This window comes from Dermacentor andersoni, chromosome 2 (assembly GCF_023375885.2).
Source record: "Dermacentor andersoni chromosome 2, qqDerAnde1_hic_scaffold, whole genome shotgun sequence".
Taxonomy (NCBI): Eukaryota; Metazoa; Arthropoda; class Arachnida; order Ixodida; family Ixodidae; genus Dermacentor; species Dermacentor andersoni.
Genome location: NC_092815.1, coordinates 158,936,792 through 159,001,657, shown reverse-complemented (window position 1 = coordinate 159,001,657; position 64,866 = coordinate 158,936,792). Strand labels below are relative to the sequence as shown.

Below are 64,866 nucleotides of genomic sequence, written 5' to 3'. Positions count from 1 at the left end.
GGTCCCTTCCCACGCGCCGTTCAAGACGCAAGACAATGGGCAACCGGCCGCGCGGTGGGGGTCAGCTCGGGGAATAAAAGGCACCTCTCCTGATGTAAGCCCCGAGTTCTACGAAGCTCGTCTGGCCTCGGTTGGGGACCGTGAACCTCGCGCAAAGAAGTGTGTGTGTGAGTGTGCGTGTCCCGCCCGCAGAGAGGAGACTCGTTTACGATGACTGGTCGAACGTTTCCCTCACCTTGGGATCGAGGGAGGACCGAGTGTTTATAAACCGCTGTTGTGCGGCTGCTCAGTGCACTTTCTCTCGCGGTCATGCTAGACTGATGAACTGCAACGTCTTTATGTAGATACTGTAAATAAACCCATATTCCTCGTTCTCGATTAGAAGCAGTCCTTCCCTTGAACAACGTCCTCAGCGTGGATAAGTTGGACGACGGCATGGGCCAGCTACCATCTAATTCATGCCCGACTCCAATCTTGACAACTGGTTACGAACGGTGGGATTGAGCCCCACCCCCCAATTCTGACAACATGGGGCTATTGGCAATTCCAATAAGAAAAGGATTTGAATTCGTAAGTGCAACGCCTAGTCACAGACGGTACACCATGGCCTACTCCGTTGTAACCCAGGCGGCAGATGCATCCGTATATCCTGAGACAACGAACACAAGCGGCACATGGTGAAACATGGTTTTTCGGGGGCAGGAGAGCGCCCGAATAACTGCCCACGTGGTGCTCGCCGCCATTTTTTTTACGTCAACGCGTTGACCGCCTGCGCACGCCTTTCATTATCTTGTGAAGATCATGTCTTGGCGACCTACCGTCGCTTGAGCTACAAGGCACGACGACAGATTCAGCAGGCCATTGCAGCAAGCTTCTCTACGTCACTACAACGTCCAGAACGACATGGGTGGGACTTGCAGCGCTGTTCGCGCGCGCACTTTCGAGATTATAGCGACGAAACGCGATTTTTCGTCGACGAATACCTCAACAGTTTCAGAACAGCGTAAATCGCTTTTGCTTTCTGCGGTGTCCTCCTCCAGTACTACCATCGCAACGTTGGCTTTAAATCTGGTAAATAAATAGTTCGTCAACCGATCTTAGTCAATTTTCCAGCGGATTGCGGCAGGTACTAGACCGTCTAGTGTCGGCCGTGAGGAAAGAAGAAAACACCAAAAGCGGAGGAAACATCAGTCTATACCTTACATTTAATTAAAAAGAAGGTGCCATTCAAGTGTTCACGCCAAAGAAGGTCAGGTCGACATACATGTTTATTCAAATGATGTGATGAATAAATATTGTTTATTAAATTAAATTATGTGGTATTACGTGCCAAAACTACTTTCTAATTATAAGGCACGCCGTAGTGCGGAACTCCGGTAATTTGGGCTACCTGGGGTTCTTTAACGTTCACTCAAATCCTAGACCTGCCGGTCCCGAGGTGGAACTAGCCGGGTGCGCGAGGAGTTCGCGTCCTCGCCGGACCTGCAATAAAGTTTCTTGACTCACTCACTCACACGGGTGTTTTCTCATTTCGCCTTATCGAAATGGGGCCGCCGTGGCCGGGATTCGATCACGCGACCACGTGCTCAGCAGCCCAACGCCATAGCCACTGAGCAACCACAGCGGGTAACTCTTCATTGTCTCTCTTTAACCTGTCTCTTTTTCATGTTCATTATTTACTGAATTCCTACCTTAACCATATTGTATTTCAAGCGCAATTACGACGATGTCCATCGGGTCTCCTTTGCCTTACCGCAAAGTAGCAGACGCCCGCTCTATTTTTCCTCAGTTCGGCAGAAGAGGCGTTGGTCTCGGCAGCCACGTATCTGTGTTGGATGACGCTCTTCCACTAAGGCCCCCAAATGCTGCTCGACGTTCTGTGATTCCCGGCGGGCACGATACGAATTACATATTTCCATGGGACAGGTCTCGCGAAGACAAAGATAATGCTGAACAGCCTGGCAAGGGAACAAGAGTTTAGGATCGCCAGTGAGCCTCTAGAGTCTGTGAAAGCGTAGGTTTGCCTAGGTCAATTATTCACAGGGGACCGTTATCATGAGAAGGAAATTTACGGAATAATGAAAATGGGTTGCTGGGGCATACGGCAGGCATCGCCAGATCCTGACTGGAAGCTCACCACTATCGTTGAAAAGAAAGGTGTACAATTAATGCATTCGACCGGTGCTAACATATGGGGCAGAAACTAGGAGGTTGACGAGGAAGCTGGAGAATAAGTTAAGGACTGGCCTAAGAGCGATGGAACGAAGAATGTTGGGCGTAACGTTAAGGGACAGGAAGAGAGCGCTGTGGATGAGAGAGCAAACGGGAATAGCCGATATTGTAATTGACATTGAGAGAAAAATAAGGAGCTGGGCAGGCCATGTATTACGTAGTATAGATAACCGGTGGACCATTAGAGTTACAGAATGGGTGCCGAGAGAAGGGAAGCGCAGGGGAGGACGGCAGAGATAGGTGGTGTGATGAAATGAGGAAATTCGCAGGCGCAAGTTGAATTCGTTTGGAGCAGGAGAGGGGTAATTGGAGAATGACGGTAGAGGCATTCATACTGCAGTGGACATAAGATATGATGATGATGATGGCCTCACGAATTTCGGCCGTTTTCCTAGCGTTATTAGCGCACGCTTAACCCGCGTAGGCACTCTTATTGGACCGTCCAACACGCGCAACGTGGGTGTGCTTGCGCTTCCTCGCTTCAGCGCCGACAGCGCCCTTCCGACGCGGCGGGGTGTTGCCCTTGCGAATCCCTCAGGGGCAAATTGTAGTTTTGTGTTTCCAGCGTGCCAGACAGCGGCCGGCAAAGTCGGATTCGTCAAGCCGGCGACATCAAAATCGCCGAAGATTTGCCTCCAGTGTTCGAAACACCAGGATCTGTTACTTCTGTTGGCAATACTGTACAAATAAACAAATGTGGCTGTGATATCCATGGTCATGGCGGCACCTTCCGTTTGTGCTGTGTTCAAGTTTCTTAATTGTGGTACCGAACCGAGACGTGTCGTCGAAGCCGAAACGGTCCTTGCTGCCGATCACCTTATTTTGATTGGTCTCAAGGATTTCAGCGACGAAACCATGGAAATAACGTTGTGCACGCAAACGTCCGGCTCGTGCTGCGAGTGAGTGAGTGAATAAACTTTTATTTGGTCCAGCAAAGTGCGATAAAACGCGCACCCAGCTAATCCCACGACGGGTCTGACGGATCTAGTCTGCCGGCCCGATCACGGGCGTGCTGGACGGTCAGGATTTGGTCCTCAAAGACGGGACTTCGCAGGAGCGCGTCCCACTCTTCCTTGGTGAACTTCGGGCCCAGCGACCCGCACTCCCAGAGCATATGAGGTAACAATAGCTACCTCACCACAGGCCAAGCAAGAACAATTCGGATAAATGTCGGTATATATGCTATTAAGGGACGACGGATTTGGGTAGGAGTTCGTTTGCAGAAGTCTTAGTGTGACCGCCTGCGGCCTGCTTAGCTTGGAGTGAGGCGGAGGGAAAACCCTTCTAAGTAAAAGAATTTAGTGATTTAGTTGTGCGTGAGGAGCGTCTCTGTGTCCGGGGAGAGAGTCGCCCAATCCGAGGGCAGTGCGGTCGGTAAAGCGAGCCACATTATATATATATATATATATATATATATATATATATATATATATATATATATATATATATATATATATATTTATTCACAGACAAAGTCTTGCAAGCGATCTGGAGGTTGGCCAAGGAGATTGTATGCGTAGCGGCCATCTCCGAAAGGTGCAATCACTTGTGCGAGGCATTGCACTAGCGGGACAGGCAAGATAATTCTGTTTTCTACCTTCATATAGGCGGCTACGCGCTGCAACTCGCGTTGCAGTATATCGTATAGTAAGTATTCCACAATGTATAGGCAGTAAAGTTATCTCGTAGATACAGGAGCTAAACACACATATTGTGCACTGATAGAACGAGGCTAAAGCTAACGTTACCTGGTCGGCGTCTTTTGAAGTAAAACTAAATGAGAGTTGCATTTCTGAGCCGGGCCATACCTTCCCTTTTAGCATATTATTCTTGTTTCGATGCATGTGATAAGGCCGTTTGCCTCCGATGACTGGCGCTTGTTTGTGTTCACGATACGGTGTGTTCGAAGTAGGGAACAAGCTTGGGAACAGAGCAGACACCCGTCGCCAGTAGGCACACGAAGTCTCAAATCTCGGTGAAGCGTGAGAACTTGAGAAGTGAAAGCAACCAATCGAATCAAGTTACGTTTCTTCCAGCAGGTTACCGAAATTTTCCGATGGTTTATTTTCAGCAAGTTAATTTGTAGTGTTGTAAATATTTGACTTGGAAACGAATTAAACTAATCGTAGGAGTATTTAGATGCATGCACAGCGTAAAATATACTCGCCGTTTCACCCGAAAGCAGAAGCGTCGATTGCAATAGCAAATAAGGGGACAGGTATACCAAGCAAGGACTGTAGCTTTATCGGCCATATAAACTTGTAAATAAACAAACTAGCATAGTGTCACGCGCGCACAAGTAAAAATGAGCCTTTCTCACTGAATCACCGCGAAATCGGCTGTTAAAGCGCTGGCGGGAGGAAGCGTGGAAGCAGCAGCGAGTACTGAACGGGCTGCCAGCGTTATCGACCGAAGCAACATAAACGCTTGAGTGCAGTGGGGTCGTGCGGGGGCCCGGGAGCCTGCGTGCTCCAAACTCCTCAGTCGGTACAATAAAGCTTTTATGACGATGATGACCTTCGTGCTGGGAAAAGCCGGGAAAACGCAGCGAGCGGCGAACTATCTACGCATCGCAGATGGCCATCAAGATACAGCGGCGCCTGCTGGCGCGCGCGGCCCCCGCACCACCCGGAGTAGAACGCGAGCCCCAAACCCTACCCTCCTCCCGAAGTTTAGCGCGACGGAAGACAGCGCGCTTCCTACCCGCTTCTCTCCCTTGCGTGCGCGAGATTCAGCTCCCATCGCACATACAGCTCGTACATACACCCGCACATACAGAATACGGTGCGCGGAAACGATTTTATCGCCTTTGGACTTCATAAGGAACCTGACGGCGACGGCAGAAATGCGCCTGGAGTGTCCATATAATTGCTATCGCAATAAAAGCAAAGTGACGGAGTTGTGCGCAGGTCGCATGCTCCAAAGCTGGCATGAGCACTGTTTGCAGTGGCGTCTAAAGTTCTTGCGAGCAAGTGAACTGATAGCTGGAACATCATCTACATACGTCAGAATTTTTTGCTTTATATGCCCGCAATTCAAAGCCGTGAATACTGATGTTTTCAATGATCGCCAGACATATGGTGTCTATATACAGGGTGTCCCAGCTAACGTTATCCTGAGTTTAAAAATATGCCTATGCAATCTGGGACGACGCGACCAAATGGATTTTGCTGACTATTGTATGGAATAAGTCACTATTTGTATTCTGCTTAACTTCAGATTAATTAACCAACTTCGGAAGCAACAAAGATACGTAAAAAATACAAATTAGAAAGTTGTAGAGCGCTTAGCAAAACATCCAATTAAACAGTTTCCAACTTTCTATCAGTCATTAGCCTTTTCCGCTAATGCTTAATGCCGCTAAAACAATACCACGTGATACGTCCACTTGCGCGCCGTGATTCCAGCGCTGCCAAACGCTCCGCATGCAAACGAACATTGCATTTAGCTGGGTATGCTGCCGCTGCGCCTGCTTATTGCAATCGTGAACCGCCCCGAGGGAAGCTCACTGGTGGCGTAAATCGCACAGGCAACGCCTGCGTCCCTGCCCTGTCGTCTCTTAAGGGGCAGCACATCCTGCTAGGTGCTATGTTCGTTTGTACGAGAAACGTTTGGGAGCACTGCAATTATAACGCGCAAACGGGAGTGCCACGTGAGAATTTTTCAATTTCACGGTCATTTGTAATAAGCAACAAACTACTAAGACTTAATAGATAGCAAGTCAGAAACTGTTTAATTGGACGTTTTGCAAACGGACCAATAGCTTTCTAATTTGAATTTTTCGCCTAACTTCACTGCTCCACTGCTTAAGCAGAATACAAAATAAATTGTGCGACTTACTCCATACAATAGTCAGCAACATGCATTTGGTCGCGTCGTCTTAGAATGCATCGGCATATCACTCACCAAGATATAAAAGTATGCAAATGACACGAAGCTGTATAGAACCGAGGTAATGTTGTTTGCCGTCGTTTGGAGATACCCAAATTATCTTTTGCATTTCACCTAATTACACAATTAGTGTAATTAGCTTCCCAAATTATATATTATCCAACTTCTGAAATATTCCAATTAGATGAAAAGTGTTAATGAGAAAGTTGCAGAGCCACATAAACAAACACTCCCCGATACAGCTTTCTGTTGCTCAATACGTGTACATACAAGTGTTTTTCCGCGTGTAAAAGAAGCCCGCGAATACGAGCAACGTGCCTGGAGCGGCCGGCCACTGCCGCCAGTAGGTGGAGGTATAATATGGACACCAGGCGTACACAGTGCAGCAAAGTACAAATCATGAGTACAGCACACCCTTAGCCTATTCTTATGCACTCGCACGCACGAACACTGCGTTAACACAGCACGCGCACAGAAGAGAACACGTATACACAAAAGCGCGCGTACGCACTCAAACATATACACAAACGTGATCGTTCCCCACGGCTAATGCACTTCGCTGTAATGTCATTGTCACTACGATAATATGTTATGTACGAGTCGCAAAAATAAGTACTTGTAGGAGTCCACTCAGCATCTCTGGGACTCTTTCGTTCCACAATAGACATCTTCCCGTCCGCTGAGAACCTTTTACTTTGTCTCGTACGACTTCACGTCCCACCATCGCGCACTGTATTGTCCTCATTTCTGCAGTCATTCATCCGATAGATTAATATAAGTACTAAAAGTATTAAAATTACTTTTTTTCTCTGTAGCAATATACGGAAAGGCTTTACCAATGTGGTCAATATGCAGGCTAGCTGGAAATTTATGAAAGCGCTGTATCGACAAGTGCAATTGTGGAATAAACAAATAAATATCTCAGGAAGACTAGAACCAACTAAATAGAGAGGTGGATTGAACAACAGAACGTATAAAAACAAGGATCAACTCCTGTTCCATCTGGTCTTCGGATAGGAGTATTAAACCGTCACATATTCAGTAGTGCGGCGCGCAACGTCCTCGTTCTTCGGCGCTGCTTCAGGAATGTCACCCAAGGAGAACGCGGAGCCCGACGTAATGTTACAGCCGAACGCCCGCGCAAACCCGGGAAGGTGCGGCACAACCACGTTGCAGGCGGCGAAGCTTCTCAATTTCGGTGTCATTTGGCAGTATCTGAAGCAGGTGGCCATGTACAAGAGCCGTTCTGCGGGCAGCGCTGAGAAGTACGCGGTGGGCTTCGACGACGACACCGTGGCAAGAGCTCTGCTCACCAGGTGTCCCGCGATGACTTCCTTGATCAGCTCCTCGACCTCCATCCTCGACGCTGTGCCGTTTTTTAAACTCTTAAGGCTGTATTTGAGACTTAGCCTAAGGCGTTCGATGAAGTCCAGCAGCGCAGGTGGGAACTTCACCTGGGCCAGAGGCAGGTGTTGGAAGTCCTTATCCTGCAAAGCAGCAACCAATTTGTTACGGTATGCTTAAACATTGTAGCAAACTATCGTGGCACAGAGCAGCACAAAAGATGGCGAAGTGCCGCCGAGAGAAGCTAAATATTCTTCTGTGGTCCACCGTGATCTCATTACCGCCGGGAATGAGCGGCTCCCATTCAACTTTTAAACTGACGCTAAAAATAAATCTTAAGGCACTCCCTTCACAAAGCATGCATCTTCAATACAAGAAATAAATGTTTGCCCTGACGGGGGCCGGATATATTTACCCGCTTATCGGTAAAAAATGACTACATGATATTCCAGAAGAGTTAAACACTCAGCAGGCTTCTAAAGCGTTTCCCACACAAGAACACGCTAATATGAGACAATTTCTAGAAATCCGTGACGTCATACTGAATTCTCACAGGTCTCGCCGCAAAATTCTACATAGGAAAGCTCTGTCTTCGCGTTCTAAACCGCTTATTATCCTTATCCGCTTATTACATATATACTGTGGCGAGGAAAGCATACTCGCCTTGAAGAAAAGCCCACTTTAGAAACATTGGCTCCAGCTTTCACCTTGTTCTCGTTTTGCTCATTATTATTCTTATGCGCGAATTGAGTGAAAATAAAAGTTCTCTAAAAAAAAAACTACTCAAATCCGACGCACATTTAGAAATCTATGTCAACCGAAGTTTTCGTGAAGCGGTTAATGGGATGTTATAAATTTCATCATCGTTTCAATCCACCAATCTGTCAGACCTAATCGGCCCACATGGCTTCTAGGGCCTCTCTGATTGGCTCAGTAAGCCAACATAGCGGAATTCGGCGGCATGGCCAAAGCGTACACTGCCAGAAATAGCACCCCGTAATGCCACCTTGGTTCTACGCCAAGGACGCGCAGTTTTTGAGAACGGTCTCAAAAGGTCCACTTTTCAAGTTCTACCTACGGGGCCTCGCAGTAAATCCTGAACATAGTGCTTCCGTGCGTGAAAAGCATTGTATAAAATCCGTCGCAAGCATTGTCTGAGTTCGTGTTCGAAAGTACAACGTTTTGCTTTCATGAGAACGGCGGTAACGGGGCATGCACTACAGACATCACTGTGCACGTTAACGCCTGCGAACTTTTGTATTTTTTTGTTTTACTGTGCCGTCGTACTAAATTAAACACACATAAAGGAGCCAAACATGCATTTATAAGCATAAAGGTCACAAGCTGTAAAGAACACGCATTTGCTCGATCCGAATACCAGGAAATATTACCGCCCATCGCAGGAAAACAACCCGACCCGACCGTAATTCATATCACTATTGAAGCATGAACAAAAAAAGCTGTACCTCCATGGCTGCCGCTGTTGAGCAAAATCTACAGTTACAGGAGGACACAGAATTGTGCAAGCGCTCACTTCAAATACGTTCATTGCAGCGAAGTCAGGGGTTACGTCAGTCATGATTTACCAATATATTCAATCGAACTAGTGTGAAATTTTCTGCGTTTCTGGAGCTAATAAAAGAAACATTCACAGAAAATTAACTTCAAGAAACCGGCATCCACTCCTCGCCTTGCTACAGATGTGGCTATCTGTTGGTAAAGAAATATGTTGCCACATTTATGGTCTATAGTAATAACCGCGATGGTCTATTTAAAGGATCCCTAAACCACTTTCTATAGAAGAGGGGAAAGGCATTTGAAGTGAAAATTGGCTATTTCATAAATACTTTGCCGCAAAAGAATACGTCAATGCGTTCAGCAGAAGCGGAGTTATTGACAGTCAAACACGGCTTCCGCGGTGTTCCCGTTCCTTCTTCAATGCCTTGCACTGCGGGGGCTACGGTGCAGTGGGGCGTGCCCACAACGCTGCGCCTTCTAAAGGTCACCGTGGCGCGCAATTCGAATTTCAATTTGTTTGTTAAAGTAGGCACGACCACTTCCGATTTCGGTGCCTAAGACGCGCTAAACCTAAGCTAAACACGGTTGTCCTAGGCGAGCCGCAGTGCGCGTAGCCAGTGGACTAGTGGCGGCATCCCACGGCGGCCATGGTACCTACGCTGCGTAGCCTACCGCAGCTACCAATAGCAGCCGCGTATGGGAATCTGCTTTATTACGAAATTAAGCATCCAGAAGAGAGTGAGGAGCAGGTTTCTCTCTGAAAAGAGAGCGTTTCAGAGAAACGTGACTTCGGGCTCCGCTCGCAAGTTCCACGCACCGCGTACGACAGAAAAAGTTGGCTGAGAAGTTCACAGCATCGTATGCGACTGGCGGGCTCTGTTATTTCACCGAGCCCGAGGGGTGGTTCAGGGCCCCTTTAACGTCCGTACACCGAGCGCGTACATTTCAGGTGCTGCTAACTTGTCTAGTTAGAACAAAACACAAAGCAATTCACTCACCTGGAAGAACATGTAATACACCATGTCCACCAGACCTCGGGCGATGAAAGTTCCAAGCAACCCCATGTTCACTGCTGCGGGATATTCGCGGTGGAACACGGGCCACAATAACGCATACGGCGGGATCGCTATCTCGCGTGCGACTAGAAGACGGTAGACGGGATTGGTGGCCAAGTGTGGAACATGCGCGAGGTTCCCCCTGAGGACGTTGGTGGAATCCTTAAGCACCGTTAGTGTAGAGTTCATCGCCGTGGTGTACAGGTCCAAAAATGACCGCAGTTTTTCAATTTTTAGCTGAGGTACGAACGCGTAGAGCGCCTCCAGCTGCTCTTGCCTGATGGTCAAGTTGAAGGCACCGAGGGATAGTGTTTGTGCATATTCGGCTATACTGGAGGCGATATCGGTGTCGTGGCCGGCGACGACGTCCACGAGCGCTCGGAGCACGCGGGCGTAGATGTTGAAGATGGCAAGTCGCGATGCGCTATCAATCTTGTCCTGCTGGAACTTCCGGGCAGACAGGGGCAAGGCAGTGTCGATCAGGTCCGTGCACTGCGCCCTCAAGTACCGGTCCATTTGGGAAATCATGCCTTCTGCTTTCATCATAGCGTACGTTAAGTGTCGTGATGCAAACGTCATCATTTTAAAGACCAGGTACGCGCCCAGGTAAAGCTTTAAGCTAGCGGCTTTCTCCGGACTGCGTAGCTCGTCGAGGAAGCGGGAGAACTGCTCGAGCTGCAGGCACACCAACATGTCCGGTGACCATTCCTGTGATCGGTCAGGCAGGTGGCGATTCACGGCCCTTCTCAGGTCTGCGCTGCTGTAGTTCATGTACTCGGGTATGTAGCTGGCCGCGTATTCGTTGCTCAGAATGTGCATTATCGAACTGCAATAAGAGACGATGAGGCTGAAGTTATGTTTGAGGACTACGATATACGGTCTTTTTGGCGGAGATAATGTCTTTCAGTGAGCTACGGAATTCATCGGATGCGGTACGTTATTGGACCGCATACGATTCAAACACACAAAGCTATACCACCGTACGTCTCATGTAGAGTAGCTCTTCTTCAGCAAATAAGGAGGCTTCGTACCGACCGTGTGGTTGCACCCACACACTAGAGTTTCCGCAGCGAGTGTATCACCAATAGATTAAATTTTCTGATTTGGTAAGAGTAGACTGGTTTTATGCTCGAATAGGGAAACACGTGCGTATAGGATAGAGCATCACATGCCAAGATGGATGCTCGTATCGCACGTAAACTCGAAATTGCAAAGAGCGTACCGCGGCATCGATCTGGCCACAGGCTAATGGCTTGGAGATGGGAGGCCTAAGTATCAGAGCCTGACGTGTCCATAGCCAAGAGACCTAAAGGCGCATTCACACTGTGCCGACTCGACACCGACGACGAGAAGAGAACGACAAGATAATGACGCCGATAATTGGCCGACTAGCCGGATGACTGTGGCGCATTGAAAGGCATTCTGTCACATAGGGCTGACAACGCCACCGACGCGACCAACGACAGCGAGTAGTCGCAGTGCGACAGGATTTCGTGACGTCGTCAAAGACAAAACTTGCCTGCAGACTGTCGCTCAGTCACTCTTCGTGAAGTCGGCCCCAGAGCGAAAACATCGCAATGACAACGCGATTGCCGCACCAGCTGTGGTGCAGCATATTTCCGAAGCTGAAATGCATGATCGTCAGTGCTTGCCAGCAGTCTGTGTGGAGCTAGAGCCGCTGCCGGTTTTGTTCAGCGGAGATCATACCTGCAGCCGAGGGGTTCGCCCGCATATACCCAAATGCCTGGCGCCCTGAGCTAACGGCCCGTCAAGCTGGTCGATACGAGGCTGATTTCGGTTTCCCCAGTTCAGTGTACCTCACTAGCGTTCATAGGACCACTCTGACTGCATGCAATCAGCACATAAGAAGCGGGAAGCGGCGACGCACACTGCAAGCATGAACCTGCTACTAAAATCAGCAATCAAGCAGTTTGCGAAGCACTGCGACTCATACACAGTATCTGTGTGACGCGACGCTGATTTTCTGCGCAATCTGTATGTCTTGCAGCATTTCATCGGTATTAGATGTCAGCGCTGCGTGGTTTGCAATGTTTCCGAAGCAAACCACGAGCGGCGGCCAATGGGAACAAATGCGCCCCGTGCGCCGTCGTGAAAAGTTGTGGTGCCATCCAATGAGCAAAGTAGCAAGCAAACATTCATAATGGATGGCTGCTGAGATTTGACCACGCATGGAATCTCAGAGCACATGTCCAGCTTACATAGCGCGGAGTTGGTTTACAGCATCCTCAAAACGCATTTTTATTCTATGCTTCAAGAAACCGGGAAAATAAAGCTGCCCTAACGTACGCTGTACCTGGTGCTTCGCGTGCTGTCACCCACTTGCGCCGCCGACTCGCTCTTGCCATGTGCACACAAATGCATTCTTTAAAAAAGTTTTCACACTTTGGGGCTTGCCTTGTCCCACAACGATACCGTCATCTGCCCTGCTTGCGTTTCCTTTCTTGAAAAATGTGCGCTCGCTACTTTCCTGTCGAGAATGCTGTGTCACGACAATAACGCGCATGCCGTTCGTGATCTAGAAGTTCTGGTTTCGCAGTGTTAAACAAAGAAAATCGGGCGAATTGGATGACGATTATCGTTTTGGGGCAAGATATGAGCCCCAAAAGGGGGGGGGGGGGGGGGCTGCAAACATTTTGGGTGCGTGGACAGCTGTGAAAGCGCTACGCCTAACATCGCTTTGTCTAATTCGGGTGTCGGGACGCATTGTTGAAAATTTTGCGAGAAGACTTTTTGTAATGGCAATAATTAAAAAAGAAAGCACATAAGAAATCGACACGTAGAAGCAGCTTTGCAGAATGCAGTACAGGAGGAGGCAAATATACCCAGTAAAAAACGAACTCTCGCAAGTGATTTGTGCCCCAAGCTTTTTGCAACACATCTCAACTTGTGGCAGCACCTCGAAGGAGAGCATAACTTCAAAGTGGATGAGGAGAAAGTGACGTTTGACACGTACGAAGATTAAAAACCTCGCTTGATTATACTTGCCATAAGGCATAATGTTTCGCATATGGCCCTTTCGCCCCTGCAATAACTCATTTGACGACTGGTCGTTTGATTGACTGTGCGAGAAATATAATTGATGCCTCTATTCAATGTCGGGACATTTCTTTCTCTGCGCTTGGTGCTAGGCACTGCAAATATACTAAAAAGGTACTAGCAATAGGTTTCTAACCATAACATGCTACACTCCACATTTGAGAACGTTTTCACGAAACAAATAACCTGAGACCTGTTTTACGTAAAACTTGCCCATACATGTTGGATCACCACAGTCCCTGCGATCACTACAACCTGCTTGTTTGGTGCGTGAATCAGAGTCCTCGGGACCTACATTTCAATTTGTACCTTTGTAACGAATAAGCTGTGGACTGCTGAAATTACATGATAGATGTGTTGGTGTTTCCACTACCTTTATTTGGGAGTTCATGTCCTGGAAATATAATGGGGAGAGCGAGACCTACTCCCATTTTGTGGATCTCCAGGAGTGTTGAGGCGGTACTTAAACAGCCACCGTTCTGGGCAATATGCAGAATTCTTACAAAGCAGCGCAAACATCAGACTATAGCGCATGGCAGCAGCCAAATAGGCAGACACTGCTTTGCAAAGCTTGAGATAACAGAAAGGGATCAAAATGCTTTATAGTATTTTAGAAGAACCACTATGGCTATCTGGAAGAGCTCATCAAATGCTTTCTGCAGCTCTTACCAAAGTGCTCGCAGGTAGTACATGTCCCTCTGCAATATGTTTTATGCTTGCCAATCATTTCCTGTGTCCCAGGGACCTAATTAGGGGCGTGCAAATATTGGACAGTCTCGAATAACAAATCGAATAGTGTCTAATTCGATTCGGTCTTCTAACAGAATAGTCATTATTCTTAAATGCGAATACTTCTTGAATATTTCAAAACGTCAACTGCGCCAAAGCAAAGATAACGATGGAGCGAAATTACGGTAAACATTGATACGGGCAGAGATATAAGGTTAAATGGGACCACGCTTGCTCTGCAGAAGGTATGGCCGGAGCAACCAGCAAGGCGGAACCTTAGGCTAGTCCCACTACGTTGTTTCCCTCGTGTTGCTGGTGATCGTCTTCTTTGTCGCTCTTGTGGCACCGTGAAATAACCCCCGGCGGCCAAAGCGCAGACCCGGCACCTGCTAGCTAGTGACCACATGGTATGGCTTGAGATGCCCCACATGGACGAGCTCCGATGACTTGGACGACGGGGAAGCATCCGCTGGAGCTATTGCACAGGTGGCAGCACTGAGTTGCCGGACGACGCGGTAAGGGTCAGAGTACAGGGGGAGCAGTTTTTCCGAGAGGTCCACATGCCGTGAAGAATCCCAAAAGAGGACAACGCCGCCGGCAGAGAACTGGACATCATGATGACGCTTGTCATAAAGAAACCTCTGCCTTGCTTGCGACTCATAAAGGCGACTGTGGGCAATCTGGCGTGCCTTGGTGGATGTAGCTATGGCGTCGCGAGACCATTTGGCAGAAGCGGGACGAAAGGCAATGTCGGGTCACATCCAAAAAGGAGATAGAAGTGGGAGTAAAGAGCGGTGCCGTGACGTCAAGAGTTGTACGCGCACGTTACAAATGGTAGGGCGGCGTCCAAGTCACGGAGATCTTAGACATACATCGAGAGCATATCTGTAAGTTCGGTTCAGGCAATCATTGAGGCCGTTCGGGCGATGGAGGTATGCTGTCGTTAACGTGTGTTTGATCGTGTCACAAGAGCGAAGTATATCTTCGATAACCCCAAATAAAATTATGCAGATCCCCCGCACCGTGGGAATCGATGTAAGCAAAGCTTTCAGCGCTGGATGCTTTGATTGACGATAATTAGGGGTGATGTTGACGGCTACAGGTTAATATTTTCAACGTTTAGTCTAACACGAGAGTGGCGAGTTCATGTTAAACGTTACATTGCGTGCATTACTGCTGTTTGTCTGCGCAGTACACAGAACACACAGGGAAAAATGTTTGCTTGAGGAGTTGTTGAGCGCCATATTTCACAACAGCTGAGAGGGTTGAGCATTTTCATTACATCACATGGCACATCCCACCGTGGCAAAAGTATTGTATATGAAAATGGGGCTGTACGTGCCAAAAGCACAATCGGATTAGGAGGCACGCCGTAGGGGTAGACTCCGGTATAATTTTGACACCAAGATATTCCTTAACGAGTCCCAAAATCCAAGTTCACGTCCATTTATTTCGCCCTCGTCAAAATGCGGCTGCCGCGGTTGAGATCAAATCCGTGGCCGCTAGCAATGCCATAGCCGCAAAGCTGCCGCGGCGGGCACAGAAACTTGCATGGTCCAGACGACACTGAAGTGTGGCCTGGACGATGCAAGTTTTTGCAACGGTATCTTATCACGGCAAACACTACTTCACTATCAAAAGCTCACTCATCAGCCCTGTCAGCTGCCATTCATTCCCAGCATGCTCTGCGTATAACTCCTTTTACGACATAACGCAATGTGGCCAGTATAGTTGAGTACAGGCAAAGCAGGTGCTTCGAGGGAATGAACGAAATTCACTTTTAAAAATCTGCGCAACCCTCAAACCTGATATTCTCAAGAAATGACGGGATCATGCAGAATGCACTAAGGAAATTTCATTTACATACCCGACCTCGACAAATCGCAGGAGTTGATTTTTAAGGCGTGTTCAGAAAAGACTAGAAAAAGCAAAACGCTACTTCGCAAAGCGTGTGAGGTTGTTAATTGCGGCAACGTTCTCATTTTCTTTAGGAAATCGCATTGAAGTAGTTAGAAGTAAAAGCAATGTTTGAAAGTTAGTTTTAGGTGAGTAATTGTAGCAGTCTATTCGTGTCGTTGTACCTTCAGCGCATTTCCAGCAAGGACAAAAGAAGGGAAACGTTAATAACCGTTATAAAGTGCTTGAACAGAAAAAAAATTCGAATGTAGAGTTATAGCAAATTTTGGCGGTGTGTCCATGGATTCAACCGAAATACAAGTGGAACCAGCCCAAGTGCTCGTAGCGGGATCCTATTGACCCACAGGCCCCAAAGATGAGAACTAAGGAATATGTTTTAGGGGTTTACGGGGCCCACTTACACTGGAAAACAGGAAGAGAGTGGTTACCAGTTAGGCGAAAACTGGAGGAGCACTCAGTTTTCTTATGCCAGCCACAAGTTAAGTTTAGTGCAGAGCGGAGGCCTCAACAGTACTATACAGGCAGGGTTATACTCAAGGAAAGTTTCCAACCTCCCTGAAAAGGAATAGCAGATAAGTGTGCTCGGAGAGATAAAGACGAAGAATACAACGAGATGACTCCTACTAAGGCATGTGCTCTGCAGCGGGAGGAACAATATGCGTAGTAGACTTAGGAGGAGTACTGTCTTCTTTTTTGGGTTGTACAGTACATGCGTTTTTTTTCCAGTGCATCACTACTGGGCCTCACGCAGAGTTTTCCTGCTAAGGTGACGGGGAAGTCGAGTGGCTGCAGACCGATTATTAATGACATTATTACTCCAATGTTATTGATATTTTTGTGACATATTTCTTTCGAGGCTATACGAAGTTGATTTTCATGACTGGTCGAAGTATACTCAAACCAGGCGCTTCTGGAATGCACTGCTAAGAATCCTAATCGCGTGCGGCGCCGATGTGATGAGCCACGTCGAACTGTTGCAGACTAACTCAAAGATACGTCGACATGGCTGTTCGCAGTTTAAAATTACTTCAACGGCATTGCAGTCATCAGTCTTCACAGCACAGCGTGCCGTTTGATGCAGATAAGATGCAACAAAGAACAATGCTGAGCTGATGGAGACGTTCAACCTAGTATCCTGAGCTTCGGAGCGGTCAGAAAATTTCAGAAAAGTTTCAGAAAATTTCTAAGCTCATTCCAGCAGAACTTTTTGTTGGGCTAGTTGGTGCATGTTACTGAAGTACTAAAGCGCCAAACAGACTTAGCTTAGTCTTAGCACAGTCTTAGCTTATAACTATTGGCCTCGTAAGCTCGTTAAACCACCCCTATGGCGCGCGCTTTGGTTAGGAACTTGAGCTGCGTGTTTCGTCTTCCTAATACACAACGCGTTACAGGTGCACAGCATGATTTTCATGCCGGGTGAAAGGGCATGGGCTTAGCAAAATCAAGCCCCTTTGGTTAGCGCCTAGTGATGCGACAATCACCAGTCTAAAGTCAAAAGCCTCATGCAAGTACTGCTTCTGTAGTAAATGTGAAAACAGTTGTAAATCGATCTTGATCTCACACCCTACATCCAAAAGGCTATGTGGGTGTGAGTTAGACATATTGACACCCTCATTATCTTTTAAGGGTGCAAATTATTTTTCTGCAAAGGAAGACACTCCGCGGGATTTTTCTTGCCCGAGAAAGTACCTTCAGCAAGCTGAATGTTGGTCAAGCTGAATGCTTGCTGAAGGTACTTGTGCCGAGGTTGTCAGCTCGTCGCGCAACGAATAAAGATAAAAACGATTGCCAGGACGTAAAACTGCGCTGTGCGCCTGTATTTCACAAAATGTTTTCGGCTTGTAAGCGCAGCTGGTGGTGACAGCATCGAAGAGAGTTGCTAATTCAGCCCCTATAACTGGGCATATTCTACACCGTTTGGAAGGTCCTTGCTGAGGAACACTCAATAGTGTTTTAAAACTACCATATCAGAAGAAGAAATACAGAGCTGCACAAACTTACTCGTGTGTGCTGATGACGTCGTGGATCATAGGGTCGTACGACTGCCCGGTGGTACCGACCCGTTCAGCACAGAGGCGCAGAAAGTACGGAAGCTTGTCTGCTTTCGCCAGATTCGAGGTCAACGCGTTCCATAGGAATAAGCCTAAGTCGTGCATCACATAAATCACGCTCTTTCGGGGCCTGCGTGGGTGCCGGCCTATCGCAAATGTCCAGACAAGCGAGAAGCCGTAATCCAGAGACGCGGCCGCCATAATGTCCAGAACCTGAAGTAGAGACCAAAAATTCCAATCCATGAGGACTTGCGCGGACCGTTCACTACAGCTCAAATATTTGAAATAATCTGTGGAACCGAATCAGGCACTAGACAAAACGTCCATATCCAACGGACATACTTGAATACATAAGGAGAAAAGCTTTCCTGAAGGGGTGAAATAAACGCTATACAACTGGTCATATTCTGCACGTCGTTTCGAAGCCTAGCGATTGTGCCTGCTGACAAGACGGGAGGACGCGGGAATCCTCCTCACTTGACCCACGAGAGCGTTCATTACACTGTCTTGAGGATCTCCCTATTTTACTATGACATAGTCTCCGGGGTTGGCTCATTTCATTATTTCGCTGTCTGTTGGATCGGCCCACTTTACGAGGCGAGAAACCGGCATACTAGCTAAACCACGGGAACGGAGGCCTAAAAGGCATCGCTTAACAAGGGAGCTATGCGCTTGAATGCCTGTGTTTGTTGCAGTCAGAATATTTAAGTACCAGTTGTTCCTTCATTGGCTAATGCCGTAGAGAACAGATCCGGCTACCGGCACACATAGTACAGATGCGCCAACGCATAAGCTGACATGTTATGCGAGTGCTGTTCTGTGTTCTAGCTGTTCGGCAGGACGATGGTGGTGGCGGCGTCTACGCCAAGCAAAGGCCGGGTGGGCTGCGAGTACGTGGCTATGCGGGGCGTCCTATTTGTGGGCTGCGGATTATTTCCACCATGGGAGATCTTCAGGCTGTACCCAAAGAGTGTACTCGACGTTTTTCATGCATTCTACCCCATCCCTTCGAAACGCCGCCTGTGCGGGGACCACATGTACAGAGTCCCACGGTGGATAGAGCTTCTAAGATATGACGTATTTTGTCGTAATTATCCGGCGTCACTTATTGTTGAGATTAATCTGGCATCCGGATCCAACCTGTGCGCTCACTCCTCTATTCAGCTTGACCTACTAACTTCACCTAAACCTTATTCAACGTTCAGATTTAACTGTGTAATCATACGTATAGGATATTAGCGACAACGAAATGGAGTGCTCCGCATAATTTTGAACTCCTTCGACTTCATAAAGGTCAACTGCGTGTATGACGAGCGTTATTGCATTACACCTGCCTCCTGTGTAAGCGTTGCTTGGGGCTTTGCGAACATTTAGCGATTCACTCGGCGCAAGAATCACCGTAGAAGGGCATGTGAAGTAACATTTTTTTTTATTGCCTCTTACAGGCTTACGCATGCCCCGGAGAAAAAGTATTCGGACCTGGCTGGCACTCTTCGGCAAGGAAAGTTTTCTTCTCTGCTGATGAGTGTAACTTGAGAAAATAAGTGCTGCAGATTCGCGCAAGCTAGTGGAAGCATCGTGAAAGGGAGAAATGGTCATCGACCCTAATCCAGTACGAAGCTACAACGGAAAGCACTTTGGGTTTCTCAGCAAGAATACTTCGCAGTTCAGGAAAAATTAGTCCTGGTCCAGCTTTCCTTTGTAGCTCCATGTCGCAATCCGGTGGATGAACTTTTGTTTTTCATTTCACGAATATAACCTTAAATTGAGGACTGCAGTCCAAACTCGGCACTGCGAGCTTTGCGATGCATGTCAATTACATTTTGTGTGTCCGAATCAAGACTCAATTCCGTTTTTTTTTTTATGAGCCTGTCGACGATTTGTTTTTGCTCACAGTTACCTGTGCATGTTTATTTTTCTGTTCACATGACACAACTCGTAACCTGCTCACGTCTGAGGTGTTCTTAAGTGGTATGCATCCGCCGTTGACAGTTCTACTAAACTGCGATCAGTCAGGGCATTGGTGCAGGAAGGTATGGTAAGTATGAAAACATAACATTCCTACTGGGGCATATACTAAACTTGCGTTAGACCACGTATTGTGGTTACGTGTCTAGTAGAGCACTCGAGTGTCACAAACACCATTTCAATGTACCTTGCCGGCAAGGATGTACAGTTTGATGAGTCCACGAAAGCCTTCATGTGCCATGGTCGCAATTCCGACACCAGAAGTCTTTCCTATATTTCCCGGATGATCGCGCGAGTAAGTGACAAAGAGGCAGACATGCGCAGTGCTGACTAAAGGTTCGTCATACCTCGAAGGCACTTGAGTGGGAGCGCTTCGGCCAGGTCAGTCCAAGGACACGTAGGAAATCGCCAATGGACTCCTCGTTGTTAACTTCTGCGTGGCAGCTGCACAGGAAAAGGTTCAAAAATACGATTTTTCTTTAAATAGCGGGTTTCAAATACAACCGTCAACTTAGGGCAAGCTGCCACGTGAGGCAGGAATGAGAAACTGGGTCTGATTCGCAGCAATCTGGTCCTATTATTTGCAAAGTTTGGGGTCAACCGGTAGTTAAGGGACAAGTAAAGTTGCCCTGAAGCTAACTTGCATATTTTCATTATAAAAACCTGTTGTCAGCATAAGGACACAAACGTCACGAAGCTAACTAAAATTGAAGGCAGTTGTTTGAAAATCACACGACAGATCTGTGCATTACAAAATTAAAAAAAAAACTTTTTTCGCAGTCCATAAAACTGCATGACGAAGAGTAAATTTTACCCAAGGTTTAGGGCGCGACTATGAGCATATTCATTAAACTTGCGTAAGTATCAAACAGAGTGTAAATATTCAAGCCAGTCAAATTCCATACAATATGCACATTATTTATTTTATCATGTTGTGCCGTATCTCAAAAGTTTGTTTGTCACAGTAACAAGCTCAATCGCTATTGTGGCTTCTCGCGATATAAATATTGTTACAAAGAGGAAGCCCGATGCAGAAACGCATGCACACGGTGATCGGACAGTGATTGATGGCACCATGCGGTGGGATCAGCTGTGCGTGCAGCTTCGGCTGGGCTTGGGGCTGGATATGACGAAAACCGCCGTCCGTTGGAGAACGGCATTGACGACCAGCAGTTGCGACAGTGTCGAGCGACGTGACCAACGCGGCGACAGCTGAAGCATATAGGTCGGTCATCCGGTGTTCGCCACTCTGCTATGTGGCGAGAACCTCGATGGACCCATTCATTTTGAGTACACACGGGCGAAGGAACTTCGGTTGGCCCGGAACTGACCGCGGTGCAAACTGACCGCAAGCCGACATTGGCGAGTTCTTGGCGCACAATAGCCCGAACAAGGGGTGCACATTGAAAACTGGGTACACAGGCGCAGGTCACATGTCAGGGCGATCCGTTTGCTCAGGGCAATCAATCTTCGTCAGGAGCTCTGAAGCTGCTCTGCCGCGAAGGAGAGTCCTGTCGGTCTTCGCAAGACGATGTTGAAACCGTATTGGGAAACCGCGCAAATGACTGATAGATACGACGGCTGTTCACCTGTTCGAAACGCTTGCACTCCGTGATGATGTCAATAACCGAAGTACAGTTCTTACAAATGAGAAAACTGAAGCCGTCATCGGCTATACCTTTTAAGATATTCCCTAGTCTTTCATATTCCGGCATTTCCGCGTCGCCCTTCCAACAGAGTACCAGCGTCTTGTATATAGGTGACGTAGCCTTCGGTGGACGTCTGAATTAGAGATGCCAACTCTTTCTTGGTGACGACCTCCAGACCCACTTGTTTTCCGAAAAGATTTCGCACCTTCTGCTTGCAAGTATCGCAGTCACGGAGTTCGGGGTTTTTAAACCACACTCGTATATTTCCCGCCAAGTGAAAAATTAGGTTCGCCAGCATAACTGTGGGATCCCATATTTTGTGGCTGCTCACCCACTCATAAACTCCAGCCAGTCATTGATGTCGGCGCCATCAGTACCGCGGAAGGCTCCTGGATCACGCGGATGCGTGAGTGCGTCAGTCGACACAGTCGACGCAAGCGTTGCCGAATTGAGCACCGTTTCCTACGACATCGGTAAATAGCCGAAGCGACAGCCACTGCGAAACTCCGTTGAGTCGTTACACCACACCTCCTCCAAATGTCACGAAGAGGACGATCGATCCAGGCACGTACACAAGGGGGGCTCGTCCCCCCCCCCCAAAAAAAAATAAATAAGACGCATACCCCCACCCCCTCCCCGCCCACGCCACCACTTCACACACGCATTCCTAAAGCGCCGCCGAATCCATGTTGAGATTTGACAGCTATTCCGCGGTCAACACTTCGCGCCTTTTTCCCTCCTTTTGTATGGAGGTAGTTATCGGCGTCTCCTGGGATGTGAAGGCCGGTTTCCTCATCAATTCGGTGGCCGCGCGACTAACTCGAGATGCATTCAGTTGTCGCCGTCTATTCAACGGTCACACGCATCGTTGTTGCTCCGTTAGTTCAACGTTCTTCTTTTAAACTGATCTAGGGACCAGGAAAGGGATTCAGTGCGTGGTCAGCTGGTCTGTATGCACGTGGAACGAGTTGCGGCCAGAGGAAATGCCATTTGCGCTTTTCTTTTTGTTTCATTATTTCCTCGAGCGACTGCGCGCCGCGACGCTGACAGTTCCTCGGAACCATATACCCGTGATATGTGCTAGATAAAGTGCAAAATAATGCGAGACAGTGTCCATCATCAAACCCTGCAGTAACCCTTAAACTCATAGGCACTATGACTGTCACCCGTGAACTCGTCTGGCTTTTCCCTAATTGTACAGCTCTTTTCGTGCAAAATTGCCAACTGGAGACCAGAATCGCAAGGATTTCAGAAATGAAGCTATCGACTAGAGAGAGCCAAGGCGACAGCCAAATAGGAAGGAAAAGAAAAAATTAACAAACACAACCGTTTTTTATGATAATATTTATGGATCAACATCCTTTTATTTAAAAAGGAAGTAGAAAAAACGCCGCCGGAAGTGGAAGACAATTCTGTGCGTTCTGAATGACGCTTCTACAGTTATCATTCGAGCCGCCTAAAGCAGCCAATTCTCTGCTGTGCGTCTGTAAGTGTTGTTCTAACCTTCCGCGGTGGGCGCAGTAAGTCTAGAATCGCAGCTATCTGCACCATACGCGGTTGTACGCGACTGGCGGCCACGCATTGTTACGTAACTTCCCAAATAGCAATACGAGTCGGTTGTGGCACTTGGTAGAGCAGTAAACGAGAGATCCAAAAGAACTGTGATTGTACCGCAAATATATATTTCTGTATAATTCTTCGAGAACTAATTCAAAAATACGCTACTATACTTGTATACAACTTGAGTCTGCAATGAAGCCCCGCCCACGCCCTCATAACCGCCAGCCACCGTTCCTCCGCGAGACTGCAAATAATTCGTACTTCAAACTCTTTCTGTTACCCAAATAAGGCGGTAACTACAAAAATAAAATTATTTGCGCGTAATTTTTTTTTGCCTTTGTTCTCGCCTATTATAATGGAATCGGGAATGCCTAATTCCTTATTGAACTGAAATAACATGCTTGCTTCGTTACAACTATTTGTTGTGAAGTATCACTTCAATTGGGCAGTGAAGTTTAATGACTAAAATGGTTGCAGCAGTGAAATGAACCGCAACGCAGACTTTTGAAGACTCCACACATTTTGTCCATGTCTGTTGCACAGCTCATTCCTTCCGCCGATGAAAAGACTCTTCAAGAACAGCAGATGCTCCGAAGGCATCAAGTACGACGCCATTTTGAAAAGGCCGCACAACGACGATTTTGTATGCTTCTGTGATTGGCTGATGGAGTAGCCTAACTCCGCGCGGTACGTGTTCCTTTGTTGCCAACTGCTGTTTTTTTTTTTAAGTTTTATTCTACTAAAGTAATATTTATTTTGCACTTTCGCTTCTTTACTTGTCCTTCGCAGTGTTCTCTCTGCGCTTATTTCTTGCGCGAGTCCATTTGACGTGGTTCTTTGTTTGCCAAGTAAAGGAGAGGTGCCAAGTAAAGGAGAGGTGTATCGCACAGGCGTACCTGTAAAATACACCTTATTTCATTTCTCTTTCGTCGGTGTACGCGTATTTATGGCGAATGGTGGACGTTAGTCACATATGTACTAATAAAGGTACCCCTCCCTCATTTGCATAGTCATTGCAAATGAGGGTACCCCCCCCTCATTGCAATGAGGTACCCCCCCCCCCTCATTGCAAGTTACCCTGGTTCGCCCCCGCCCCCCGAAAAAAAATCCTTGGTACGTGCCTGGTCGACGCACAAATGAATGCACAACTGTCTACATAGGGAAAAAGTTAGTGGTATAATCGCGCAGGCTGGTACAAAGGTCACAGCTCCAAGCTACAATTTACCACTTCCTCTTCGTCTCTGTTGCGTCCACAGTCCTGTCCAAATGCACCGTAACAATATAGGTCTTAAGCTCGCCTTACATGGGAGAAAAATGGTATTGTAGTGCGGATGAATCAACGCGTGCAGCAGTGGGACACTGTCTGCAGTAGGTGAGAATGCACATCGCGAACTGTTGACGCCGGCTGAGAGTTTCTTTGCTGTGCCCTTCGTGCGGTCCTTCCGCCTGCCATTCAAGGTTAATAAACGCACTTTCAAAGTAAAGAACAGTGGTGGCCGTATTCTCATTCGCTCGAAAATAAAGTCAATCGCACATACTCGTTTCTACGCGGACATTTTCGCCGAGTGCATAAAACACAATTCACTATTCACTTCAACGGCGGATTCCAAAAACGAGATTATGAGGAATACGTTTCAACACTTCTTATCAACAAAACATGTTGTGAACTTGCCTTTTTCAACGTACTTTACTTGAGGCAACCTCAAGCCTGTGGTGACTCACTGGCCCTGCTAGAGAGGTTGCGGTGACTAACCGCCTGTCTTTCACGATCATTCATATTGTCTAAACGTGTGCACAATTTCGAGATAGATCTCACCATGCTGCAACCTGGAGTCGAAGTTCCCGCAGCTTCTCAACAGCCGAGATGAAGCCAGCGCGTGGCCTACTTCACCTCTGAAATGGAGCCTTGGCTACTTGAATGGGCTCACACGTCAAGTAGCTTAGTTCCACCATGGTAATGTAAATTCGAGGCTGATTAAAAAAATATATCCTAGATTTTTTCCCAATGAAAGTATTACATTTAAAAACAGCGCAAAGGCGTGCATCGGACAAGAGAACAGAGAATGGGACACGCCCGGCGTTGACTCAGAACTGCGTTAATTGGAAAAAACACGGTGGTTATTTGAAACCTTACGTCAAACGTGCCCGCATGCTCGATGTGAATGAAAGCACTTGTGAAAAAGGCCCGCAACACAGCTGCAAAGAATTTTCGGCCTGTTAAAAACAACCCGACTCGTTGCAAACAGAATGCAGTAGCTTTGCTGTTATTGTTCAATCTAGAAGCGCGAGCAAAGAAGGTGAACAACGCTGAGCTACCCGTTCTTGAAATTTTCTTTGCGGCGAAGACTCAAAAACCCAATGTCCCCTTCAGGGCAATTGTGTCCGAACACCACTCCTGGCAGATAGTTGTTTCTACGTGCTTAAACATTTGTCGACGCTTACTGTGGCAGACCCGTTCCTCGTTCCTCATTCGGAAGAGATCGTAAAGTTCCTAATGAAGAATAACCCAGGATCATGTTCCGGTTTAAGCGTGGACGCAGATGATTTGTTTTCTTTCCGTCCACATAACACGCTCCTACAGCACGTTCAGGAATACATTGAGGAGGGAAATTATAAGCGCGTATTTCTAAGTGAATGAGGATTTAACACTGAATCCTTTCTAGAACTCCTGTCTCTCTACCTCAACGGTACGTACGTTGTTTGGGAATGCCAAACATATATGCAAAAGTCTGGTGTGTGTATAGTTTCCAAAGTAGCCTCAGGCGTAAGTAATATTTCTCTTAACCGTGTTGAGAAAAAAGTGGAGAAACACTCGGCCAATGATTTTATACGTAATTTAGGTACGTAGATAATTTTCTTGTGCTTGTCGAATCCCTCGAACCTGAAAGTGTGCCAGGTGTTCTTGATGTTTTTAAACAAAACGATTCCGGACTCAAATTCACGCATGAAGTCCCAAACATAGCATACTGCATTACTTATATTTAAAGCTAACCTTCGAACAAGATCACCTGTGTTGGCAGTACTCCCCTAGAAGCGAGGAGCTCCTGTTGAACTACAGGCCATGCCACTCAAAACTTGTAAAACATGGGATAGCAGCCGGCTACAAGGGTATGGCAGTCAAGAAGTCTTGTCATAATAAGTGGAGCAGTAGTCCCGAGGCAAAGGTACATCGATGCAGGGAGGGCGGTTTCAAGGATTGGGTCCTTCTCTCATGTGCAGGCCAAATCTTCAGGAAGTTAAATCCCTTCAAACGCGACTTGGGGCAGCGTAGTAGCCCGGTTGAAAGGAGTAAAAAAGCAACGGTAATGCCATACGTTCATTCTCTCACACAGAGGTTTAAAAATGTAGGCGCCCGATATGGTGTCACAGTTTGGTTTCAGCTCCTATTAAAGTTGATAAGGTGGGAGCAGCTGTCCGAAGAAAGAGAGAAGGAATAAGAAAGAATACATGCCGTAAAAGCGTTGTGACAACCAAGTACGCATGCACTGATAGGACGTGAATTCGATTACGTGGCAAAGCCTATCAAAGGGTGCTCACGCACCACTTTGACTCACTTATGGCAAACAGCAGTTGGAAAGCCCCGACTCATCGATGAGCTTACGCTTCCATGTTATTTTGAGACGAATCCGCCGTTCCCTTAAAAAACTATGTACTACTCAACTACGATCCGAAGACCTTCCGGGAAGTGCTGCGCCAAGCTAAGTGAGTCTTCTGCGGTGTAAGGAAGGATGTAGCTTCCATTCAGCAGCTTCAATAAAACTTGGTACTGGGCTAGTTAGTGATGCATTCTATAAAACTGAATTGTTCAGTTTTAAACTGAACAATTGAACTGAACAACTGAACAATCACTGAACTTCAGTTTTAAAGAAGACATCAACTAGCCCAGCACCAAGTTTTCTTGAAGCATATTTCTAGTACAGTGGGCCCATCTTTTTGTGTGTTTTCTCCTTCGGCGTGTCACGTGAAGTCACCCTCGTTCATCAACCTTCTGGGTCACATCGTCAATGCCACTTGCCGCTCTCGACGCCTAGCCTTCTGCCTTTGGAAAGGCTGGATTCCGGATGAAGTTGTCGCGCTCTTCGGCCCTATCAAGCCTTCCTGGGGCCATGTTAAAGGACTGTGCAATATTCTCAGAGGAGAGATCTGGTGCCAAGTAAGGCTCTTCCAAGACTGGCTACACCTGGCCTGCAATACCCAATACCCAGAGTGGCTCGCTGCACGGGTATCGCACCTTCAAGTCCCAGGCTGCTAAAATCACAGAGGTAACTTGGTCCTTCTTTCTTAAGCACCTTCTCAGTAATGTTGCAAGGAATGAGCGTGCACCCAAGAAGGCAGTTGTGGTTGTAGGGGATGTCACGATCCCTGAGAAGGTCCAGCAAGTTTTGCAAAAGGGGCCAAAATACGCTGTTGATGCATTTGTGCCAGCTCACGACCTGCTCGCCACCAATAGAAACATTGCCCAGAAGGTCAAAGGAGAAGACCGTGAGAGGTGCCTTATTGAGGGAGTAGACAGCATCACTAAGATTCTTCCCAACACGGCCAGTCGTACCTGGAGACGTGTGTTAGACGGGATTGTCGCGTATTTCAAGGAACACAAGCTATCTCTTTTACAAGCGGGCAAAGACAGAGGCTTCGTCGTCATGCATGCGGGCATTTACAAGGAAAAAGCCTTGCAAGCAGTTGAGAAGAACTTTGTGCGAGTGAAGAAAAGCGATGCGCGTGTAAAAACGAGGTTCATGAACTTCTGTAAAGAGTTGAACCTGACAAAATTAGGCATTGATATCGCAAACTGCAGAGGTAACTCCTTGAATGCTTTCTTCACAGCTAAAGCTCACAAACCTGACGTCCCTTTTAGGACCATTATTAGTGAGAATGGAACCTGGCAGCAATGTGTCAGCCGCTTTCTACTATGTAAGATTCAGTCGATGAAAGTGAACGATTCCTTCATGACAAAAAAATCCCAAAAAGTTACAATCTTTCTCCAGAATAACCACCGTGTCGGTTATGATTTCTCTGTGGATCTGGAGGGTTTATTTTATTCCGTCCCTCAACCTGAACATTTAGTTACTGTGAAGATGTCTGTCGAAAATTCAGGCGAACTCTCTTTTCAGGCCACAGCAGGAGTGTCTCTTGATAATTTTTTTAAGCTTTTAGAATTTTATCTGAGTGTCACTCTTATTCTTTTTGACAGGCAGCCTTTTCTGCAGCGCAATGGCATTTGTATAGGGTCCTGTGTTGCATCTATCTTCTGCGACATCTCTTTAGCTCATGTTGATCGCCTTTTGTATCGATATTTTATTGGAGGCCGGGTTTTAAAGGTTTCTAGATATGTCGACGATTTTTTGATCTTTTTAAAAGCTCGTAATGACATTTCTTTTGAAGATTCTATACGACATGTCTTAAGTGCTTTTAACGCCCATGGTAAAGGCCTGGCTTTTACCTATGAACTGCCGCAAAATGACGAGATACGTTTTCTAGACCTCAGGCTGAGGATAACTAAGGGACGCACCTGTTGGCCGTATTTCCCACGTGCAAAGAGCGTTTTCCCTATGAAGCACCTCATTCAAAGACCGTGAAAAGAGCAATTGCATCGCTCTGCATGGAATCGGCGCTTCAAAAGACGTGCCCGCACGAAATGCTTTTTAGCTTTGAGAATCAGGTTCGCAGGCTTTTGGGCGTAGACTTCCCGTGCTCGGTCCTTCTAGCAGTTGCTGAAACCCTCCTCAAGAAATTTGATCCCCGACGAATGAAGGCTGTACCTGAACGCGTGAAGACCAAACCTAAGGTGATGCCTTACATTCGCAAGGTTTCACACAACCTCGAAAAAGTGGCCAGCAGGCACAATCTTCCGCTTGTTTTTCTGCGCCAAAAAAGTTGGTGAAGCTGTGCCCCCGCATCTGCGGTGAAGGTCAGCGCTGTTGCAAAAAGCAGCATGAAGATGTCTTCGTCAGGTGTGCCCTAGGAGTGGTTTACTTTATTCCCCTGTCCTGCGGAAAGTGCCCTCCTCAAGAAAGGGCAGACGGGGCATTGCCTCAATGACCCCTTAAGGGAACACTCTCAAAACTTAGCAAAACAGGACCAACTTGCGAATTCAGTCTCGCATGTGATGGTTTGCAAGTGCGTGCCGCGGATCAAAGAAGCAAAGGTTCTGGGCAGAAGTGCAAGCGCAAAAGCTAGAGTTTTGCGGGAAGCTTTCCACATACAAGAAAAGGCGGGTCTGTGCATCAGCGATGTTTCAATAAATTTGAACTCGGCTGAGCGCACACTTCTGGAGAGATTTGAAAAATCATAACATATGGCTTTTCTTCAATTGGTCATGTGCTCACTTCTTTCTGCTTAGGTGTTCTATCTTCACTTCCCGTAACTGTTTGCGATATTGCGATAAAGAAGGCTGGCGCAGTTCGGTTGTGCGCATGTGTTGTGATTCTCTTAAAATATGAACTCTTAAAAAAATAAACCAGGTGTCAGTAGCGTTTTCTCGTCGTTGTGTCGTCTTTTCATCGTGTGTTCGTCCTTTTTAGCGCGACCTCCAGTTTTAAAGAATTCAGCAGCTGTTCAGCGCTGTCGGTAGACGCATATACTGGCAAGCTTAACAGCCTCGTTATTGTCCACGCCTAGTTTGGCATTGTTTCTGCGCTCTCTAGCATTTTGCAGGTTTCGCTCGCAGAGTTTCGCAATTGTTATTATAGGGAGAAGAATTACGCTCTTCAAGTTCCCACAGACGCTGTCTTGGCGACAGCCTCTGCGTGACAGGAGCCCTCCGAGATGGCACCATTGTACCATCCATGCATGAAACGCATTGCAGCAGCAATTATGCAGGCACATAACACAGTTCCTTGCGTCTAATTTGCGGAAACACTTTGCTGTTAAGTGCACTACAGGCCAGGCTGGTTGAGATCTCAATACTTCCACAGTATCCCTAACGAACCGAATAAATTTATGGTGGACTTCAATGACGGATTCCCACCGCGAAATTTCGAGAAGCATGTTTCGAGAGCTCATTCAATGGACTAGATTTGAGTGTCAGGGTGATACTATGGACATTTCACATTACTTTACGTAAAATTAGCGTTTTATTGCTTGCAGTTTACTCGATAGAACATGAATGAGAAATTCACAAGGATAACGGAAATGCCCTATCCTATTTTTCACTCGCCTCCTAAATAAAAGGAATGGCGAGTCTCACATTAAGGGCGACTTAATCAACGTGATGGCCAGGTTAGGCGTTGCTCTGAACCGCTTTTAACGGTGCTCTAACAATACGCCGGCAGGACATCTTCCCGTGACGCAGCGTGCGAGCTAAATCAGTCGTCTCAACGCTGGCATAACCAGAAGTGCCGCCAGCGGCGTCGCAGGCGTCCCATCTCGGTAGTGAACATGTTGTAAGACTATAATCGCGGAAAACTTTCGGTGGCAATGAAAGGAAAGCTAAAGACGCGTGGCTGCTGCACATGTGTCACGGCGGCAAGTAGTCCGGCAGCGTTGACAGTGCTTTTAGTTGCTCGTAACAGACTCTGGATCGACGCAGCTACCACGTGCAACGGTATCGCGTTTGCCCAGACGCGGAAAGGAAAAGCCCCAAGATAGTCAAATTATTTCACTAGGACGTGTGTTCTGTCTTATTTAACTGTTAATAAAGGGTGTTTATATTTTCTCTTCCCTAGCCTAAACTAACGGAGGTTGAAACGCCGAAATAATTTCAGAAGCGCTCTGACTTGTGCGCGCTTTGCCTCCGTAGCTTTTCCTTCACAGCCACATATAGTTGTCCGCAAGTATAGACAGAAAAAGCAGTCACTATTTGCAGCTTGAACGAAGGACCCTGCTTAAACTTTACTGTCTACACCGCTCAAACGGATCGGTGCGGACAGGTGCACAGCACGAACGCTTGTGTTTGTGCCCACAACGTTCGTGGAAGCAGCGGAAGGCGGAACGCTGCCGTTACTCAACTGCACTGCCGCTTGAGCAGAACGGAACGATGCTTCTCATTGGCATCGTCGTTTTTGAAGACAAACGCACTGCGCGTCTGTCCGCTTTCTGGAACCTAAAGCACTAACCACAAGGAACAATTTGCCGATGGACTTTCGGTCGTCATGAACAATACGACGTTGAGGCCGACGCTCACTCAACACGTACCTCTGCCCCACTACGTCACAGCACCGACGCCGAAAATCCGTCGAATTTTTCTTCCTTGTGGTTGAGCCAGTCACGCGTAAGCAGCGCATCGAGATTACAGCACCGTGGCGACTACAGCGACGGCGAAAACGTGCCTCGAGAGTCTGTCTACATACTATCGCTATAAAACATGCTAATCTACAGCACATCTACAAAGCGGTCCCAGTTTTCCAGCTTTGATAATCTCGAGCTTCTCTAGTGACAGGGAACCAATAATGTCTACAGTTAGTTGTACATTGAGAGAACATTCTCAAACCGACTGGTAGCTTGTTTGCGCCAAAAGGAGAAAGGCCGTTGCCCCGTCAGAGGCGCCTCACCTGAGGTACAGTAGGGCCAGCTTATCACGGGTGGTCTGATGGCGATTCGGAGTCAGCGAGACGCCCGTCACCAGTTCGTGCATCAGATCCTTGTCCCGGAAGTTCCTGTACTTGTAGGTGACATATGCGAAGTCCGTCTTTCCACTGACCCATCGGCCACAGACGTGCTGGTAGAAGTTGCTGCACGGGTCTGCACCGGGATCCATGGCGCGCTTCATGTCCCGCTCTAGCGACAGGCACTCGCTGCCCTTGCAACGTATCAGGCTCAGACGCAAACCGATGGGCACGGCGACGCACACGGCAGCCGCGATCAGACCCACGGCGCCCACGAACGCTGCGTGGTCAGGTCGCCACACACGGTGGTCCTCCGGCGCTGGCGACGGCGCGCCTCTACCGTGCTCTCTCCGTGGTGTCATAAACCAGACCTGCGTTCGATGCTACTTGAGGCTCTGCTGTTAATATCGTAGTGTCGACTCTCAAAAGACGATCTTCAACGCGAACGTTCTAGACAGCGCGTGAACGGAGTGCTGCGTGCCCGCGTGCGCACCATCTATTGAAGAAATAGCGATGGCGATATGGTGACCGCGGTTCTAAATATGGAAAGTTGCTTTTGCCCTTCTGCCTTCGACGAGTGGCACGTAACCTCTATAGATAGATATGCCACACAGCGACAGCTAAGTGGCACCTTATGTACAAGCTACAGGAAAAATTGTACGAAACAAAATTTTTATTTATTTTGTTTATTTATTTATTTATAGATACTGCGATCATTTACAATATCTTATCAGGGAGGGAGCATACAATAACGCTCCTACAAACATACACTACAAGCAATCATGCCGATACTTGATTTCAACATAGCAAAAAGGACATGATGCATGAAAAAAGGAGCAAGTAAACTATATGAAGCAATAAAACGACGGACAGCGACCGAAAGAAGTACTAAAAAAGGAATACATTTAAAGGACGTTTCTGCTACCCTACGGAAGCCTTGCTCACAATGGGATGTAGGAAAGTTCACGGACGCTTATGTATACTTAGAACGTGACGTAAGTAGCGCGTGTAGGACGGGGGAGAGGGCTCCGTCATTTTTATTGAGCGTGTGACGTGTTTTTTGTATCTCCAGTGATTCCAGATACAGCCGCGATTTCAGGTTTCTTCCTTGCCCGTAACTCTCGAACAATCCCAGTCAATCTTGTGGCCCGTTGCATCCGTGTTCTCTGCAAGGGCATTCGAAACTACATCCTTCATCACATTGTGAACAAGGCTTCCGTAGGGAAGCAAAATGTCTTTTAGATTTATTGATTTTTAGTACTTCCTTTGGTCGGTGTCCGTCGTTTTATTGCTTCATGCTTCATCCGTCGAACCCTCGACTACAAGGGAACTATACGCGATAGAGTCAAGAATGCAGGTGCGCCTGAAAACGGGATAAAGAAATTAGTGTAACGACTTCATCAGGAATTTTATTCCCATCAACAATTGTTTTTGTAAAATAAGAGTATTTGAAGCAGTTTTTATGCGGCGTTAACTGCTAGGGGAGTGTTTATGACGTGTAGCATACGCAGTTAAAGGTGTTAAGATGTGCGAGGTATGAATTTGGCAGTGGCCATTAATTAGCTGAAAAAAATAATTTTAATCGGGAAACACGATTTCGTTCTGTAATCAAGGAGAAGCCACTACGTTTAAGGATATCAGTTAAGGAAGTTCTACCGTGAGATTTGTAGATATTTAAGACAGCTTTCTTTTGAATTCTTTCTAATTTTTCAGTATTCGTTTGTGTAGAGGTCCCAAGTTATTGAAATCAAACAAAAACAATGATAATTGATACGGAATTCTGCGAAATGAACATAAATTTCAAACAACGCGTCTTGTTCATTACAGCGAGAGAAGTATACAGTCACGTCATAGCACATTGAGCACCTGTAGAAGCATTGCCCACGAAAAACCGCAATGAGCCTGTGGAACTTGTTGGATGATAAAAGTTAAACTCAGCATACGAGTTGAGAAGGCCGGTGCTATTGTGGATGTTGGCTTGATATGTGCGTTGTTACCATGTTTTCAGAGTAGGAGGTCACGTGATGTGCTGAGTTTGAAAGACGCGGCACAATTCGAATGGTTAAAAGATGAGTAACACGGATGTTTTCAATTTGGGAAAAAGACGTGCCCTTCTTGCTACAGGTGCTCCGTATCACTATCAGCACGCGGGTTCAGTTAGTAAGTCAATAGTTACTCCAATTTATATTGCCAATAAACCAACGAACCTTGTCATGTAATATTGTAATGCTTTGCGGTCACTGCTAATACCACCTCGGGAAATTGAGGCACTTTTCTCCTTCTATAAGGTGATTAGCATTCTTTGCCTACTTCAGCTGTTTTCATCTATCTATCTATCTATCTATCTATCTATCTATCTATCTATCTATCTATCTATCTATCTATCTATCTATCTATCTATCTATCTATCTATCTATCTATCTATCTATCTATCTATCTATCTATCTATCTATCTATCTATCTATCTATCTATCTATCTATCTATCTATCTATCTATCTATCTATCTATCTATCTATCTATCTAAGCAAGAAGCGTTACAAATATTTACTGAAATCTTCTTTGTCCCGCGAGACCCCTACAATTAAACAATGGCCTCAATCCCCAGCCGCTGCGGAGCACCTGACTAAGGTGGCGGTCAGACCTGCGACGTCACAGAGTGTGTTAAGAAACTCTGGACCCGAACAGCGGCCACTGGAAACTGAAGATGGCAACGTTCAACACACGAACCCTCTCGAGTGAACCTACCTTAGCAGGCCTCTTTGGGGAATTATCAGGCTCTGCGTGAGATATTATTGGCCTTAGTCTGGAGGAGGAGGAGGAAAAATATTTAATAAAAAGAAGAAAGGACAAGCAGGTGTCTTTCTGCTTGTGCGGGAGGCGCCCTTAGTACAAGGCTCCTGCTGCTCTTGCTCTCTCCCGGGCTCGCTGCACCAGTTACTGCTGGTTACGAGGGTCTCAGCTAGTCAGCACGGCCTCCTACTGCTCAAGTGTGGTGTTGGGTATCTGCAGGGCTGCTTTCACGTTGGGGCACGTCCATGTGGTGCGATACAGGGAGGCGTAGCCCAGTGGCGTAGCCAGAAATTTCGTTCGTGGGGGGCTCACTTTGCAGCTCGGTCTCCTGCTTATAGAATTAGTCGAGGGATCAATATATATATATATATATATATATATATATATATATATATATATATATATATATATATATATATATATATACGTGATTCAGCAACCTTGTTTACATTTTCGTGCATATGCAACGACCAGGGGAAAAGCTCAATGATGCTGCCCTTTGTTAGAATGTATTCCGCAGGAGCAGCTGTCACCGGCTGTGTATTGCGAGTAATTGCTCCGAAATTATAGTCGCAACAGAGAGCACATGTAAAAAGCAGGAGTTCTGCAAAATATACAAGGACTAGTCAAATGAAAGTGAGCCAATGGGAACATATGACAAACGGGGTACTTTATTTAAAAGTAGTCACCATGAGTATTTAGACACTTGTCCTACTAACGAGTCGCGTAATTCCCGTCTCATAAAACTCCTTGGGTTGCTGCCTCAAAAATCTGTAAATTAATACACGTCATCTTCCGACACGAATCTGGTTCCCTTGAGCAGATTTTTCAAATTTTACCAAATGTGGAAGACGCAAGGCAACAGGTCTGGGCTGCATGAGGGATTTTGCAGCGTTTCCCACTTGAACTTTGCCAGTTTTGTATTAACCACATCAGCGACGTGGGAACGGGCAATGTCGTGAAGCAAGATGTTCCCAATGCTCAATTTTCCACGTCGTTTGTTCTGGATTGCGACACGCAGCCGATCCGACCTTTCACAATATCTGAAACGATTTAGAGTCTCTCCAGGTTTAGAAAATTCGATCAATAATGGCCCCTAACGATCTAAAAAGAAGTCAACGCTTTTCCGGCAGAAATGACGGCCTTTGTTTTCCTTGGGAGTGGTGAATTCAAATGTTTCCGCTGTAAGCTTTGCCGTAGTGTTTCAGGCTAATCGTAGCGGCACCATGAGTCATCCCCGCTCACAATTGCAGACAAAAAATCGTCACCCTCATCTGGGGTTCTTTGGCGTGCTCTTAAATCTAAGTACACGGGTGCTTTCGCATTTCGCCTCCACCGAAATGCAGCCGCCGTGACCTGGATTCGATCCCGCGACCTCGTGCTCAGCAGCCCAACACCATAGCCACTGAGCAACCACGGCCTTTTCAATTGTGTTGGGGGTGATTGCACGGTCGCTTTGGCCCGACCATGCATCGTCTTTGTAACTTTCATGTCCTTCTTTGAACAGTTTGCTACAACGCTTCACAGTGGCCAATGAAACGCAATGTTCAACGCATACGGCAGCCATACGGCGAATAATTTCTTTTTGGGAAACATCTTGGTTTGTCAAAAACCTCACAACACCAAGCTGTTCAACTTTTGGAGTATCCATTATGTCACGCAACCATGTTCAACCCAGTGTATGAGAGCATTAAAGAACATTTAACCTCACCTCTGCATGTCACTTGTAAATGAGATGCGTGTATGTGCTACGCGCATGCCTCGAAAATAATGAACCGAACCATTATTGCGCGGGGCGGGTTGTCTCACTTTCATTTGACTCGCCTTCGTACATTAGAACTGCGAAGATAAAATGGAATATACAAATGTGAAGATACAGCTTGGTACAGGGCAAAAAATTGTCACTGGAAACAAAGTTCACTGCGCATATACACAAAACCTGGCAACAAGATGTTTAAATATACGTATACGTCTCCAATAAATCTACGTACCTAAGAAAAAGTCACTATATATAATGCATCAAACAAGGCAAGTAAACAGGTTGCGCAACCACAGATTCACAGATCACAGCACCCTCCCCCCCTCCCTCCACTCCCAAAATGTATCGCGTGCGACGGAAGGCGGCGCGCTTCCTCCCCGCTTTTCTCCCTTGCGCACACAAGACTGAGCCACCATCGTCGGCTAACCCCCTCCCACTTCCCCCCCACGCTTTCACTCGCACATAGAGCATGCGGCGCGCGGTCACGATGTTATCGCCCTTGGCCTTTATTTATACGGAACATGAGGGCAACGGCAGGAATGTGCCTGGAGTCTTCATATAGCTGCTATTGCAATAATTTTATAGTATCCGGCAGCTGAAGCGTACCGTGGCCCATTACTTCCCGCAAAAGAAGTAACAAAATCGAACTTTCACCATGCGACAATTCGCTGCGCCGCAACACTGTCTTCCTTTTTTCTTTTGTGGGGCGGGGGGCGGCGAAATAGAATAACGCAAAGGAAAGCATGTTGGCTACAATCGAATGCCTACTTTGGGCACCTAGTGTGGCTACCGAAGGAATATCGAAGAAAACGTGTGACGCTTGGTCCACAGAAAGCCATACGCATATCTGCTCGGTATCCTACACCGGCGAGACAAAATTTTCCGGAGAGGTTGCGCTCAAGCGAACGCGTTGCAATCCGTCGAGTCCCCGCAGTGCTGGCGGCGAGCGACTATGCATTGTTTCTTTTTCTCGTCTGCTAGCCAGAAAGCGTCCAAAACTCTGCCAGGCGAAAATGCAGTCGGACAGAAAAAAACGAACGCGCATCCAAGTGCGCCGCGCGGTTGTCGATGCAGCACCAGAAAAACGCATGCGCTCTGGCTGGATCGGCAGCCCGCGGGTTGCGAGAACAAAAAATAAATAAATGAATAAATAAATAAAGAGGCTCAATGTATCCTCGCGAATAAAATTCTAGGTAGAAAAATAAATAAGAACTCAGTTACAATAGTGGCTTTAGTGTCTTGACATGGATGCTTTGGCGCAGGTGAAGAAAAAATTTTCATATTCTTTTCTGTGACCTGACGGCACAAATGAACCACCACAACGCTTTGTCTCATTGCACCTCGCTGCGTGCTTTATCAACTTGTCTGATAGTATGTTGATTTGGCTTGTCTCGTTGTATGGCCCGATGTACGACTTTAGAAAAGTCGATGCACCTTTGGCGTCAAATGTTTACAACAGCATTAAACCCACAAAGTTCCGGAATTGAAAATCTAAAGCACGACTTTGGAAATGTCAATGCACCTTTCCCATCAAAATGTTATGAGAACTTTATACCCACACAGTTTCAGAATTGAAATCCAAGCGCTCCGTAGATTCCGCGGCCTCCGCGAGATGCTGAGACGAGCCCGCTCGCCGTCAAAACGCCCTTGAAATTTTGTGCTCGGTGGGGCTCCTTGCGTTACGATATGTGACTCCCGATGCATGGGCGTTTCTGCAATATCCAGCCCGATTTCGCAATTTTTGCGCTAAAATGTATTTTCGAGCGTGAATTAAGGACATTCTAGACAAAATCAAGCATGATTTCCGGCGCCGGGAGTTGTTTTGGTCGGCGGCGCATGACAGCACGAAAAAATTTCGGGGGGAGCTGAAGCCCCATAAGCCCCCCCCCTGGCTACGCCCCTGGCGTAGCCGTTACAAGGGGGTCGTTTGTATGAGTATAGTGTAGGGTGTATTGGATGTAGTCTGCTTAAATGAGGGTATGTATTTGTTTGTAATTATCGCCATGTTACGGCGTCTTCAGCTGAGAGGGCCTCGTGTGGAGGTGGGTATTGTCGTCTGTTCAATATGTGGTGTTGTAGTATGGCGTTGTATTGTGAAGGTACGGGCTCCATAGATGCGGCTGTATCCTCTCTTGTGGCGCCCGGGAAGCATGATTTCTGGCTACAGCGTGCGCACGCAGATTTCCACCGAGGGACTCGCGTCGTGGAGTCCATACTATTTCAACGTCCGGGAATCGGGAGGCTTGTTTGAGGAGCCGCTGGGCGAGTGAATATATTCTGCCTCTCACGTAGCTACGGCAAGCTGCCTGGCACTCATTAATAATTGTGGCGTATTCGTTGGTCGGACTAGAGCTGCTAATAGCTGTCTCCTCCGCTACCACGGCACTGGCAGTGCGGACCGTCATCGAGACCACCTCTTGACGTTTATGGTCGACAACGCTGACCATCATGGCTGCTTTTTGGGGGTACTGCGCGGCATCTGTGTATAGTGTGGTGGGGAGGCTGCCATATTTTGTCTGTAGAGTCTTTGCGCGAGCTTGGCGGCGACCGGCATGATCTTCCGGGTGCGTTCTTCAGGAGATAGGGGCCAGCTTGATGTGTTCCCGGCAGTTGGGGGCAGGATGGATTGCTTGTTCGTGGCCTTTGCCGTGTGTGAGGTAGCCTAGGCGCGCTAGGACTGTTCTTCCTGTTGGTGTGAGGGCTAGGCGTTCTCGTTGGCTTGTGAGGTGGGCGTCTATAATTTATCTTATTGTATTGTAGACCCCTAGCGCTTCAACATTGAATGCCGCTTTCCCGGTGGTAGGCCGAGCGCTTGTTTGTGTGCTTTCCGAATAAGTACGTGTAATTGATCTATCTCCTTGGGAGTGAGGGATAAGTACGGGGCAGCGTACGCAATGCGGCTGATTGTCAGGGCCTGGACTAGCTGTGGTATGCGGTCTTCTTTCAGTCCGTATTGTTTGGTGGTAATGCGGCTGACCATTCGCATGATTTGGAAGGTGATCTGCTTGAGACGTTGGATGGCGCATTCGCCTCGCCGTCCTGTTGTATGTGGAGGCCGAGAAGGCGGACGCGGTTTTTCTGTCGGTATTTCTTTCCCATCGAGGGTGAGTGTGATGTGGGGTATTTCAATGAGTTTTCTTCGTGATTGTTGTCGAACGACTAATAGTTCTGACTTCTCGGGGAAGCACCGGAGACCACCCGTTTTTGCGAGGTTAGAAGAACTGGTGAGACTTATGCAGCGTTGACTAACGGCCACGTCCTCTGCTAAAGAGGACTTGCAGATCAGAGACCACACGGGGCAGAATTCCTAATCCATAAGTACATCGCGGACAACATTGACTAATTATGCAACATTTATGAGAATGAGCAGTCGCAATAAAGCTGAATCGGAGGAATAGAGTAAAGGTAGTATAAGCCTATGCTCCAAACTGCAGTCACGATGCTAAAGAAATAGAACAGTTTAATAAAGATGTTGAATTAGCGATGAGAAAAGTGCAAACTCAAAATACTGTAGTCATGTGCCACGTCAATGGAAAGGTGGGGAAAAAGCAGGCTGGTGGACAAAGCATTTCGCAACTATAGCAGCGATTCTAGGAACACTAGAGGAGAGATGTCGGTAGAATTCGCAGAAAGGAATAATCTCCGAATAATGAATACTTTGTTCAGAAAGCGCAGCAACAGGAATTGATCCTGGAAAAGCTCTACTGGAGAAACAAGAAATGAAATAGATTTCATGCTCTCCGCCGATCTCAGCATAGTGCAGGATGTAAGTGTGTAGATAGGATAAAGTGCAGTGATCATAGGTTAGTGAGGCCTCAGATTTCCCTGAATATGAAGAGAGAAATAGTAAAATTAGTCAAGAAGAGTCAGGCGCACTTAGACAAGGAAAGCGTAAAAGCAGACCAGTTAAGGCTAGTGCTTGCAAACAAATATGCAGCTTTAGAACTTAGAGATGAAGATGACATAGAAGTAATGAATGAAACCGTAACTAGGCTTGCTTCCGAACCAGCAGTCATTGTACCAAGGTAACCAGAAGGTAAGCTCTCCAAAGTAACAAAGCACATAATAAGGAAACGACAAACCATGAAAGTGTCCAACTCATGAGTTCAGATAGAATTCGGGGAACTGACAAAACTGATCAACAAGGACAAACTAAAAGATATTCGAAATTATAACATGACAAAGACTGAGGAAGCAGTAAAAAATGGGCGCAGCATGAAATCAGGGAGAAGAAAACTAGGCATATGGCTAGCCATGTTATATGCACTGAAAGATAAGTGGTGTAATATCATAAGCAATTTAGAAGCTATAATAAAAGCAGCGGAGGATTCTATACTGACCTATACAATAACCCAGAGCAGCTGCTCTACCTACTTTCGAATTAGTAATAAACATGATACAAACGCTCCTTCTATAACTGACGGTGAAGTTAGAAGGGCCTTGTAAGACTTAGCCCGGGGGAAAAGTTGACCTAATCAAAGAGGGAGATGTCATGCTTGAAAAGTTTGTGGCTATTTATACGTAATGTCACACGGCTTCAAGTGTTCCAGAGAACTGGAAGAATGCCAACATTATTCTAATCCGTGACTGGAGGTGAGTGCAACTGTGAGTGAGTGCCATTGAGTGTGAGCGGAAGTGAGTGCGAGTGCCTTAAAATTGTGCCTTGATGGTGTACGCATTACGCACGATTCAGCGAACTTCTCAGATAATAATTTCCGGTGTATTACTTTCCAAAACCACGATATGATTAAGAGGTACGTCACAGTGGCGGACTTCAAAATGTGGCCGCTACGGCCGGGGATCGAACCCGTGTGCTCGAGCTTAGCAGTGCTACTTTTCAAATATAATGGCGCTTTGCAGAGCCACAAGAATAGTCTCAAATGATAGCATAAACACAAAAGCCAACGTGCAGTTCTACGTGCATACTGGTGTAAATTCTAGGATTACAGGCATTCCGGCTGTTCACCTTGTTCGTGATATTTCCACGCAAAACTGCTTTTGTAGCAAAGCTAAATAAAATCTGCGAAATGCCCCAATCAGCTAGCTTCTTCAGGACGGAAAAAAACTGAGTGTAAAGACATCTCCTCATCCCAAACGCCTAGCGGCCTTCTTCTCGTTACTTTACACTCGTCCGTCCAGTTTCGGCGCTTGCTGGATAGGCGTAGAGCTGCTTCCTTAGAGTTACATGAGTTGAGACATTAAATAATAAGTCCTGCTGTTTGCGCATGTGTTTTTATCCTATATTATATTGTGTAATACTTGAGAAACAATGAGAGAGCGCTGTTAACCTGCCCGAAGCAAGAGATTTTAGTGCATTTCAGCAGAATATCTGCGCTTCTTCGTTTTCTTTCTTAGCCCCAGAACCCCCTAGCGTCACCTCTTCAGAGGAACCCCCGACACCGGCCCCAAAAAAGAGAGCCTTCCAAGGAGGAGCTAAGGGACAGGTGCACTCTGAAATCAAAGACATGCTCGTCTCGCAAGAGAGCACCATTGAAACTCTCCACAACGCTCTGCTCGCCGTAATGCAAAGAGTATCCACCATAGAAAACATCCGGAGTATTTTGACCCCATCCACCCCAGTCACCTCCGTCACGCCGGCTATAATCAAGTACACGAGCGGCTCGCTCACGACACTCCCGCCTCACCACCAGCGGCCTCTTAGATCCCCCATCATGGCACACACTAACACCGATACAGTGATATGGCAGTGGAACTCTCGAGGCTAGCTCCACAAACAGCCCGTTCTTTGTTAACACCTTTGTTAACACGTCAGCCGGATGTACTCATACTACAGGAAACACACGACGCTCCAATCACCCTTCCCGGATATCAACCCTCCTTGGGTTGATATCAAGACTCCTTGGGGGGCCCAAGGAGTCTCCACGTTTGTCCGCAACAGAATCACCGCAATCGAACACAATCTCCAAGACCGTCGCACCGAACACTGAACTCATTCCTCACAAAAAGCAAACGGACGGCATCTTCATCCTCAATATTTATAACGACCCGTCCCTACGCCACCGTTGCTTTCTAACGCCCTTTAAAAAGGCCTTGAGCGCCGCTGGCACCAGCCCCCTCGTCATCGGCGGCGACTTCAACCTCCCGCACACAGGCTGGGACTACAAACACTGCTCCGCTGCGGGCCATAACCTTTCGCAAGACTCCAACGATCTCGCCTTCACTCTCATCACCGACCCAACTTTCCCCACGCGCCTCGGCGCCTCCACTGCACGAGACGCGATGCCCGACCACACGTTCATCAAAAACGTAGTGAACACTCAATGGCGCAATACTCAATACGACCTCGGCTGCGACCATTCCATCATTGAAATTACTCTCTCACACCTCACAGCTCTATCGACGAAAACAAGGGAATTCGCATGAGTGGACTGCGACGCCTTCCGCAAACATGGCAGAGCAGAAGCGACAGACACCCCGATAAGCGATGTAATCTTGGTCGCGCGACCTTCTGTTAGAGATTCAATTTGCTACTCTCACTATCAAAACCGACGCCCCGACTGAACGCACGGACAGTCGGCTTCCCTACCTCAGTAAAGCAAAAAGGTCGATGCTCTCCCGGTGGAAGGGTCAACGACTCAACAAACGACTCAGGAAAGAGGTTGCACTACTTAACACGAGTATCAAAGAACACTGCGGAGTCCTTCATCTACAGCGATGGCCGGAGCTTTGTAATGCACTAGAGGGAAAACCCCACCAGTCCCGCTCGTGGAATATACTTAAATATATTCTAACAATACCAGCACCCGTTCACAACAGCAGGATCGTCTCACAAAATTCTTATTCACAGAAACTAAGGCGCACGGGCAGGACCACGTCACCAATACCTTATATCAAAAGTACATTCCCTCCGGCCCTGCAAAGGCTCACGGACCGTACGCGGGGCCCTCGAATTCTCTACTCGATTAGGACTTCAGCGTGACCGAGGTACACGCTGCTCTGCGCAAATTAAACAGCCGTTCAGCCCATGGCCCGGATGGCGTCAACAACAAAACTCTGAGAATCCTAGACGACCCTTCGGTATAGCAGCTCACCGAGTACATTAGAGAGTTTTAGAATAGGGGCCCCAATATTTTGGGGCCCCAAAGAGCTTTGCGAGTGTTAGCGTTGGGGCACGCAGGAGTGAAGAGCTTTAGAATAGGGCTTTGCGTTTGCAGATAGCGTCTTGCGCTGACAGCGCCACTACGGCGTCTAAGAAAACGATTAAAAATAATTAAATAAAATATACCATCTTATGATATGAATAGTAAGTTTGACTTGCGTGTATTTGAGTTTAATTACAATTTAGAGGTTATTCTCCAAGCAGCAAACAATTAGTTGTGCTTAGTTTGGAGCAACAAAACCAACTTTACGTGCCTTCACCAGCCAAGCTTAGCCGTGTTAGGCCTACGAGCCATAAAATCCACACTCGAATTCGGAATCAGCGGCGTCTAATGAATCAGTCTTCATAACACACGCTAGTTGAGAGAAAGCGATAACTGCAGTCACTTCTCCTAGCTTGCGAACTTCACGCATTACCGCGAATCGAACCCAGTTTGGTGCTAGGTTAGAGCCGTCGCTTCGATGGGTGCCGCCATGTTTGTTGACGCAAAGCTTTTGGGAACGCTATTTGAGCTCCCGCTAAATCGGTGAAATAGCGTTCCCAACGCAAAACCCAAACGCAGTTTGCGTCTCGCGCATGCGCAGTGGCTTCGACGCTATTTCTTTGGGGCCCCAAAACGTTTGGGGCCCCTATTCTAAAACTCTCTATTAACTACTGCTGGCGCCAAGCGTCCATTCCCCCATCATGGAAAACGGCCAAAGTAATTCTGATTCTAAAATCTGGCAAGCCATCTAGCCTTGCCGATCTCCACCCCATCTCGTTAACCTCGTGTGTCGGCAAGTTTATGGAGCATGCACTCATTACCCGCATAAACTTCCACCTCGAAGAGACGTCCGCATACCCCCACTCAATCATCGGCTTTAGAGCGCGTCTCTCAACCCAGGACGCTATGCTACAACTCAAGCATCATATCCTCGATGACAAATCCCGACACACAAAGGCGTTCTTAGGCCTCGATCTCGAGCGCGCCTTCGATAATGTCTCGCACTCTACCATCCTCGAACGCATCCCCTGCTCAACCTTGGCGAGCGCACCTACAACTACGTACGAGACTTTCTATCCAACCGACGGGCGTTCCTCTCAGTTGGAGATAATAAATCGGAGAAATTCACTCTCGGATGCGCGGGAACCCCACAAGGCTCAGTCCTTTCCCCAACCCTGTTCAATTTGGTCATGCCCGGATTATCACAGGAACTACAGAAGCTCAACGGCATAGAACATACCATTTATGCCGACGACATTTCCATAGGGACCACAACGGGCAGCGACGGGCAAATTGAAACCGGTCTGCAAGACGCCATCGATGGCGTCGAAAATTATCTCCAGGGCACGTACGGGACTTCGATGTTCCCCCGACAAGTGAGAGCTCCTCCTATACTGCCCCACGATCCGTGGACGCCCACCGCTAGAATATATGCACAAACACCACTGCGAGGAAATTCAACTCCACATGAGAGATGGAGCCATACCCATGGCGTCTACCATTCGGGTCCTCGGCATGACCATCGAAGCCAACGGTGCCAACTGAACAGCTATATCCAAGATCGTCCGACAGACGGCCAATACGTCGCGGCTGCTGAACCGGGTGACCAACCGGCGACAGGGCATGAAGGAAGAAAGCCTCATCGGCCTCGTTCACTTGTTCGTGATCTGTCACATCACGTACGTCGCCGCCTTCTATAATTGGTACCAAGCAGAAAAGACTAAATCGGACATCATTATACCCGGCGCCTAAAAGCTGGCCTTAGGGCTGCCAAACAACATCAGCATGGTACTTCTACTCCAATTAGGACTCCATAACATCCTCGACGAATTATTCGAAGCACTGCGTCGGTCTCATCTGGAGCGTCTCGCCCTCACAAAAACGGGCTAACACATTCTAACAAAACTCGGCATGGCCTACCACCGTCAACATAAAGACAAATACCCAATTCCAAGCGACGTACAGACTTGCCTACATGCCAACCCTATCCCACAAAATATGCACCCGGACTACAATAAAGAACGTCGGAAGGCCAGGGCTGCCTCTGACATTAAAGCCTATGGCGACACCACGGACGTAACCTTCGTCGATGCAGGTGGATATCAAGATGGGCACCACTTCGCGGCAGCTCCCACAGTAGGCAGCACGCTCAAACATCCGCCAGCATCGTAACCGAAAACGCAGAGACGGCCGAGGAAGTGACCATCGCCCTGGCCACCCTCGATCCGGACTGCCACACCATCGTGAGCGATTCCCACACGCCAATCAGCAATTACACCAAAGTCGTATTTCACAAGAAGCTCTACTCATCCTACACCAAGTCCCTCACTCACCCAAAAAGCAAATCACTCAAGTGTGGTTCCCAGCGCACGCCGTCGACGTACATCCGCACCTCACCAACCTCAACGAGGTCGCTCACTCCGTAGCACGAGGCCGGAGACAGCGCATGCCGGAGACAGCGCATGTGCTCCCGCGGAACGCCATCGCCTTACCAGCTGCAACGACCTTACGAAATCATTCTATCTCGAAAGAAGAACCTTCCCCATCCCTCATCACAAGCTAAACAAAGCACAGGCAACCACCCTTTGACTGTGTAGAGGGAAAATGAGGCATCCACCAACCGTAGCAATTGCTACAAAGGAAACTCATATGGGTTCCTTGAAAGAAAAGCCTCGCAGTTAAAGAAAAATTCGTCCTGGTCCGGGACTCGAACCCGGAACCACCGCTTTTCTGTGGCAGCCACCCTACCATCTGTGCTAACCAGGCAGCTAGCAGGTGGTCAAGGCGAATTCGAATTTATCCACAACTCGAAGCAAAGGCAGGTGTTTGACGTAATTGTTCTGCGGAAAGCCGCAATGGGGAGCGAAGTAATTAATACACCCAATCCACCCAGTCATCCACCCAATCGTAGCAATTGGTACGATTGGGTGGATGTCTCATTTCCCTTTATTAATTACTTCCCTCCTGGCGGGTATCCGCAGAACTATTACTTCACTGCTTATATGTCCCTCATCTGCATCTTTTTCACGTTTATTGTTTACTAAATTCGTACCTTAATCGTATTGTATTTCACGCACAATTACGAAGTGGTCCATCGGGTCTCCTTGGCCTTGCTGCATCGTAGCAGACGCTCGTTCCATTTTTCCTCAGTCTCGGCAGAGGAGGCGTGGGTTACGGCAGCCACATATCTGTGTTGGGTGACGCTCTTCCACTAGGGCCCCCAAACGCTGCTCGACTTCCCGTGGCTCCCGGCGAGCACGATACGAATTAGGCATTTCGATGGGACAGGTCTCGTGAAGACAAAGATAATGCTCAACAGCCTGTCAAGGGAGCAAGAGTTTAGGGTCGCCAGTCAGTCTCTAGAGCCTGTGAAGGCGTAAGATTGCCTAGTCCAATTACTCACAGGGGACTCTGATCATAAGAACGAAATTCACAGGAGAATAAAAATGGGTCGCTGTGCATACGGCAGATATCGCCAGATTCTGATTGGAAGCTCACCACTATCGTTGCAAAGAAAGGTGTACAATCAATGCATTCCACGGTGCTAACACATGGGACAGATACCTGGAGACTGACAAAGAAACTTGCGAACAAGTTAAGGACCACGCAAAGAGCGATGGAACGAAGAAAGACGTAACTTTAAGCGACATAAACGTAGACGTAACTTTAAGAGAGCGGTGTGAATCAGAGAGCAAACAGGAATAGCCGATATCCTAATTGACAGTGAGAGAAACATATGCAGCTGGGCAGGTTATGTAATACGTAGGACATATAACCGGTCGACGATTAGAGTTACAGAATGGGCACCAAGAGAAGGGAAGCGCAGTCGAGGACGGGCGAAAACTAGGTTGGTTGATGAAAGGAGAAAATTCGCAGGCGCAAGTCGGAATCGGTTCGCGCAGGATAGGGGAGATCGGAAATCGCAGAGAGGCCTTCGTCCGGCGGTGGACATAAGATAGGCTGATGATGATGATGGTCTCGCAAGCTTCGGCCGTCTTTTTGGCTCGATTAGCGCACGCTTAACACGCGTAGGCACTCTCATTGGCCCGTCCAACACGAGCAACACGGGTGCGCTTGCGCTTCCTCGCTTCAGCGTCGACAGCACCCTTCCGACGCGGCGGCTTGTTGCCCTTGCGAATCCCGCAGGAAAAAATTGTAATTTGGTGTTTCCAGTGGATACGTCACGCCGGCGACACCAGAATTGCCGAAAATTCGTCTCCTGTGTTTGAAACACCAGAATGGCTACATATCCATGGCAATGGCGGCGCCTTCCGTTAATGCTGTGCTCAAGTCTCTCAATAATGGCATCGAATCGAGGTGTTTTATCGAATACGGAACGGTGCTTGCTGCCGATCACCTTATTTTCATTGGCCTCAAGGATTTCAGTAACGAAACCGCGCCAATAACGCAGTGCGTGCAAACGTACGGCTTGTGCCGCGAGCCACATTACCTTTTTTTTTTTTTTTTTTTTCAAACAAAGCGTTTCAAGCGATCTGGAGGTTTAAGGAGGGGAGTTTGTTCGTAGCGGCCCTTTCTGACAGGTGCAAGCACTTGTGCGTGACATTGCTCCAACGCTACAGGCAATTCGTTGTTTTCTACTTTCATATAGGATACTCCGCGCCGCGACTCGCGTTGTAGTATATCGCATAGTATTCCACAATGTATAGGAAGAAACGTTATCTAGTACTTTCAGGACCTAAATGCGCATATTGTGCACTGATAGAATGAGGCTAAAGCTAACGTTACCTGGGCGGTGTGTTTTGGAGCAAAAACAAATGAGAGTTGCATTTCTGAGCCCGTGCGTACCTTTCCTTTTAACATGTTATTCTTGCTCTGATGCATGTCATAAGGCCGTCAGCGTCCGATGACTGGAGCTTGTTCGTGTTCACGATACCATGTTCAGCCGGTACCGGTAGCGCCGTGTTCGAAGTAGGGCCCACGCTTGGAAACAGAGCAGACACGCGTCGCAAGTAGGCAGTAGGAAGTCTCAAATCTCGGTGAAGCGTGAGAACTTTAGACGTGAAAGCAACCAATCGAATCAAGTTTCGCTTCTTCCAGCAGGTTACCAAAATTTTTCGACGGTTTATTTTGAGCAAGGCAATTTGTACTGCTGTAGATGTACGACTTGGAAACGAATTGAACCAATCGTAACAGTATTTAGGTGCATGCACAGTGTAAAAGAAGTCGCCGTTTCACCCGAAAGCAGAAGCGTCGATTGCAATAGCAAATTAGTGGACAGCTATACGAAGCAAGGATTGTAGCTTTATCGGCCGTATAAAATTGTAAATAAATGAACAAGCGTGGTGTCACGCGCGCACAAGCAAAAATGAACCCATCTCACTCGATGACCGTGGAAACTCGCTGTCGGGAGGAAGCGTGGCAGCAGCAGCGAGCGACTTGACCTACTGAATGGGTTGCCAGCGTTAAGGACCGAAGCAACATAAACGCTTGAGTGCAGTGGGGTCGTGTAGGGGCCCTGGAGCCTGCGTGTTCCAAACTCCTCAATCTGCACTTTAAAGTTTTTATGAGGGTGATGAACCTCGTGCTGCGTCTTGCATTGACACGAGCTAAGCCGCAAAAACACAGCGAGCGGCGGGCTCTATCCCCGTCCCAGATGGTCATCAAGATACAGCGGCACCTGCTAGGGCTGGCGGCCCCCGGACCACCTGGTATTGAACGCGCGCCCCCATCCCTACCCTTCCCCCGATGTCTAGCGCGCGACGGAAGACGGCGCCCCCCCTACCCGCTTCCCTCCCTTGCGTGCGCGATATTGAGCCGCGATCACACATACACTCGTACATACAGAATAGGGTGCGCGGCAAAGATTTTATCGCTCTTGGACTTCATAAGAGGAACCTCACTGTGACGGCAGAAATGCGCCTGGAGTTTCCATATAATTGTTATTGCAATAAAAGCAAACTGACGGAGCTGTGCGCAGGTCGTATGCTCCAAAGCAGGTATGAACGCTGTGTGCAGTTGCTTCTAAATTTCTTGCGAGCAAGTAAACTGATATGTGGCTCTATCAGTGATTCCTGCCCCTTCTGTCTCGCTCCTGTCTGTGAGGTGGACACTGGGCACCTCCTCTGGACTTGCTCCTTTCTACACGCCCTCCACCATAAACACCTGCTTCGATGTGGACCACCCACAGGTCAGCCACCAGATGTAGACAGTTGGGTCTCAGGGTCCCACCACAGGACACTGTTCGACTTCCCCCGAGAATCCGGCGTGTATCTACATGTGTCAATAATTCTTTATTCCAGAAGGCACGCTGTCGCAATAAAAAAAAAGAACTAAACTGATAACTCACCGTGTTGAACGAAAAAACAGAATCTTCTGCTTACACCGAGAAACAAGCATGCTAGCAAAGCTCTGCGTTACCTTACGACAGAACATTTGTCACGAACAACTTCAGACCTTCCAAGCTAGTTATCCTTTCTGCTACCGGTGCCTGCGGACAAAAGAACATTAGAAGTAATATTTCTGCTGCTTAAGGAATCGATTACACTAATTTTGGGTCTAAAAACTAATCTAACCAAACAAATGAAGCTTAAACAAACCTGACCACTTTATTAAAGCACCTGCCTAAACCAAGTTCACTCCGCGATTTCAAACGCCCGCATCATATTTAGAATGTATAAAAAGAAAGCAATCGTTTACTCGCGTGTAAGTAGTCGTTACGAGTGAAATGTTCACAGCACACCATCATAGCATCAGTCACCTTTTCCAAATGAGCGAGGAACTTGTACATGCCGCTCTTACCCAGATCTCGCCGCTTTCCACGTCCAGAAGAGTGTAGAGATCTCCGAGGAAGGAACCCATTGTCTAGTAAAGCGGATGACCCTCCAAGAGAAGGGTTATCCTGGAAAGAGGGAGGGGGTATCTCCAAATTAAAGGTCGCTTTCCCTCGCGGTTTATTTTTGTTGCCTGAGGCGCCTCAGGGAGGGGCTATGAGTGCGCCCATGCCGGTGCTAGTACCGGAAATGTTCGCCGCATACTCTCGGTCCTGTTCTCCACTTGCGACGTCAACGGCCTGCTGCCTTTCATTACTTATTTTATTCGCCCGAATGATCTCAGGGAATGGCTGGAGAGAAAAATGGCGGCGTTTTCTCGTAGAGAGCTGCAATCAGCTCGACAAAAGAAAGCGAGCTGGAAGGTTGCAGCGACTGGCAACGCTGAATTCCAGGCCGATCATAAAAGTAGCAACAACATACCCAGGTAACTTGCTGCTCAACAACAACTGGCACATTGTGTGCAAAAATGATTGCTCAAGTCGCGGAAACAGAATAATCTATTTGCGACTTGTCGTATGAAGAGGTGCGCCATTTGCTAACCTGCGCGCTTAAAGCGTCGCAAGACATTCGTGCGACTGCACCGTTCTAAATTCGAGGCCGACACATATACGAGGAAGACTCGGTGCAGATTCTGTAATTTATCTTTGAACAATTAGATGCATACCACCGTTTTAAGCAAACAATAGATTGCAGACCTTAGTTCTTGCAAACATTGACAGATAACAACTTCACAACCATTCGCTTTCGATTGTGTTCCTCTAACTTGTTCTTGGCAAAAGTGAGGGTTATCTTGTAATATTCCATGGTAACTCCTATGTATTTAACGGGCGTCCTCACCCACATAACTATGGCGAAAGTGACAGGCATTCACGATCCCTCGCTATGTCAAAATACCAGGCACTTTCCCCAGTTTCCCAGGCTTCCAGTAGCCTTGCCGAAACCCTTCACTACTGCGGTAGCAGCTGCAACACTTTATTGGCACAAGCTGTGACATCTTCCACATACGCCAGAATTTTTGCTTGATATGCCTTTAATTCAAGGTGTGAATAATGCTGTTTTCAATGATCACCAGGAACATGGTTCCTATATACAGGTTGTCCCAGCTAACTTTATCCAGATTAAAAATTATGCCCTGGCAAATGGCTGTTGCTGACTATTGTATGGAATAAGTCACTATTTTTTGTATTCTGCTTTACAGCAGATTAATTAAGCAACTTCGGAAGCAACAAAGTTAGGCAAAAAATTCCAATTAGAAAGTTGTACAGCGCTTAGCAAAACGTCCGATTAAACAGCTTCCAACTTTGTATCAGGCATTAGCGTTTTTGCGCACACTGCAGATGCCCGCGAAATAAAAAAAAAATAATACCACTGAATATGTCCGCTTGCGGGCCGTCATTCCAGCGCTACCAAACGCTCCGCGTACAAACGAACATAGCATTTAGCCGGGTATATGCTGCTGCTGTGCCTGCTTATCGCTATCATGAACCGCCCCGGGGGAAGCTCATTGGCGGTGTAACTCGGACCAGCAGCGCCCGAGTCACTGCCCTGTCGCCTTTGAAGCGGCAGAACATCCTGCTAGGTGCTATGTTCGTTTGTACGAGAAACATTTGGGAGCACAGCAGTTACGGTGGGCGCCGTCACGTGATATTTTTTACAGCGAAGCTGTTTACCTCTACCAACCGGCGACCCTTTTGTGGCGATCCACAGAAAAGTCGGTTTCCTAGAAATCGATGATTTAGCAAAAAAAAAAAGAACATACAGCGCACGCGCACACAGGTGGCATGGTGTCACCGTGCATGATGGATCGCGGCGAGAGTCGCCGAACAATGGCTTGGCGCTGCTATAAGGTTAGAAGCAAGTGGCGTTAGCGCGAGGTGCATCTGAATACGTAAGTCTCGGTTTACGTATAAAACCACACAACCTATGCAACATATGTAGGCCGTTTAGTTAGAATATGAGCTATGCCCAGGCCACGCAAAGAAATCCCAATGAGCAACGGGAGTACGATGCGCGTAGAAAGGAGCAATATAGGCTCTCAAAGCAACGTCGTAGGGAAAACCCTTCGAACCAAGAGGCCGAACATTGGGACATAGCGGCCGAAGTGACCGGCTACGTTAGAATAACGGCCGCAAAACGAAGTGACAACCGGTCTGCCGGAGTCGCCGTCTACGCAAGAAAAGAAGCGTGCATGACCGCGTACACGCTTAAGTCTGACCCGGTCGAGTGCGGCGATGTGTGTGCCGTGAAAACCAGCGATGCAATCGTCATCTTCACCGTGTACATTTCGCCGGGCACTTCCAAGGCCGACGTAGAGCGGTTCATGCGAACGCACTTCGCGGTGTTGGCGAGAGATAACGCTACGCCTTTCGTCATCATGGGGGACTTTAACGTGACTCGTGACTCGTGTGTCGACGTAACGTTGGCGAAGAACTTGGCCGGCCACGGCGGCCGCATTTCTATGGGGGCGAAATGCGAAAACACTCGTGATTTAGGTGCACGTTAAAGAACCCCAGGTGGTCGAAATTTCCGGAATCCTCCACTACGGCGTGCCTCATAAACAGAAAGTGGTTTTGGCATGTAAAACCCCATAATTTAAAAAAGAAAGAACGTGGCAACTATGAAAACCAAAAACCTGTGTTGTTGCTACGCCTGTTTCTCGAACCTCGACCGGAGTTACTATTGGGTAGCGTGCAGTTTTCTACGGGCTGCAGGCATCCGGTAGACTATGGCGACCATGCAAGGACGAGGCGATTTCTAGTGCGAAACTTGCACTGTTTATTCAGTGGTTGGTGAAAGATAAGAAGAAAAGAATGAATGAATTGAAAAAGTAGATTGCGGGGTTCCTTAAGTAAGACCACCAAAATCGTAAGCGGGATTTCGCTCACGTCAAGGTCACGTGACAGGCACTGATTCTGGTTGTGGATGAGTGGCTGATACCTTCTCCCAGGTGACGTTTTCACTTGCATTCCTCCGCTGGCGCCTACCCGCGGATCAGGGATCGTAGGCGGCCGACCCTTTCTTATAGGCGACGTTGTTGGGTATGCCTCCGCTGGTAGAAACCCGCACGTCCCGGATCGAAGGCGGCTGATCCTTTCTTTTAGGCGACGTTGGTTCGCGGAAAGCCCTCCCATAGAGCGGACAGTTCGCGGAAAGGGTCGTTCCTAGAGTCGCGCAGTTTGTGAAAGGGGTTCCCCCCTTGGTCGCACACACACAAAGGGGTCTGTAAACACTTCGGGGCGCCCGCCAGGCCGGCAACCACTCGAGACAAGCATAGCAAATTAAGAAACCATCCTCCGTTTCGGTTGAGCAGGGTCTTTTAGCATCCCTTTTGCCCGGGGTGTTACACGCCAACCGTAACAGTACATACCACCGCGATGGTAAAGCCGTCGTGAATGCCATTGTGCAATAAATGGTTATTTACGGCAATTTACGACGTACCCAATTCATTCGTTAGAACAGAATAGATTCAGCTTTCACAGAGTGGATTGGGCCTTCAAATTTTTCGTATTTCGCGGAAATCGGCACTAAGCGACAAACAACTAATACTTAACAGATAGCAAGTTAGAAACTGTTTAATCGGACGTTATCCAAACCGACCTACAGCTTTATAATTAGAATATCTTGCCTAACTTCACTGCTCCATAGGTTGGTGAATTAATCTTGACTAATTATGCAATTAAACACAATAAAATATAGTGCGACTTACTCCATACAGTATCAGCAACATGCATTTGGTCGCATCGTATTAGAGTGCATCGTCATATCATGCCACGTAGCTGAACAGAACCGAGGTAATGTTTGCCGTCGCTTAGTTATATTTTTCACTTCGCTTAATCATATAATTAGTCTTAATTACTGAGCTTCGCAAATAATATAATGTTAGCCATCTTCTCAAATATGATAATTAGTGTCAATGAGAAAATTTCAGAGCAACATAAAAAAGAAACACTCCCCGATACTGGTTTCTGTTGCTCCATACGTGCTACATACAAGTGTTTTTCCGAGTGTAAAAGAAGCCCGCGAATACGAGCAACGTGCCTGGCGCGGCTAGCCACTGCCGCCAATAGGTGGAGGTATAATATGGACACAAGGTGTACACAGTGCAGACAAGCACAAATCGTGAGTACAGCACACGCTTAGCCTATTCTTATGCACTCACGCGCACGAACACCGCGTTGACGCACACAGCACGCGCAAACAGAACACATATACACAAAAGCGCGCGTACGCACTCAAACACATACACAAATGTGATCGTTCCCCACTGCTAATGTCCTTTGCGGCAATGTCATTGTCGCTACGATATTATTTTATGTACGAGTCGCGAAAGTAAGTACTTGTAGGAATCTACTCAACATCTCTGGGACCCTTTCGTTCCACAATAGGCATCTTCACGCCCGCTGAGAACCTTTTACTTTGCATCGTGCGACTTCATGTTCCCCCATCGCGCACTGTGTGGTCCTCATTTCTGCACATATTCATCCGATAGAAAATTATTACTTGTAATGTATTAAAATTACTTGTTTGTCTCTATAGCAGTATAGGGAAAGGCTTTACCAATGGGGCGAGGCTCGCTGCAAATATATGAAAGCGCTGTATCGACAAGCGAAATCGTGAAATAAGCAATAAATATTTAACTCCTGTTCCATCTGGCCTTCGGATAGGAGTATTAAACCGTCACATATTCAGTAGTGCCGCGTGCAACGTCCTCTTCCTTCGGCGCTGCTTCAGGAATGTCACCCAAGGAGAACGCGGAGCCCGACGTAATGTTACAGCCGAACGCCCGCGCAAACCCGGGAAGGTGCGGCACAACCACGTTGCAGGCGGCGAAGCTCCTCAATGTCGGTGTCATTTGGCAGTTTCTGAAGCAGATGGCCATGTACAAGAGCCGTTCTGCGGGCAGCGCTGAGAAGTACTCGGTGGGCTTCGGCGACGACACTGTGGCAAGAGCTCTGCTCACCAGGTGTCCGACTATGACTTGCTTTATCAGCTCCTCGATGTCCCTCCTCGACGTTGTCCCGTTTTTTAAACTCTTGAGGCTGTATTTAAGACTTCTCCTAAGGCGTTCGATGAAGTCCAGCAGCGCAGGTGGAAACTTCACCTGAGCCCGAGGCAGGGGCTGGAAGTCCTTATCCTGCAAAGCAGCAACCAATTCGTTACGGTATGCTTAAACATTGTAGCAAACTATCGTGGCACAGAGCAGCACAAAAGATGGCGAAGTGCCGCCGAGAGAAGCTGCTAAATATTCTTCTGTGGTCCACCGTAAATTCATTCCCACCGGGATGAACGGCTCCAATTCGACTTTTAAACTGACGCTAAAAATAAATCTTAAGGCACTCGCTTCACAAAGTATGCATCTTCAATACAAGAAATGAATGTTTGCCCTGACGGGGGCCGGATATATTTAACCGCTTATCGGTAAAAAATGACTACGTGATATTCCAGAAGAGCTAAACACTCAGCAGGCTTCCAAAGCGTTTCCCACCCAAGAAAATGTTAATATGAGACAATTTCTTGAAATCCGTGACGTCACTCTGAATTCTCGCAAGTCTCGCCGCAAAATTCTAAATAGGAATGTTCCTTATTCACTTATTACATATATGCTGTGGCGAGGAAAGCATATGTCGCCTTGAAGAAAAGCCCACTTGTAGAAACATTGGCTACAGCTTTCACCTCGTTCTCGTTTTGCTCATTATTATCCTTATGCGCGAATTGAGTAAAAATAATAGTTCTCTATAAAAACTACTCAAATCCGACGCACATTTTGGAATCTATGTGAACCGAAGTTTGCATGAAGCGGTTTAATGGGATGTTATAAATTTCACCATCTTTTCAATCCACCATCTAGTCAGACCTAATTGGCCCGTATGGCTTCTAGGGCCTCTCTCATTGGCTCAGTAAGCCAACATGGCGGAATTCGGGGACATGGCCAAAGTGTACACTGCCAGAAATAGCACCCCGTGATGCCACCTTGGTTCAACGCCAAGGACGCGCAGTTCTTGAGAGCGTTCTGAGAAGGTCCACTTTTCAAGTTCTACCTACGGGGCCTTGCAGTGAATCCTGAACATAAAGCTTCCGTGCTTGAAAAGAATTGTATAAAATCCGTCGAAAGCATTGTCTGAGTTCGTGTTCTAAAGTACAATATTTTGCTTTCATGAGAACGGTGGAAACGTGGAATGCACTACAGACATCATTGTGCATGTTAACGCCCGCGAACTTTTGTGTTTTTTGCTTTACTGTGCAGTCGTACTAAATTAAACACGCATAAAGGAGCCAAACATGCATTTATAACCATAAAGGTTACAAGCTGTAAAGAACACGCATTTGTTCGATCTGAATATCAGGAAATATTATCGCTCATCGAAGGAAAATAACCCGACGCGACCGTAACTCATATTACTATTGAAGCATGAACAAAAAAAGCTGTACCTCCATGGCTGCAGCTGTTGAACAAAATCTACTATTACAGGAGGACACAGAATTGTGCAAGCGCTCACTTCAAATACGTTCATTGCAGTGAAGTCAGGGGTTACGTCAATCATGATTTACCAATATATTCAATCTAACTAGTGTGAAATTTTGTGCGTGGCTGGAGCTAATAAAAAAAACCTTCACAGAAAATTAACTTCAAGAAACCGGCATCCACTCCTCGCCTTGCTGCAGATGTGGCTACCTATTGGTAAAGAAATATGTTGCCACATTTATGCGTACGCCCAAGATAATATTGCCATAATTGCCTGAGAAGCCATCGTTAAACCGCGATGGTCTATTTAAAGGGGCCCTCAACCACTTTCAGTAGAAGAGGGGAAACACATTTGAAGTGAAAATTGGCTATTTCATAAATACTTTGGCGCAAAAAAAGTGCTTCAATGCGTTCAGCAGAAGCGGATTTATTTACAGTCAAACACGGCTCCCGCGGTGTTCCCGTTCCTTCTTCGATGCCTTGCACTGCGGGGGCTACGGCGTAGTGCGGCGTGCCCACAACACTGCGCCTTCTAAAGGTCACCGTGGCGCGCAATTCGAATTTCAATTTGGTTGTTAAAGTAGGCGCGACGACTTACGATTTTGGTGCCTAAGACGCGCTAAACGTAAGCTAAACGCGGTTGTCCTTGGCGAGCTGCAGTGCGCTTAGACAATGGACTGGTGGCGGCATCCCACGGCGGCCATGGTACCTACGCTGCGTAGCCTACCGCAGCTACCAATAGCAGCCGCGTATGGGAATCTGCTTTATTACGAAATGAAGCGTCCAGAAGAGAGTGAGGAGCAAGCTGCTCCCTGAAAAGAGAGCGTTTGAGAGAAAGGTGACTTCTGGCTCCGCTCGCAAGTTCCACGCACCGCGTACGACAGCAACAGTTGGCTGAGTTCACAGCATCGTATGCGACTGGCGGGCTGTGTTATTTCACCGAGCCCGAGGGGTGGTTCTGGGCCCTTTTAACGTCCGTACACCGAGCGCGCACATTTCAGGTGTTGCAAACTTGTCTATTAAAACAAAATACAAAGCAATTTACTCACCTGGAAGAACATGTAAAACACCATGTCCACCAGACCTCGAGCGATCAAAGTTCCAAGCAACCCCATGTTCACTGCTGCGGGATATTCGCGGTGGAACACAGGCCACAATAACGCATACGACGGGATCACTATCTCGCGTGCCACTAGAAGACGGTAGACGGGACTGGTGGCCAAGTGTGGAACATGCGCGAGGTTCCTCCTGTGGACGTTGGTGGAATTCCTAAGCACCGTTAGTGTAGAGTCCATCGCTGGGGTGTACAGGTCCATAAATGACCGCAGTTTATCGATTTTTAGCTGAGGTACGAACGCGTAGAGCGCCTCTAGCTGCTCTTGCCTGATGGTCAAGTTGAAGGCACCGAGGGATAGCGTGTGCGCATATTCGTCTATACTGGAGGCGATATCGGTGTCGTGGCCGGCGACGACGTCCACGAGCGCTCGGAGCACGTGGGCGTAGATGTCGAAGATGGCAAGTCGCGATGCGCTGTCAATCTTGTCCTGCTGGAACTTCCGGGCAGACAGGGGCAAGGTAGTGTCGATCAGGTCCGCGCACTGCGCCCTCACGTACCGGTCCATTTGGGAAAGCTGGCCTTTTACTTTCATCATAGCGTGCGTTAAGTGTCGCGATGCAAAGGTCATCATCTTAAATACCAGGTACGCGCCCAGGTAAAGCTTTAAGCTGGCGGCTTTCTCCGGACTGCGTAGCTCGTCGAGGAAGCGTGAGAACCGCTCGAGCTGCAGGCACACCAAAATGTCCGGTGACCATTCCTGTAATCGGTCAGGCAGGTGGCGATTTACGGCCCTTCTCAGGTCTGCGTTGCTGTAGTTCATGTACTCGGGTATGTAGGTGGCCGCGTATTCGTTCCTCAGTATGTGCATTATCGCCCTGCAAAAAAGAAGATGGGGCTGCAGTTATATTTGAGGGCTACGATATACTGTCTTTCTGGCGGAGATGATGTCGTTCAGTGAGCTCTAGAAGTCATCGGATGCGGTATGTTAGTGGACCACATACGACTCAAACGCACAAGCTATCTCCAGAGAAGTTATACGACAGTACGTCTCATGTAGAGTAGTTCTTCTTCAGCAAATAAGGAGGTCTCGTACCGACCGTGTGGTTGCACCCACACACTGGAGTTTTTGCAGCGAGTGTATCACCAATAGACTAAATTTTCTGATTTGGTAAGAGTAGACGGATTTTCTGCTGAACTAGGGAAACACGTGCTTATAGGATAGAGCATCACATGCCAAGATAGATGCTCATATCGCACGTGAACTCTAAAATTGCAAAGAGTGTGTCGCGGCATTGATCGGGTATATTGGCTTGGAGATGGGAGGTCTAAGTATCAGAGCCTGACGTCTCCATAGCCAAGAGACCTAAAGGCGAATTCACACTGTGCCGACTCGACACCGACGACGAGAAGAGAACGACAAGATAATGACGCCGATAATTGGCCGACTAGCCGGATGACTGTGGCGCATTGAAAGGCATTCTGTCACATAGGGATGACAACGGCACCGACGCGACCAACGACAGCGAGTGGTCGCAGTGCGACAGGATTTCGTGATGTCGTCAAAGACAAAACTTGCCTGCAGACTGTCGCTCAGTCACTCTTCGTGAAGTCGGCCGCAGAGCGAAAAGATCGCAATGACAACGCGATTGCCGCACCAGCTGTGGTTTTATATGCACTTAATTACACTCACAATTAATCGAAACATATTTTCGAAGCTGAAATGCATGATCGTCAGTGCTTGCCAGCAGTCTGTCGAACTAGAGCCGCTGCCTGTCTTGTTCAGCGGAGATCATACCTACAGCCCAGGGGTTCGTGCGCATATACCCTTATGCCTGGCGCCCTGAGCTAACGGCCCGGTAAAGCTGGCCGACACAAGACTGATTTCGGTTTCCCCAGTTCAGTGTACCTCACTAGTGTTCATAGGACCACTCTGACTGCATGCAGTCAGCACATAAGAAGCGGGAAGTGGCGACGCACACTGCAAGCGTGAACCTGCTACTAAACTCAGCAGTCAGAGCAGTTTGCGAAGCATTGCGACTCATACACAGTATCTGTGTGACGTGACGCTGATTTTATGGGCAATCGGTATGTTTTGCAGCATTTCATCGGTATTTCATGCCAGCGCTGCATGGTTTCTAATTTATGCGAAGCAAACCACGAGCGGCGGCCAATAGGAACAAATGCGCCCCGTGCGCCGTCGTGAAATGTTGTGGTGCCATCTAATGAGCAATGAAGCAAGCAAACATTCATAATGGATGGCTGCTGAGATTTGACCACACATGGAATCTCAGAGCATATGTCCAGCTTATTCCGGAGCACATGTCCGGAGAAGATTCGGTGCGAGCGCCCATGGCTACACAGTCCATACTGCGAGTGCGTCATCGTGGGGGCAGCCAATCCAGGAGGGCGACACCGGGCGACAACGCTTAGAAAGCCAACGCCGATTGTGAACCAGCGCAGTCCGGCGGAGTGCATGCCGCGGAGTGCAACGCTCTTTCTTCGCTTACGTAGGTGAGTGCAGCGTTTCATAACTACTTCTGTGTTTGAATTTAAATTCTGCTCCACCGGACTGCACAAAGTTGTGTTCACAATGTCTAGCAATGATTGCCTCGCGTGCCTGAAAGCTATTGCACCTGATAGCCAGTGCCTTCGTTGCAGCGATTGTTATAACCGTTATCATGCCGGCAAATGTTCTGGCGTCACAAAGACTAACCTAAATAGCATGTCATTAGAAACGATCCGTATTTGGTTATGTCCCACGTGTGCAAACCACAAAACACGACTGACGAAAGCTGAAGAAGGGGCTGGCTCCCAGCGTAAGAAGTTAATGGCAGACAGTGAGCAACCTTCTTTGGTGTACGTCATGTCGAAGCTTGACACTATGCTACGCCGTTTTGATGAGCTCGAAAGAAAGCAGGAGGAGCAGCTGGCTAAACATGATACCACCAATGGAAAACTTGAGGAGCAAGCATTAACAATACAGAGCATAGAAGAATCACTCGATTTGATCTCTTCCAAATATGATGAAGTGCATAAACTCTTGAAACCCAGAATCAAGAAGTTAATGAGCTAAAGAAAAAAAATACGGACATGGAAGCTCAGCTGATAGCAAAAGACACTAGACTTTCTCAACTGGAAATGGAGGTGAATAGGATGGAATCCTATTCAAGACGTAATAATTTGGAAATTCATGGGATCAAGTGTCCTGAGAGGGAAGACTTGATTGCAGTTATAAATTCCCTTGCAGGGAGACTCGAACTATCCCTTCCCAGCAATGAGGAAGTCGAAGTTGTGCACAGGATTGAAGGCAAAGCAGATGCTGAGGCTCCCATACTAGTCCGTTTCACCAAGAGAGAAACAAGAGAAAAGTGGCTTGCAAAACGAAACATGCTGAAACATGAGAACATTTACATAAATGAAAATTTGACACATCTAGCCAAGAAGCTTCGATGGATGGCAAAGCGCCAAGCAACTGAAAAACACTACAAATATGTTTGGGTGCGAAACGGTCATATATTTGTTGAGAAAATTGAAAGTGCCCCTGTTATTCTTGTTGAGAACGAAGCGGATCTGCGCAAGATAACGTGATGACTGAGATTGTACATTCATTTTCTCAGTGGATGAAGATATGCCGGCAACTCAGGTCAGTCGAATCTTGTACAAGTTTTGATCTTATCCATGTGAATGTGAGAAGTCTTCACAAGAATTGGAACTTGTTACAAATGTACTTGGAGAATGTTTTAACTTTTCTGGAGGTCATAATATTTACTGAGATCAATGTCAGTGAGTTTGATTGCTCTCTTTATAATATACAGAACTATCAATCGTTTGCCTTGTGCAGAGAGGGCAAACGTGGTGGAGGAGTGTTAGTATTTGTGAAAAATGGCTGGTTTTGTGAATGCTTGAAAGTTGAATTTGATGAAGCGGAAGTTATAGCGCTTTATATTTCTAACAATGAAGATGAATTTTTAGTTTGTGCGATTTACAGACCTCCTGGAAAGAATATTGCAGTTTTTTTAGAGGAGCTCGCTAGATTCCTGAAAAAATATGGAGTAAATAAACGTGTGATTCTCGCAGGAGACTTCAACATTGACATTTCCGTGACCAATAGGGTAGGTGTAAGTGAGTACTTAACGTTGTTGGCCAGTTTTGGCTTGGAGAATAAAATTCAGGGCTATACGCGAGAAGAATTTCCAGGAAGTAAATTCACACAGACATGCATTGACCATATCAGTACAACCGTAGCGCAACAGGAAACGTTCGGCTGTATTATCAAAGAAAAAGTTGCTGATCATTATTTTGTTGCGCTTACGTTGTTAAAAGTAAAATTGTGGCACAGGAGAGATCTACAGAAAGGTTTGTAATTAACAATGAAAAAGTAGATAAACTAATTAAGTTGTATGACTGGACTTCCCTGTTGCAGCACAATCACCTATATGCTTACGAACTGCTCGTAGAGCAACTAAAATCAATTTACAATAAATCGAAAAATAAGGTGAGGATGAAACGGCGAAATCAGGCAAGTCCTTGGATAAACAAGGAAATTATTGAGCTATCTTACATCAAAAGTAAACTTTTAAGAAGGCGCCATGAGAGCCCTCATGACTTTGCACTAAGATAAGAATTCAGGCAACTGCGAAATAAGATTACAGCAAAAATACGACTGGCAAAAAAACAGTGCAAAAAAACAGTACCAGCTTAATCAATTCTCGGCATGCAGTAGGGATGTAAAAAAAACTTGGAAATTAGTGCAAACCACCATAGGAAAACCATCCAAGAAAAGCATTGACGATACTTTAGAACAGGCCTTTCCGGATAAAACCAAGGTAGAATTGGCCACTGAGTTCAATAAACACTTTGTAGAATCTGTTACTTTGTTGTGTGGACAGGGAAGCAAAATGGCGAACGCTACTGCAGTTGCTTCGAGCATTCATTCAGCTGACATGCCTACTGTCACTGAGCCGGAATTATGGGATGTGTTGAAAACAATGCCAATAACAAAATCACCAGGCTATGATAGTGTTAGGATAAGAGATCTCATAGTGCATTTTGACATACTTAAAACTGTATTAATTTTCATTATCAACGAAACGTTAATAACTGGGCAAATTCACACGTACATGAAAGTAAGCGTAATAAGACCATTGCATAAAAAAGGCTCCAAAAAAGATTATAATAATTATAGGCCAATCGCAATTTTGTCCTCCCTCGCTTGTATCATAGAGAAAATTATACATGTTAGCATGACATCATTTCTTGATAAGTACCATCTACTAAATGCAGCCCAGTATGGTTTCCGCAAAGGCAAAAGTACGGTAACCCTACTAGAGGATTTTCATGACCTAGTCTGCAAAGAAATAGATAACAATAACATTGTCCTTACACTTTTTATTGATTTGCAAAAAGCCTTTGATACTATCAATCACAATCTATTATTAGATAAACTTGACAGTATTGGTTTTAGAGGTCCATACATGTCGTTCTTTAAAAGCTATTTTGCTGATCGAGCCCAATGCGTCCAACTAGGTGGATTATACAGCCCAATTTTGAACGTCTCGACAGGTCTTCCTCAGGGATCAATTTTAGGACCCTTGTTATTTAATATTTACGTCAATGATATGACCTGTCTTCCACTGAACTCACAACTCTTTTTATACGCGGATGATACTGCCCTGGCGATACCAAGTGAAACGTATGAAGAGGCCTCCGGCAGGATGCAACAGGATGTGCATCTTTCGATAGAATGGTTAAACACTAATCAGATTTTTACTAATAATACAAAAACCTGCGTACTTTGTTTTCATAGCCCATATAAACTGTTTAGAATACTATCAAATATATACCTTCATGAGAGAAACTGTACGTGCTGTTCATGCCCAGCTTTGGAACTTAAATCCAATTTTAAATACCTTGGTATCACATTTGACGAAACACTGTCGTGGAATATTCATATTGCAGAGTTAGCCAAACGCCTACGCCTAGTGTGTGTTTATATGTATGCTCTGCGACCTATATGTAATGTATCGGTTAGAAAAATGGTATATAAGGGATTGGGAGAGTCCATATTACGATACGGGATAACAATTTGCGGAACCGCATCTTTATATGAATTAAACACATTAAGCCGTATAGTGCACAGGATTGCAACCAATCTCTCCTATGGAACCAACTATCATGATAAGACAGCCCGAGACAGTATGGAATATTTTGACATGCTACCTGTACACAAGCAATTTATCTTTGACATATTCTACAAGCATTTCTTTCACAGCTCCTTTAAAATCTGCAACATTAAAGTACGGCCTCTCCGTCAATCAGAAAAGTATGTCATACCCCGCATCTTCACCACTTATGGCAAAAGAACCCGCACCTACTATGCTCCTTATTACTTCAATAAAATACGAACCCTCCCGAGTATTACCGGATTAAAAGACCTTAAGAATTTCCTTCGACCTTGGCTGAACGATAATATAGAATGAGGTAATTTGTTGTTGACCATGTTCCTAATGTTTTCATTTCGTGTACGAAAGTGTGCACGGCGGATTTGCTATCATTTGTTCTGTTGGTTCTTGTTTGTTTGTTTGTTCTTATGTCGCACAAGCAGTTGCTGAGTATTTGGTTGATTTTATTTTCTCTTCTTTTCAACTATGATTTACTCGCTGTTGTTTCATGTGCTTAACCTGGCTGCCCAGCTCAGCACACAAGCGGCAACGCTTATGCAGGCTGGAACACGTTGTATGAATTGAAGTGAATAAAAATATTATTATTAATATTATTATTATATAGCCCGGAGTCGGTTTACAGCATCCTCAAAACGCCATTTTATTTCTACGCTTCAAGGAACCGGGAAAATAAAGCGGCCCTAACGTACGCTGTACCTGGCGCTTGGCGTGCTGTCGCCCACTTGCGCCGCCGACTCGCTCTTGCCATGTGCACACAAAATGCATTCTTTAAAAAAGTTTACACACTTTGCGGCTTCCCGTGTCCCACAACGATACGGTCATCTGCCTTGCTTGCGTTTCCTTTCTAGAAAAATGTGCGCTCGCTACTTTCCTGCGAAGAATGCTGTGTCACGACGATAACGCGCATGGCGTTCGTTATCTAAATGTTCTGGTCTCGCACAGTTAAAGAAAAAAAATCGGGCAAATTGGATGACGATTATCATTTTGGGGCAAGATATGCGCCCCAAAAGGGGGGCGGGGGGGGGGGGTTGCAAACTTTTTGGGCGTGTGGACCGCTGTGAAAGCGCAACGCCTAACATCGCTTTGTCTACTTCGCGCGTCGGGACCCATTGTTGAAAATTTTGTGAGAAGACTTTTTGTAACGGTAATAATTAAAAAAGAAAGCACATAAAAAATCTACACGTACAAGCAGCTTTGCAGAATGTA

The 64,866-nt window shown here is 47.0% G+C and overlaps 2 protein-coding genes across 3 annotated transcripts; both read right to left on the bottom strand.

The window, feature by feature from the left end:
• Positions 1-6,438: 6,438 nt before the first annotated feature.
• LOC126540915 (uncharacterized) lies at positions 6,439-32,009 on the bottom strand. Of its 2 annotated transcripts, none has more exons than XM_055076097.2 (3): positions 31,461-32,009; positions 20,110-20,206; positions 6,439-7,610 (listed from the first exon to the last, which is right to left on the bottom strand). In XM_055076097.2, the coding sequence occupies exons 1-3, from the start codon at positions 31,874-31,876 to the stop codon at positions 7,146-7,148; spliced, it is 978 nt and encodes a 325-aa protein (XP_054932072.1). In that variant the 5' UTR covers positions 31,877-32,009; the 3' UTR covers positions 6,439-7,145. The 2 variants fall into 2 exon arrangements, with proteins under 2 accessions (XP_054932072.1, XP_054932071.1); XM_055076096.2 differs by lacking the exon at positions 31,461-32,009 and adding an exon at positions 9,984-10,866 and having other exon boundaries at positions 20,110-20,199.
• Positions 32,010-53,309: 21,300 nt separating this feature from the next.
• On the bottom strand, positions 53,310-59,108 carry LOC129387430 (uncharacterized). The gene is made up of 2 exons (XM_055076353.2): positions 57,471-59,108; positions 53,310-55,092 (listed from the first exon to the last, which is right to left on the bottom strand). The coding sequence occupies exons 1-2, from the start codon at positions 58,344-58,346 to the stop codon at positions 54,628-54,630; spliced, it is 1,341 nt and encodes a 446-aa protein (XP_054932328.1). The 5' UTR covers positions 58,347-59,108; the 3' UTR covers positions 53,310-54,627.
• Between the last annotated feature and the right edge of the window lie 5,758 nt (positions 59,109-64,866).

Excerpts from the sequence above, each read along its gene's own strand:
- LOC126540915 (XM_055076096.2), bottom strand. The coding sequence starts at position 10,859 with ATGCACATTCTGAGCAACGAATACGCGGCCAGCTACATACCCGAGTAC. Across the intron at positions 7,611-9,983 it reads TGTATTACATGTTCTTCCAG|GATAAGGACTTCCAACACCT; the intron begins GTGAGTGAATTG and ends GCTGCTTTGCAG.
- LOC129387430 (XM_055076353.2), bottom strand. The coding sequence starts at position 58,346 with ATGCACATACTGAGGAACGAATACGCGGCCACCTACATACCCGAGTAC. Across the intron at positions 55,093-57,470 it reads TGTTTTACATGTTCTTCCAG|GATAAGGACTTCCAGCCCCT; the intron begins GTGAGTAAATTG and ends GCTGCTTTGCAG.